The sequence below is a fragment of the Bidens hawaiensis genome, unplaced genomic scaffold (genome assembly GCF_021521415.1).
Source record: "Bidens hawaiensis isolate Kalapana, Puna unplaced genomic scaffold, B.hawaiensis_p1.1 tig00024027_1, whole genome shotgun sequence".
NCBI classification, from domain to species: Eukaryota; Viridiplantae; Streptophyta; class Magnoliopsida; order Asterales; family Asteraceae; genus Bidens; species Bidens hawaiensis.
This window is the reverse complement of record NW_027493788.1, coordinates 16,529-88,617: the sequence shown is the minus strand read 5'-3', so window position 1 is coordinate 88,617 and position 72,089 is coordinate 16,529. Positions and strand designations below refer to the sequence as shown.

At 33.5% G+C, this 72,089-nt stretch overlaps 3 protein-coding genes, 1 non-coding gene and 1 pseudogene across 4 annotated transcripts; all 5 read left to right on the top strand.

Moving 5' to 3' along the window:
* The first annotated feature begins 6,141 nt into the window (after positions 1-6,141).
* LOC143568615 (synaptotagmin-3-like) lies at positions 6,142-13,926 on the top strand. Its single transcript, XM_077054729.1, has 12 exons — positions 6,142-6,258; positions 9,969-10,067; positions 10,757-10,807; positions 10,897-11,026; positions 11,106-11,224; positions 11,300-11,401; positions 11,490-11,564; positions 11,921-11,997; positions 12,289-12,538; positions 12,614-12,982; positions 13,491-13,619; positions 13,718-13,926. Exons 1-12 carry the CDS (start codon positions 6,142-6,144, stop codon positions 13,844-13,846), a joined length of 1,647 nt encoding a protein of 548 aa, XP_076910844.1. The 3' UTR covers positions 13,847-13,926.
* A 5,401-nt stretch (positions 13,927-19,327) lies between these two features.
* Positions 19,328-21,742, top strand: LOC143568627 (palmitoyl-monogalactosyldiacylglycerol delta-7 desaturase, chloroplastic-like). The gene is made up of 5 exons (XM_077054734.1): positions 19,328-19,576; positions 20,552-20,723; positions 20,973-21,100; positions 21,344-21,449; positions 21,531-21,742. The coding sequence occupies exons 1-5, from the start codon at positions 19,328-19,330 to the stop codon at positions 21,740-21,742; spliced, it is 867 nt and encodes a 288-aa protein (XP_076910849.1).
* Positions 21,743-37,111: 15,369 nt separating this feature from the next.
* Positions 37,112-41,808, top strand: LOC143568614 (26S proteasome non-ATPase regulatory subunit 4 homolog). Its single transcript, XM_077054728.1, has 11 exons — positions 37,112-37,164; positions 37,277-37,390; positions 38,247-38,352; positions 38,444-38,558; positions 38,636-38,845; positions 39,651-39,954; positions 40,922-41,045; positions 41,132-41,235; positions 41,361-41,429; positions 41,508-41,572; positions 41,684-41,808. The coding sequence occupies exons 1-10, from the start codon at positions 37,153-37,155 to the stop codon at positions 41,538-41,540; spliced, it is 1,191 nt and encodes a 396-aa protein (XP_076910843.1). The 5' UTR covers positions 37,112-37,152; the 3' UTR covers positions 41,541-41,572; positions 41,684-41,808.
* A 1,387-nt stretch (positions 41,809-43,195) lies between these two features.
* Positions 43,196-43,268, top strand: TRNAK-UUU (transfer RNA lysine (anticodon UUU)). Its single transcript has one exon. It is a non-coding gene; the product is annotated as a tRNA-Lys (tRNA).
* Positions 43,269-54,713: 11,445 nt separating this feature from the next.
* Positions 54,714-57,215, top strand: LOC143568626 (uncharacterized; annotated as a pseudogene).
* Positions 57,216-72,089: the final 14,874 nt, after the last annotated feature.

Here is a 72,089-nt window from a genome sequence, read left to right as displayed (position 1 = left end):
AAGCAATCCTGGTTTAGACGAACTTAGACTAGACTCATTTACACCCTAATGTAATACCTCTTGACCTCCTTTCCTCTCTTAGTAAAAACTAACCATTGATGGTAAGGTAAGTAAATTTGGGTGGTGAAGACTGAAGACGAAGTTTTGTCTAAATTTCTTTAAGAAACGTTTTTCATTTTGAGAGTGAAACAATTCGGTGATACACTCGAATGAAACGCCTTAAACCAAGGTTGTCTCAGAAGTTGGGTTAACTCGTGAATTATAGTTCTTAAACTTCAAATTAAACATTCATGCGGCGGGAATATCATAAAAAAGTTCGATTCTTAATCATCACAAAGTACTTTGTGTTTGATGTGTTTGAATTAACACATGGTTTTTGTAAGTATTTAGCCCCCATTTGTTACTTTTTTACCGCCAATCTGATGTCTAAAGATAAGAAATTGTGTATTCAAGTGATCTGAAGGTTTCGATAAAAAATAAGCGAATCTGGGCGTTATGGATACAAAGAGAATGAAGACCGAGGAATTATGACAAAATATGCTCGTGTACGAGCCCGTACACTTTGAGTGCGTATGGCCAGTGCCCTAACCACGGAATAATAATCGCATTCGCATGTTTCATGCCCATGCAACGTGTGTACGACCCGTGGAAGCCTAATATGTACAGGTCATACACCGTCGGGGAAAACCTAAAAATGCCATATTTAAAGCTCATTTTCGCCCCCATGCCAGGGAGTTCGACCTAGATGAATGTTGAAGGAGATTTTGGACCCGGAGAGGGGATGTTAACAAGAAAAGGAGGTCAAGATCAGATCGTGAATGCGAAAACCGAATATATGAACCGAGGATTAAACATAACGGATCATTCGGGTTGTAATCTTTTTGATTTCATATTTCTGGCTGATCTAAACATGATTTCTTTTGAGTTTGACTTTGTCTCGATCGCCATGTTTGTTTAAAAACCTTGTAATTGTTTAGATGCAACAAATCGTTGTTTGGTTTGATATTCTGATGACTAATTCGCTTATGTGGTGTGATTTTACTTTATGTTTGATAAACGCATTCTTATGATATGTATGATTACGTGTTAGTATTGATTGTTTGATTAAGTTGTGTAGTTGATTTGATATTTCCATGAAGTTATGTTAGACTCGGATTATTCTATCTTTAGGTTATATTAGCGTCCATTATTTGAAGGCTTCAAACCTTAGTGAGTAATAGACAACTTGCTAATTCAATTGGTAAATCCGTGAGCTACTTACGAGAAGGGTCTACATAAACAGGTCTGGAAAGTAATTGGGATTTTCTATATCGTTGATTCTGTTAGATCATTAGTCGCATGTAAGGCCCCGGACCCGACAACCCTACTTTGGTGTTGGATTTACTCATTAACACAGTTCTGAAATCAGAGTTAATTAACTTCGCGAAATGCATATAACTTCAATTATCCTTAACATAATCTAAGTTAAAATAACCATTCAGCATGTCTTTTAAATTCAAACATCCCAAAATAATAAAATAACTTCTTTCTTCAGATGCTAGCTTCTCTATTCTTCTGCCATGTGTGTTCCTCAAGCTAGCTGTTTCTATTTGCCTGCATGCTTACTAAAAGTCAGCTACGCTAAGTGAATTCTAGTTTAACAAGCCACAAGTTATTCTTACACATTTAAACACACACGCTCGTACCCAATGATACTATTCTTGCATGAAACTTGTACTTACATTCTTGCTTCTTACTTATTCTTACATTTATTCTTTCATTCTTGCACAAACATTAGAAGGGTCTATCGCCCTAACTCTTGCACATATATTATAAGGATCTGTCACCCAAACTCTTGCACCGATATCATAGAGTCGGCCACTCTAACTCTTGCACAGATATTATAGAGTCTGCCACTCTAACTATTTCACAGATATTAGAAGGGTTTGCAACGCTAACTCTTGCACAGATATTAGAATGGTATGTTGCCCTAACTCTTACATAGATAATTTAAGGGTCTGCCACCCTACCTCTTACATACTACTCTTTATATAACTCTTACAATCATATATGTATAAGCACAATAAACACATACGACGAATTCTTACAATATACAATTATATTCAAATAACGTATATCTTACAAGTATGCACACAACCCCAAAACATTTCAAGGAAAAGGGGTTGGAAACTCACCTGGATCCTTAAGCGTTCTGAATAATTGCAATCCTTTTCTTTAACTGAGCACGACTAACTGTTTAACATATCCATGCGTTAATTACCCATATAACTGACTAACCGAACTAACCAAGTTAGTGAACTAAAGTTAACTTGGAAACTAAACTTGTTAGTTAAGTTTAACGAACCTAACGGGGTTATGGGTACTAACTTGGTTTATTAGATTTAATAGAGTTTACATAGTTACTTTAACCCACTTAACGGACTTAACTGATTTTTCACTAACTGAGCTAATGGGGTAAGCTAGTTTTTCTTATTTGTGTGCTAATCCCATTCTGCATCTCACATCTCCATCTTACATTTCCCAATTACATCTTGCAAGTGTGAACGCAAGATGCATCTCCATCTTGCATTCCCATCTAGCATTTCCTTCTTGCATCTTGGATCCTACAAATGGCCCTTATCTTACAAATGGTTTTTATCTTGCAAATGGCTTATATCTTGCAAATGACCTATCTTGCATCTTGCAACTTCTACCTCGTTTAGTCCTTTTTTTACGAACCGAACATAACTCATTTTTATCCGAATCGAGCCAACTAACCTATTTATTATCAAGTTCGTGACTTCATCATTAATCAAGGCCCGATTATCATCCTACCAAGTTTCATGCAAATCCATACACGAACAGTAACCATTTTTAATAAAACGTACATATGAGGTTTATGCTCGAAAACACTCGAAGAGCCCAAAACTATATCAAACGAACTCCAATTTAGGTGATTCAAAAGGCCACGGAATCGCCTTGATGCAATCTACGAACCCTTGTGCTCTCTGTCACTAGAACTCCCATCTACAGTCATTGGAAAGCTAAAACCGTTGCCGGAAACCTATTTTTTTTACTGTTACGAATTTCTTAATAAAAACCAGACCTCCCGACCTCTGATCAAAGATATGACCAGCAGGAATCTTCGTTTATATTCTATGAACACTCTGTGTAGAGGCCAAGATTATTATAAAACGGATAACCCGTCCAAATGCTAGCCATTCCTTTTCATTCATTCATCACACCTGCTAACCTGATGAGCATACAAAAGTCAGCGTTGCGTGAATGAGTTTTAGCTTTACTATACAAGACAATTGGTATATAAGATATCATATACGTGCCGAAGCTCAAACCATATGTAAATTATTTATTGCTTTGTGTTTTTTAAAATTGTCCTACTAGTTAATCAATAAGGTAACCGGATGGATCACGGCTAGAAAAGCCATTGTTGAAAACATATTTGTGGTAAACTTAAACTTTGTTATAAATTTCTTACTAGAAGAATTTGCCATATAATCATATTCAAGAATCTTGTTTTCCTCTTGTTAAAAACATGCACCTCATATTTTATACGTTGTTGTCATTTGGACAAAACTCAAGTGTCACATTATTTAGTTTGAATGGTGACATTATTTTGATGTTTTCTGTATATACTTTAGGTAAACAAATATAAAATAGTCAAGCGTGGGGAATTAAAAATATAGTCACAAATCAAATGGGATCATCTTCGTTTCATATTCCTTTATGTAGATAATACATATCTAGACAAAACACTTGCTAGAGAAAAAAATGTCAAAAATGAATCATTTATATTTTTAGTTATTAAATTAAATGAAAAGGATATAGATTTTATGGTTATTGTTTTCACTCCTATTTCTTTATTTAAAAAAAACTACCTAAGTTAGTTTATATTGTTCTCGTTATGTATATTGACTTAAGGGGTTGTTTGGTACAGAGAATGGAAATGGAGAGAAAATAGAATTGGAAATGGAATTGTAGAGAAAGAGAATTGGTATGGAGAATGAGAATCATTTCTCTTGTTTGGTACACGGGAAAATAAACAGAGAACTCTACCATACCCAACCCCACCTCCACCCAACCTGACACCACTCACCACCGCAGCCCCACCACCACCAGCACCACCACCACAGCACCACCACCACAGCCCCACCACCACCACTAGCCCCACCACCACAGCCCCACACCACCAGCACCACCACCACAGCCCTTTATTCAACCACAGCCCACCACCACCGGCTGCCGCCACCAAACCCCCTTCTTCAACCACAGTACACAAGAAATTAAAAAGATTCAAATTTTTGGAACATAAGATATAGAAAAAGGAGGCTCAGATCTGCCATCACTGCTTCTTTGGAGATTTTGTGGTGGTGGTTGTGGTGGCGATGATGATGATGATAATCAGAAGCCACCTGCAACCACCGCCGATTTCCACCACCACTGTCACCCACCTGCGACCACAATCAACCGGTTACCATCTCTATGTTCACCACTGCGAACGGCGGAGACGGGGGTGGCGGTTGCAGACTTGGAGACGAGGTGGCGGCCGGAGACGGGGTGGTGGCCGGAGACGAGGTGGTGGCCGGAGACGAGGTGGTGACATGCAATGAGGAGGCTGCTGAGAAATGGATTTCTCTTTGTTTTAAAGAGAAATGGAATTCTCTAGTTTTAGAGAAATAGAAAGAGAAATAGAAATGAAAAGTGGAAAACAAACAAAAGAAATATTTCTAATTCCATTTCTCCCCAATCAAATCCCTCTACCAAACACCCCCTAAGTTCATATTGTTCTCGTGATGTATATTACCTACACGTTTTCAGGAACGGGGAGAGTGGGCTTTTAGGCTATCCGCTATAGGGCAATAGTGTATGAGACCGGGTATAAACTATAAAATACTTTAATAGTTTTTACGAGTATGTGATTTGTTGATACACCTATTTACTCAAAAATATATACCCGTTTGCCTTATTATATACTGTACATGATTTTATCTTTACTCAATTATAATTCTAGTTCATCCCAATTTCTCCATCATTTCCAAATTGATAATAGTTACCTAGTACATATCCGACTGATTTCGTTTGTGTATTAACATGCATACCCAATGCAAGACGAGTTTTATACCAGGTTAGGGCTGCTCACGAGCCGAGCCAAACCGAGCTAAGGCTTGCTCGTTGCTTGGCTCGTTTACAACTGAACCGAACAGACCGGCTAAAATTCGAACCGAGCGAAAAACGAAACGAGGCAAAAGCAAATCGAGCATTTTTTGATCAAACATCGAGCATTATTTATTTTTTTTTCACTTTAAAATTTTCAATAAGAAACAAGTTTAAAAGCTGTAAATAATATATTTAGTAAACAAATTAGTAGTTTTTAAACAAACGTATAGTATGTTGTAAATTTTCAGGAGAAAGAAGTTTAAAATGAGATATAATAAACATGTAAACAAACTTTTAGTATTCTGAAAACTTGAATCAAACTAATAAAACTATAAAATTGACGTAATAGAAAAATTTTAAAGAATTTAAAAAATTATATACTTATATTTTATTTGTGTTGTCTATATAGTTATATATTTGTTTATATATATATATATATATATATATATATATAATAAATTAAAAATATTTGAGCCGAACCGAACCGAGCAGAGTGACTCGTTTACAATCGAGAAAAAAACGAGCAAGTATTTTCCGAACGAGCGGCGAGCGGTTTGGACGGTCCTATGCCATATATAAAACAAACTTTCATAATTGAATATGTAGTTGGTACTATCGACCCATTGTGTGGCACACTCTCACGATCACATACCATTATGGATGGTGTTGGTGAAACAATCACCACTACACTATTTTTCTATAAAATCATCAAACCCTATAAATAAATCTCTAGAAGGTGGAAAGTAAGTACTCAAGTACCTCAAGCCCCCAACCAAATTCAAGTCATTCAACTCAGCATTTTGACCAATTGACCTTTTGCCTATCTCAGCACGTGTCAAGCAAACTCCATTTCAATTCATTTCGTTTCACAGTTGGACGTCCATCTTCAACACCAACACCAACACCAACACCAACACCAACAAAAAACATTCAAACTTTCTTATTCCTTAAGACTCTAAATTTAAACCACTCTAGCTGTTTTTTTCAATGGGATTTCTTAGCATATTATTGGGAACCATTGGTCTCGGAATCGGTTTTGTTTTCGGCATCTGTCTCGGGTTCTACTTCTTCATCTACTCCGACCCGGAAAAAGAACCATTTCAGGTAATAATCTTTAACCTTCAATCTGCATAATTTCAAGTATTTATGAGTTTTAAATCATTTTATTTTGTGATGGTTCTTGATTGAAGATGCCATGTATTTATTACTAATCTGAAATTTAATGTTTAATAAATTCATTTTTTTAATGTAAATTTTCATCTTTTTGATGAAGTTTATAGAATAAATTATTTTTAAGTAATGGTGACAAATTGGTAGTAGTTTGTTGTTTTTACTTTTTGGTAATCTTTAAATTAATGATTACTTGATGAAATTATGATCATTGATTCCATGCTTGTATAGGTTGTTTTATTTTGATGAAATTTTCTAATTCTGGGAGAGCCTTAGCTGGAATACCATGAAATATTGATTGTCACATTTTTGCTATTTAATACATAATTTTTCTTTGTTTATTACTTTATTGCTTTCTTTTTTTATTTTGATACATGTGAGGAGCAAATATTAATGATTCTTTGATATCTCCTGGGCTTTTTGGAATGTGTTGAGCTTTATTTTATGTAAAGTTTTCACCTTTATTCCTATTTCTTTATTTTGTTTCATTGTTGAATTTCATGGTTTTCGAGCTTAGTAATGAGTTTTTGTTTTGTTATTTACACATGGGGTTTATTTAATATTCTTATATAATTGTCTTCTAGTCATTTTCTAATGCCTTTAATATATATTATTTCTTGATTTATCCACTACGGATTTACATGTATTTGTTTGTGTCAAAAATATCACCCTTAAACTGGACATGTTTAAAATTGTGTAAGTCAAATATATAGATCTGAACATGACCCTTTTAACATGTTTATCTAACGAGTCAAACTGGGTGATGAATGAAAACATGTTAACGGCTTGAAGTGTTGTAATAAATAAGTTAAACGGGTCAACAAGCTGACCGACTTAATTAAACAGGTCAACTCGAACATGACCCTAGCATAGGTTGTCGTGGTCTACTAAAAAACAACTAATTAAGACTTAAATACCTATAAACTAGTACGGGTAAGTAAGGTCGTTTTCACAGGAACTCAAGGAAAGTGCTAATTTTAATATGACTAAATTAATTAATTAACTACGGCGGACAGACGATGTCAAGCACAACCGCAACATTCATTGTCTCATTAGTAATTGACGGAGTTGGTGTGGTATTAATCTCCACAACCTCTTCCTCCATTTCGTGCTCTGAAAGCCCTTGAACCTCATCTATCACTTCATCATCCACCACGACACCACTAGCCAACTTCTCTCGTTCTTGTTTAATTTAGGCCACCTCTTCTAATAGTTGACTCATCAGTTCATCTTGGGCCGCATTAAACGTTTCCTGAAGCTCTAACCTTTGATTTATAGCCTTATTATGAGCTTCTTGATCTCTTGTCATCTCCTTCAGAAAATCCATAACGTCTTTCAGAGACTCTTCATTGTTACCGGAGGAATCTTCTTGATCTTGCTGATAATTCCTTTGATAAGTACCACCATGATTATAATATTGAGGGACTTCTTCGTATATCGGTTGGGGGTACTCATCATAATAGTAGTCTTCCTCATCTCGGTAACTAACAAAAGTTGGCGTCTCAGGTCCATCACTGTCATATTCACTTGACTCATAGTAGATTTGAGGGTTTGGTGAAGATGGTTCATCATATGAATGTGGATAGTCCGAATAATCATCCTCCACAACCTTATATCCTTCATGTGGGTCATAAACCCAACTCCAAGTCATCTTGAGTTACCTACACACATGAGACACACATATACCTCGCGTAAAATCAAACGAATAAATAACAAAAAACTAAAACTAAATTACTAAACTAAGCTAGCACTTTGCGCGTTGAGTCCCCGGCAACGGCGCCATTTTGACGTAGGTTGTCGTGGTCTACTCAAAAACAACTAATTAAGACTTAAATACCTATAAATTAGTACGGGTAAGTAAGGTCGTCTCCACAGGAACTCAAGGAAAGTGCTAATTTTAATATGACTAAATTAATTAATTAACTACGGCGGATAGACGATGTCAAGCGGTTTTTAGAAAAAGATTTAATTAAAACTAATTATTACTTAAAAAGATTTGTAAACAATATTAATTAAAAGTATTCATTCTAGGTTCGGGTAATGTGACATTCAACTTAATCACAGATTTACTTGTCTTGATTGCGCAGTAATTACTAGACCTAGTAGGTTGATTGTGATGACAAACGATACCCTAACCGAATTGTTGACACAATTGAACTCGATCTACACAATTACCAATTTATGTTTTATGACAACTAATTAAGTAGCATGAACCGATGATTATAAGTTCAATGACACAAGAGCCTAACCCTAAGTGTTGATGAACAAAACCAAACAAGTGATGCACTAATCAATAATCGCAAATATAAATTGTTTTAACAACCAAGCAATCAATTAAACAAGATAAAAGCAATAACTCAAATCAAGTTCATAACTTTAAGCATAGCAAATCTGATCTCAAGAGGAATTACATAAAACCCTAGCCTAGAATGAACAAAGGACTTAGCCGAACATAATCATAATGTCAAAACACTTATCTTTGATGAACATGCAAACCCGAGATGAACCGGAAGCCTTGGAATGTTGAGAAGTCGTCTAACACAGCCTCTTTTGCCTCTGGAAATCGTTTCTAACCGAATGGGGAGGTTAAAGGGTTTATATAAGGCAAAACCTAAATTTTTGGCCGACTTAAGCATCTTCGCGTATCGCGAAGATGTAAAACTTCATATTTTTTATTTTTCTTTTCTTGAATGCCTCGTGATGCGTGCACGTCCAATCTCTCACTTCTCGATCTTCATTCCAAACCCGTAAATATCCTCGTTAAGCTCCATAGCTTCCAATATCCTGAAACACGTAAACAATGTTTGAAGTACCAATGTTCATTCATTTATTAACCTAAATATAACTAATTAATGTATAATAATAACTAACTTTTACCCAACCATCAGACCCGCTTATTTAACATGTTAGATTTGAAAACCTAAATCCTGATTATTTTTCTGTAATTTTCCGGGTAGAACGGCTTGAAGTGTTGTAATAAATAAGTTAAACGGGTCAACATAAGCTGACTGGCTTAATTAAACAGGTCAACTCGAACAAGACCCGCTTATTTAACATGTTAGATTTGAAAACCTAAATCCTGATTATTTTTGTGTAATGTTCCGGGTAGAACGGCTTGAAGTATTGTAATAAATAAGTTAAACGGGGCAACAAGCTGACCGGCTTAATTAAACAGGTCAAGTCGAATAGGACCCACTTATTTAACATGTTAGATTTGAAAACCTAAATCCTGATTATTTTTGTGTAATGTTCCGGGTAGAACGGCTTGAAGTGTTGTAATAAATAAGTTAAACGGGTCAACAAGCTGACTGGCCTAATTAAACAAGTCAACTCGAACAGGTCCCGCTTATACATGTTAGATTTGAAAACCTAAATCCTGATTATTTTGTGTAATGTTCCGGGTAGAACGACTTGAAGTGTTGTAATAAATAAGTTAAACGGGTCAACAAGCTGACCGGCTTAATTAAACAGGTCAACTCGAAAGGACCCGCTTATTTAACATGTTAGATTTGAAAATCTAAATCCTGATTATTTTTGTGTAATCTTCCGGGTAGTGTCAGGAACTGAACACGTTAAACAGGTCAATTTGAACATGTTCCGCTTTTTTAACAACCCAAAAACCTTATTATTGTGTAATTAATCAGGATCCGGTTGTGAAGCCAATTTCCGAGCTTGATTTAACAAGTCTACAAGATTTGATACCTGAAATTCCACTATGGTTGAAGAATCCTGATTATGATCCTGTACGTATTTCTTCACAATATTAAATAGGGGCATTTACATATATCCCCTCCCTAACTTTTCTTATTACATATTTCCCCATTGCTAAACCTTTAATTACATATTTCCCCTTCCTAAACCATATATATTACATATCTCCCCATTTCATTAAAATTAGCTTACTAAATGACCATTTTACCCTTAATGAACTAATTTACATACATCCCCTTTTTAATAGTAACAATTACATATATCCCAAATTTAACCCAAACCGAATCGGTTTTAAGAAGAACATATGCAGATTATAACAAGATCAATTAGGGCTTGCAGTCTCCATAAAAAATCGTCTGGAAAAGTAGACATACTAGACAAAAAATTGACAGAAAAAGAAACCCAACGTTTTGGTGTTACTGCGATCCAACGCTGGAAGAATGGTAGCCGTTGATGTTTGTAAGTTATTTACCGATGGAACTCCGTATGAATGGAAGCCGATGCCGTTGTTTTCGTTAGATGTTTGGTTTTTTCATTAGGGTATTGTGAATTGAAAAGGGTGATTGCATATAAGAAGGGAAAATATGTAAATAAATGTTTAGCTTTGGGGATATATGTAATAATGGAAGCTAGGAAGGGGATATATGTAAAAATTCCTATTAAATAAACCACATTTCGTTATCTTTGTTAATTCTGTAACCTACCTTACTCATATTTACAGGTTGACTGGCTAAACAAATTTCTTTTAAATATGTGGCCTTGTCTTGACAAGGTACATTGTAAGAAACCGAAAAAAATATCAAATTTTATAGTTTTTTAGTATTTTGGGGCGAAAATCGTTAAAGGCTATTCAATTTACAGGCAATCTGTGATGCTATAAGGCGGACAACCGAACCTATAATATCTGACTATATAGGACACGGGCACCGACACATAAAAGCAATCACGTTTGAGATGTTAAGTCTCGGGACCCTCCCTCCAATATTTCAAGGTTAGTGTAGGGGTATTTTGGTCATTTTATGTTCTTAATCTAATCTTAAGTAATGTTTATTACACTAAACAATTTGCAGGCGTTAAAGTCTGTGAGATCGATGAGAATCAACTAGTGATGGAACCAGCGATTAAATGGGCTGGCAATCCAAATATAGTCATGGTGGTAAAAATATCGGCTTTCCGTATCAAGATTCAGGTAAGACACTATGGCAAATGACAACTATGCCCTTCTAAGCGTTAATGATGTTCTTTTTTTGTGTTTGATTCTCAGTTAGTGGATTTACAAGTGTTTGTTGTTCCAAGGGTAGTGTTGAAGCCTCTTGTACCAAGTTTTCCATGTTTTTCCAATGTTATTGTGTCTTTGATGGAGAAGGTACAATTATTTAGGTAGTTACGAATGTTTTTTTCGTTATTTTGTTTAATGTTGTGCTTATAATTTGTTTTGTTAAAATGTTTTTCAGCCTCATGTGGACTTTGGGTTGAAGGTACTAGGTGGCGATGTTATGTCCATCCCTGGCCTTTATAGTCTAGTGCAGGTTTGTATGTTTTAGAGATGACAATTTACGGCACGACATGAATACATAATGAAAATAATTAAGTCTTGGGTTGTCATAACTCATATCTAGCCATGTAACAAATATTTGAGGTTGGCATGTTTAACCTGTTAAACTAACTAGGTCACCCGCCAAACTGATTAGCATGATTACAAATAATATACAACCTGTTTGACTCATTTACACAAGTGGGTTTAACAGGTTGTGTTTGAGTTACTTGATTTTATGTGTGTCTAGGTTAAAGGGTTAGGATTGAGGTTTTTGTCACGAATAAATATATATTGGTAATCAAAAGATAATTCCTTTTTTTTATTCTATGTAATGTTGATATTATGCAGGATATTATCAAAAAGGAAATTGCAAAACTTTACCTTTGGCCACAAACTCTTGAAATACCCATTCTTGATTCTTCACTGTAAGTGACTTCTTGATGTAAGCTATTAAACCGTAATGTCTACTCTCTCCATTTGTTATATAATTCTAAAATGCTTAAAAAAAAATCTTGTAGACCTAAATGATCATGATGACAATGGACAAAAAAGTAAAATCTAACCACCACACTTTCTGAAATGTTGCATTTTTAATGAAATGTAGAGAGTAATGAAATGTTGCATTGGACATAATCACACAAACATCTTTTTGAACACTTATCTATTGTGTTAAGTTTTTCTTTTTCTTTCTTTTTTTTAATCATGCATTCTCATAGTGGCATTGTGAAGAAGCCCGTTGGAGTACTACACGTGAAAGTTGTACGAGCCACAAAACTTATGAAAATGGACATAATAGGGTTATCTGATCCATACGTTAAACTCAAATTAAGTGGAGAGATGTTTCCTTCAAAGAAAACAACAATAAAGAAAAAGACCTTAAATCCTGTGTGGAACGAGACCTTCAAGCTTGTTGTTAAGGACCCTCAAGCTCAAACTCTTCAAGTTAACGTCTACGACTGGGACAAGGTAAATAATTACCAAAACACTGTTATATAGAAACACGACACATGTTCTTTGTTTAACTTTTTGGGAAATCTTTAGGTTGGGAGCCATGATCGGTTGGGGATGCAAGTGGTGCCATTAAAACTGTTAACCGCCAACGAAACAATGGACCTAACACTTGATTTGTTAAAGAACACCAACGTAGCCGATCCTCATAAGAAGCGCGAAAGAGGGCAGATTATGTTAGAGTTGACATACGCTCCATTTAAGGAGGATTGTGAGATGTTTAGTGGGCCCCTCACGCCTGTGAAGAGAGACAATAGTGTGGGTTCCGGTTGTGAGTCCCCGATTGGGGCTGGGGCGGGTGTGCTTTTGGTGACTATACAAGGAGCTGAGGATGTAGAGGGACAGCATCATAGTAATCCCTATGCTATGGTGATATTTAGAGGGGAAACTAAGAAAACAAAGGTGAGATTTTATACCTTTTAGGTCAAACTTATTGACTTATATACCGTTAAAAATCTTTAAGTTGAAAATATGAAGAATTCATATTTTGAAGTTGAAATTTTGACATGACACAACACGCCACAAAGAGAATCATGTCTTGGTTTGACATATCGAATCCCTATAAAAAAAAACAGGTCGTGTATGGGTTGACTTGTTTAACCTATTTAGTTAAACATTTTGACCCACTAACCCATTATGACTCGTTAAACATATTTTTTTACAACCCACCAACCCGTTAACATGTTTACAACTTGATTATTACCCGCAAATTCTTTTGACACGTTTAGATAAATTGCTTAATTAAACGGGTCATGTTTGGGTTACACAATTTTAAGTGTGTAGGTGAGGGTTGACGTTTTGGCATGAAATGATATATGGGTCGTGCTCGGGTTGAAGTATTCAACCTGCTAACCCGACGATTGACACATCTAGTTTGAGCTCATGAATTATGATTGCCAACTTTTTATAGAGAATTAGAAGAACACGCGATCCCAAGTGGAACGAAGAGTTTGAGTTTATGCTCGAGGAACCGCCTATACAAGACAAGATACACATCAAAATAATGAGCAAGAGATCACGCATGAGTTTCTACCATAAGGTTTTTATGTCTTATTTTCTTTGGTATTTTAAATTTAAATGCATTAAATGGTTTCAAAGTACATTGGGTCATGCATGCATGGTTTTCATTACGTGCAGGAATCACTTGGGCATGTGGATATTAACCTTGCAGATGTAGTGTACAATGGGCGGATTAACCATAAGTTTCATCTCATTGATTCGAAGAACGGTTTGGTTCATGTCGAGCTTCGATGGAGAGAAACTTGATGTTTCTCCATGATGGCGGAGTGGTATATATAGTCGAGCATAATCTATTTTTGAAGGTTTTTTAATAGTGTTGATCATGGAAGCGGTTTCTTGTAAACAAATTGAGTTGCTTTTTCAAATGCTTAGGTTAAATGTGTACACAAATGTTATGATTTAATACTGGATATATTGCAATCATAAAAAAAAAACAATCTACATTTATTTTTAGGGAAGATGGTAAGCAAAGATAGATTAAACCACCAACTACACCTAATGCGAAGCGTTTCTAGCCATGCCCAGAAGTCCATGTTAGAAATTAAGTGCATACAATTTCGGGTAACTAAGGTATCATATCCCTAGCATGTGGTTAATATTACATGTTTGGTCTGATTGTGACAACTAAAGTGAAAAACAAAGATTGGTTAATTGTACTGAATTAGACTAATAGCAACATAAAAAGTGCAATTAAATTAAGAGTCTAACAAAAGACACACAAAAACAAGAGACAAGAAACAATATCGATCACATTTGGTTTCGGGTTTGATAGCACAATATGTAACCTGACATAGTTAACTATACCAGAAAGTTAAATAGAAATAGCTTTGTTTAACATTATTATATATTTATATATGATCATGATATATATTTATATATCAGCATACTAGCAGGGCACCGCAATCATATGCCAAATCATATAACGGATGATGATTGATGATGAATCTATGAAGTTAAATTACATAAAGTGACCATAGTTTCATTTTTATGCTCGGCAGGCTTCTCATTGACCTTCACCACAACCCTTTTCTATACTGACTTTAATTCACCAACGGTTACCAGTTTCATCAAGGGACCACCAATGGTGCCGTTCGTTACTGAAGGTCCTATGATGTGTATCGGCGACCTATCAGCATCTTCATGTAGCCTTTGTAAGACTATGTTAGCCGTCAAGACCAATACAACACAAATCAAAATAAAGATAAAAAATCATCATCATCATCATCATCATCGTACTCAGTAAATCCCACTAATATCAAAGTATGGTAGGGTCTGAGGAGGATAAGATGTAGACAGCCTTACCTCTACCCCGTAGAAATAGAGAGGCTGCTTCTGGTGAGACCCCCGGCTCGATAATAGTTTTGCACCAAGCCTTTGACAAAAGTCACATAACACTTAATCATTCAGACACCGGCTGATTGGTTTATGTACCTTTTTCTTTCGGCCATCAACGCCACCACATGATGTCTGATTAATCTTCCACTACTTTTAAAGCTATTTTCACAAAATTAGTAAAATTACGTCAAAATTAGTGTAATTTCACTTTTGCCCATCCGAGGGCTCACACATATATACATTATATGCGCGCACCGCAAGCAGGACGTAAAATAAAGATAAAAAAAGAAAGAGTTAATATTATCATAGAAGAAAAAATGAGGAGAACCAATGTTTACCAAAATATTACGAGAATTCTACAATTAGTTGTCATTTGTCAACTCTATCAGCCGCCATGGACCACCATGTAATACTAGAAAAGATTAGAAATTGAGACAAGATAAAAAGAAAAAGTACTAAAGGAAAAGAGAATGTTCCTACTAGGAACAACCCCTACACGCTCAATAGCTTTATACGGGGTCTATACGGGACGTAAAGGCAGAGGGTTTATTTGGTGTCCTAGAAAAACCCGAAAAGAAAGAAGAATGCTTTGAATCATCAATTTTGAACTTAGCTTCTAAATTATGGCCATGTAATTCGTTGTTAAAGCAAACAAGTTACCATACTAGCTTAGCTTGTAGGGGTGTAAATGAGTTGAGACGCTCACGAGCTACTTAAGTTCGAATTGATCTAAGGTTCGAGATAAGCCGAGCTTTTTTAAGCTCGAGCCGAGTCCAAGCCTCAAATTAAATAAAACTCGTTTTAGTTATCGAGCCCAAACTCGAGCCTTGTACGGTGTGACATCCCTTGATTTCGGGTCAAATGGTATTTATTTTGTATTTATTTTTATGTTGTAAACCGACCCGATTTATATCCCGAACATTTCAAATATATAAAATATTGGATTTTATGTTACTAAAACATTCCCGCTTGTCTAATTTGAAAAACCCCTTTTACGGATTTGAAAACGGACTTAAAACGCTCAAGATACATCAAAAACGAACTTCCAGACGCAAACCGACGTGCTGACCAGCAGCCGATCAGCAGCAGCCCCATTTTTGTTTTTTTTTTTGTTGTTTTGTGACTTGTCTTGACCCCTCTTGCATGCAAACCTTGATATCACACCCCATGCTTGACCCTTTCAACCCACCCTATATATACACCCATATCCCCTTCATTAATCCTTGCTCATTCATCTCATTCTCTTCCAATTCTCAAGCATTCAAAGGTGTTCTTCATATTTTTTTGGCAGTTTGACTTTCCAAAGTCAAACTGACCATAGTCTTACATTATAATCAACTTGTTAACACTTATTTATACTTGAAGATTGTTATACAACATATATATAATAGCATTCTTTGTACCTTCGGTGGGCATTTCTCCGGTCTCGGTCGGTTAAGTGTCTGGCCCATAAGACAAAGCTACATGGAGGACTCGTAGTAGTCCTTGATTATATATATTTTCCGCATCTAACTATCAAACTTGTTATACTTGTTTAACTTCTGTTCATCTTAGTTCTATTTTACATTTTGAGTTCCATGGTTATGGGTTTGTAGAGACTAGCCTCGGTTATTCCGTAAATAGCTCCAAACCGGAAGCCGAACTCTTGTTTACTAGTTTGTTTAAATAGTTGTATAAACATTTTTTATGTAAGATTTGAGTTTCTAAAATCATTTTAATTAGTTCCATGGTTATGGGTTTGTAGAATCTAACCTCGGTCTTATCCCGAAACAAGATCCGAACCGGAAACCGAACTTTCGTTTAAAGACTTTGTTGTTGACTTTTTGTATGTAAAACTTTGGTATTATTATTTATAAATTATTTTACAAGTTCCATGATGTTTGGACATGTGGTAACCATTCTTGGCCTTATTCCAAGATAAAAACCGAACCAAACCGAACTAAACCAAGTTTACTCGCTTAAGACACACAAGTGTGTTTTTAACCATTAAAGCTTATATATTTCTTTAAAAATACTTTATAAACTGATTTTAATTATTTTCACAAAGTATTCAGAATGTTGAATCCAACTTGATCTTATAACAAAGTTTGGACCGATTAAACCGAACACTCGCTTAACGGACGTTGTTAGTTCTAAAACAATAGAACTACATACTTGGTTAAGTCTCTTTAAGATTTATTGAGTTATCTCGTACATTTATTATTTTGGGAAAGTTGACTTTGGGTTTGGTCAAGTCACCAAGACCCGAACCGACCACCCGAACACTCGTTAAAACCTGTTTTAGTATCTATATTATAAATGGACTTGCTTTCTTGCATTTTTACCCACCTTATTACTTAACATAGGTTGAGTAAAATTAAGGGCTAGATACTTTAACCCGGTTTCGAGCAAACTTACATTTTTAAAGGACTATTATTATAATTTCTTAAATATTTACATTTTAAACCTTAAACTTTAAATTGTTTACATTTCTTATCATTTATTTTCGTTTAAAGACTTCCAAGACAGCTTTTCTAATACAAGACTTCTTCTCCTTTAGGCTTCGTTTGTTAAACTCATCGTTCCGGTTAATCTCCAAATCATCAAATCTTTCAAGTTTATTACTTGAATGTGAGTACTTTCATCCCCCGTTTTCACTCTTTTATATTTTGGGGGTGACATTGCAAACTTATTCAAATCCAAATGATTTATACTTGAGTCTTAAACCACAAACTTTATTGTATACTTTACTTAAATAAATGCTCGATTTGGTGATTATATGCTTATATGCTTGAGTGCTAATGTGTTTACCGCTTTTGGATGGTTGATTCATAAATCCAAGTATATCTGGCATCCCCTTATAGAAAGGTGTCGTTAATGTATTCTTATTAACGATTTCTTACAAAATCCGAGTATATTTGGCATCCCCTTATAGAAAGGTGTCGTTAATGTATTCTTATTAACGATTTCATTTATCTAAATTGTTGCTATTATTTATTGTTTTGTATACAAGTTGTGGAAGTTCATATTATATATCTATTGTTCAAAAACTATGAAATGGCTCACCAACCTTTGTGTTGACAAAATCTATTTATGCAATGTTACAGGTTTGACTTTAGGTTGACTCGAGGACTTGAAGAAAAAACGTTATCGAGGCTATTAGGATATTAGCAAAACGAACATTATATTATTTACTGTGATTTGAATTCGGTTATTGTATGAACAAGTTATGTGACTCTTTGTGTTTTTATGAATTTAAATGAGTTGATTAAATATTGTCACTTAATAGTGTCATGTGCGATGAACAATCGGCTGCGCCCAGACGTTTCCGTCATGGTCGGGGTGACATACGGGAAGCTCGTTTAGGCTCGTTGAGTCTTAACAAGCCTTGTGTGTTTTTTTTTAGTTTTGCCTCTTTTAGACTTCTATGTATTAGTTTTACGTTACCAATCGAGCTTGATTCGAGCTTTGGCTTGTTTAAAATTTTACTCAAAATATATAAAATAATTAAAAACATATATTAGTTAATTAATTAATTCATAATAAATGAGGCAAATCCTGAGCTTTTGAAAAAGAGCTTGAAACGAGCTGAACTCGAGCTCGAGCTTGAAACGAGCTGAACTCGAGCTCGAGCTTGAGCCTTCATAAGTCAAAACGAGCGTAGCTCTAACCTAGTCGGGCTTGGGTCGACTCATTTGAACTCCTATCTTGCATAGAATAATACTTTTACCTTTTGTTAATCATTAATACCTTTAAAATAGATTTGGATAATATTTGCATTTAATAGTTTTCAAATAACGTGTTCGCTTGGTTACCAAGTTCTTTTCTTTTTCTTTTTAACCCAAGTCCCAATATAAAAGATAGTTCGCATCTTCAGTCAAAGAAATCATTTATCATTTCTCTATGTTGTTTGATTCCAATATAACATTGCATTCACTTTACTATGAAAAACATTATCACTTAGCAACATTATCTATGATCCCATATATATTCCTATTTGTTACTGCATGGCAAATTCAGTCATTTTGTCGACCTATTTATTTCTTATGGGCACAGTGGTCAACATTTATATTCGGCAAACACAACCACATGAGCAGCCAGTGGCGGATCCAGGAATTTTTTTTAGGTGGTTCCCTCTTAATTTATAAGATGGTTCCTACGCGTCTTCTATATATCCGTACACTATTATTTCGAAACTCGGGTGGTTCCGGGGAACCACCCGTTTGTATGCTGGATCCGCCAATGTGAGCAGCACACCATACCTGACCGCCACCGGAGGCCCTTGCTATAGGTCAACTATACACAAACACCACTTACAAGTTGCAAGCTTTCTATTTATACAAATAACATCCTTCAATAATACTAGCTTACCTCGTTATAATTAAAACCTTTTGTCACACCGCACAAGTTAACATGATCCTGAAGTTGAAATGGTATTGGTTAGAAGAGACAAACGTTTGTTGGTTCATGGAGATGCTTTTGTTGGGTGCATGTGCCCCTTTTGTGTATGATCCGAATGCGGTTCAGGTTTCAGTGGCCCTAGCTTTCTTGAGCGGGTACCGTGTGACCCTAGGCTATCATAGACTTCTAACCCACCGTGGGTTTAAGGTCCCTAAATTACTCGAGTATTTCTTTGCTTATTGTGGTGCTCATGCTCTCCAGGTTATTTTATTTCTTGCAACGTACAAATCATTATTTGGTTTCTTGCAACGTACAAATCATTGACAGGGCTATAGTGTCGCGTTTCATATAGAATGCATAGTCCGGGAATTTCAAACGGACCCCAAAACATTTTTAACCATTAAATCCACTGGTTTTATGGAGAAGTAGATAATTGAACCGATTCCATGAAAATTTTAGTAAATAATAATTTTTATCAAACAATTACATAAACATGTTATTGTTAAAGTTCAATTAATCAGACCTCTTCTTTCCAATTTAAAAAAGCCCAATCATTTTTTTAAAATAAAGCCCAAATATATTACCAATTATTATTAAGAAAGCTTATCTTGTTATTTCCCCAATTGTTGATGCTTGAAGTTCACCCACGAGCAACCTCAGACAACCTATAACCATTAATGTTTCTGTCGTTTTACAATGAAAATAGCCAAACAGAGGTACTTTCATAAAATAGTAATCAAGTTTTAAAGATGTTCTAATTAGCTCACTCAAATTTAAAAATATTCTAATTAAGTAACTCAACTTCATATTTTATTTAAATTATAGATTTAACATGTTTTTTAGCATTTTTCTTTTTTGTACCACATAGAAAATCCTTTTATTTCTTTATGTGACGTGGATTTTATTTTTTATTTTTAAGTTTTAATATAATATTGTTTTTAATTTTTATAATATAACTACGTATGTTGCAAATCCCGATTTGAAGATTTAGTGACCCAATTTGGGAAAATTTTGCATGAATGACCTAATTTGAACACTTTTGATACTTGGTTACCATTCTATGTTGAAAATATAATTTAATTAAGGCAATCTCTTTTATTATGTGACTTGATCTGTGGTTCGTTAGAAATTCAAGCTACGAAAATTTTTGGCATCATCATCCGGCTACGCCGCCACTGGTACAAATGATTTAAATATTATTTGTCATATACAATAACTAAGTCTGTGTGTTTATAGAGAGATCCAATTGTGTGGGTAAGCACACACAAGCTCCATCACAAGCATGCAGATACACTCATGGACCCTAACGCTCCTACCAAAGGCGTATGGTTAAGTTACATTGGCTGGTTCCTTTACAGCGACTATGTTGCTACCAAGGTAAGTTCAGTTAATATTCAAGATGAAAACGATTTAACTTTTTACAAACCAAATGCAAAAACTATTTGATGTTTTGAACTAAAATGCTATAAGAAAAACCATAACTATTGAGTAAAACTAGTGATGTGACATTTTTTTGATATTGATAAGAGAATTAAGTATGTTATATTACAAATGGTTGTTACTGTACTTTTCTAAATGGCATACAAATTAAGCTTTACTATTTAATAAATTTATCCTTATAGAAAAATAACATTTAACTTGACATGTATGGAATTACCAAATGTTATGGAGCTAGAAGCACAAGGTTTCTATCGATTTCTTCATGACACGTATTTTTGGCATCCTACTGCACTTGCAACGCTATTATACCTTTATGGAGGCTTTTCCTACTTGGCTTGGGGAATGGTAAGTGTTTGACACACGCTTATTGCAGTTAGTTATCGTAAAGAAAATGGTAGTAATAAAGAAGAGAACGACACTTGTACTGATGTAAACGGTTTTTGAACGAGTATGAATAATTATTCAAAAAATAATAAACACCCGTCCAAAGTCATCATGCATCGGGACAAGCGTCGCACTTTCATTCCTTCCTTCTATTTACATAAGAATTTTCACTTTTTCAAATAAATCCTTGATTTGGTGAACTAGGGCATGCGAATAACGGTGTTGCACCTAGTAACTTACATTCAAAACTATGTCAACCATACATCGGGCGAAAGGGCTTGGAACACCCCTGATACTTCCACCAATAATTGATATATCTCTAAAATCCTAACTTGTATGTATGTTTGTGTTGCAAATTGAATGAATTTGTGATTCATTTATTTGATATGCAGGTGGGTGTCAATGCTAAGCTTGGGAGAGGGTTGGCATAATAATCACCATGCTTTTCCAAAATCAGCTCGACATGGACTAGAATGGTGGCAATTCGACCTCACATGGGAATTGATTAAGTTTCTTATGGTTGTTGGACTCGTGAAAGATGTGAAGGTACCCACGGAGGTCGAAAAAAAAAGAATGGCGTCATTTGGTTCTAACCAAAAATGAAGCTTTAATGTAGCATTCGCTACTTTTCAAACCCGAAAACCCGACCCGTTTCGAATTTTCGGATTCTTTTTTTTCAAGTATTTAAATAGATGTATTGTTAAATACCCAAGATTCGTTTGACGTTCATCAATGTTTCCGACTCGGTTTCTCGTTCAATGTATTTTTTTTTTCATCATTTAAATTCCCGATGTTTGATGTTCAATGTGCATTCGAATATTATCCAAAAACTCTTAATGTTAAATCATAAATCATATTATCCTCAAAGTTCAGGGTTAAAAACAAAAATATAAATATTAAATCTGTTTGTATAACATTTTATAGTTTAAGGACCATTTCTATAATTTAAAACTTAATTTAAGTTTAAAAGAATTCCTAAATTGAGGGGTTCAAAGCGTAAATTATTCAAAATATTAATAAAAATAAAATCATCCCAACCCCCGTCCTGTTTTCCCGATCTATTTTCCGACAGCAAGAAATCCGACGACGCAAGCTCCGGCGACCATCCAATTCAACCATACGACTCGTTTGTAACAAAATTAATGGACCATAAACAATATTGGCCATAACGTAAATCATATTCAGCAATAATAACATCATATAAACGAAGAATCGGTCGTGTAACTTTCGCGAAACCGTCGGTAACCGGCCAAAGGTCATTTAACACCAAATAACGATTATACGACCCAATTGATAATATAAATAGATCATTCCCGTAAGCCTAATCTCATACTCAAACTTAATTAACATCATATTACACTTATAATCCGTATTCAAGAAATTTCCGATCGTTATTTCGGCCATCTCGTTCTCTTTCATTCTGGCACCCTTAAAAGGTAATTGTTATATGGTTTTATATCGCGATCAACAGTATAATCAAACCCCTAAATCAATTTTAACGTATATGGAATCAAATCAGAGAATCAAAAATCTAGGGTTTATAGGATAATGAAGATGATCCAGAATGTTAGTTATATTTAATTGTTTTTGTTTATAAAATAGAATGTTGTCTTGGTCCAGTGGTTAATGTGCTCGTGTGTAAACTGCCAGACTTTGGTTTGAGACCCCGCTTCAGCTTTTTTTGTCATATTTCACAATTGATTAAAACTATTAGTTTATATAATTAATAAAAACCAAGTTTAATACGAATATCTTGCTTAGTCAAACTGGTTAACACACTACACTTTCAACAAACCTGGGTCAAGCATTATTTTTTTAAAAAACTGTTTCTGTTATTATTATTAATATAATATATATATATATAATAAATCATTTTAAAATCATAAACAAATTTTAAAAATCAGTTTAAATTAAATAAAAATTATATAAATTAAGTATAAATAATACCTCACTATTTTCATGTATAAAACGAACTTCCACTCTCGTAAAATGTTAATTAAAAATCATTAACAATCTATATCATATTTAAAATATTAAAGCCTATTCCGTTAACACGTTAAATAAATTTCTAATTTATAATTATTAATTCAAGAATCACGAACTTATTATTCTTCACGTCGTCGACTATAAAATAATAATATAATGTTATAATCGCAATCCCGTTAATTAAAATAATAATAGAATAATCAAGATTGGTAAAACTTGTATTATAATCTCAAAACCTCAACATAACTTATCAATTTATAATCCCATTAGATTCTCGATTAAAGTCTCGTATTATTTATCTTAGCTAGTGTGGATCATTCAAGTTGGCTTTGTGACGCTTTCGGTTCGTTCACCGTTTACAATCGTTTAGACGCTTTCGGTTATCAATAACATCTCATAAGATGAATTTCTCACACCCTATTTTTAAACGTTTTCATATTTTGGGGGTAGTATATGTATCCTATCAAACCTCAATATTTACAATTTTGCTTACAAACTACAATTCATATTATGGACTTGTGTGCTTACTTGCTTATTTGTTATATACATGGATTTCAAGTGGTTGCCTCAATAAGTATGATCATACGCCCCCCCATTTGCACTCAGGTCCATTTGTATCGAGTGGGAAAGGGACGTCATATCCGAATACGTTGGTAGCCCCGACTGGAAAGGACCTTCGTTTGTTCTTTACACTTAGGTCCATTGCATAGAGTGTAAAGGAAACCCTTATGTGCTCATTTCACAAGTTTCATGAAATTGTATGCTTTTACGTATTATATCAAACTGTGGGAATATAGTCATAGGGAGTGTGGTGTATTAGTTTGAAGACTAGTGTGTAATATGCCACTTACATAAACTTTTCCTAGTTCTTTCAATTGGGTTTCCAACACAACATAAATTAGCAACATCATTGTCTTCAATATATGTATATCCACCTACTTTTAACTGTTTCTAACTATAATGCCAAGCAACAAACGTATGGTACTTTTGAACATGAAATCACACAATTTAATGTCTCACATGGAAATGTTGTGGCTCCTTCCCCTCTTATCTTTGTATAACATCCAACATGATCACATTACGATGTTGTGATTCATGTTTCAACATTGGTCACATAATGTAACATCTCGGATTTTTCGAACTCGTATTCGTTTACGTTTAATCCGACCCGGAAACATTTTTAGATCTTTGTTATTAATCAAAATCACATATTTATAAGTATTAAAGATTTACATATTCATTTTATACCCCTTATACCTTCCATGTTCATTTCTTATTTTAATCATAAAATGTTCAATATTTAGCCAATTTTCAAACTACAAGAGCCTAACTTGTCAAAAAATGAAATTTCTCACCCCTAGGGTCAGGGCGCCACGCGACGAGACCACCTACTTGTGGTCACGCGGCGCTGTGAGCCATCTGATCAGTTTGTTTTTCGTTATTTGCTTCCTAGTTCGTTTTTAGCATGTAAATCACTTATATTTGGCATAAATCAAGTGAATTAAGGTCCAAGAAAAGGAATATAACTAAAATACATGTCCATATTCATAACCTCTTGATTAAGCACGAAATCTTCTGGTTATTTCATTGATTTAGTCATTAATTTCATATTCGGTTGCTTAAACGAGTAAATTAACCATAATGGGTAGTAAATCCTATATAAACATCTCATTATAACCTACCACAAACTTTACTCTAACCCTAATAGAGCATCTCCGGCCGTCACTCTCCTCTACCCCTTATAAAACTCTTCGGTTGTTGCATTATTGTTGAAGATACAATCATAAACGGTTGACTTTGCTTGCACATCAACCTTTGACTTCCGTTTCTCATCGATTCAAGCATTATCCAGGTAAGTTTTCTTCTGTGAAATCGTTCATATATATTCCCTAGTCAATAACCATCAATCAATTTCCATGATTGACGGGTGTTGACAGGTCAATTCGTTGAAAACCCGTTAAAGGGTAAAATAGTCAACAAGTTTGACCATTCATTTTCTCATACTTCTGGTAGGAACCAACGTTCGGTCCAGAAGATTTTATTCTCGTAACGAAATTTTAAGGCTACTGGCCAAAACCCGACTTCCGACTCGCTGCTCGGATTCTGGTTAGTACCGACTCGCTTAAATCTTTAATTTAACATAACTAGAGTTCCAAATATCCGTTTGGAACGATTCCAGCGGAAACGAGTTCGCTTTTACTTATATTTTCATATCTCAAAGTTTCAGGTTCAGTTAGTTTGTTTCATTCGACGCGTTAGTGGAGAACTCGCTTAATTATTAACTCGTTTATCGTTATCATTATACACTTGCCTTCGGTTTAAGGTGATCTTGGTCATTCCCCTATATCTACTATTTTTAAAACATTTTGGGGACATATACGTACTTATTATATTTTTATATCATACATATACACAAACTCGCAAACATAATTATTATGTGTATTTCAATTAAATGCTAATTGCTTCTTGTTTAATTATTTACTTTATCGCATTCGGAGAGGTCAAACATATTCTTATTATAGTATGATCATATGGCTATCGTAGTAACCTGAGCCCGATTCGCTTGGCGATTGTAAATCGACAATCTCAGTCATTGTAACCAATGCCCGTTCGCATGGCAACGGTTTAATGGCACACTAGCATGTCTATGGTTTGTATATGGTTTGTTATGGTTTGATTGATTACTACCCACATATGTTTGTTTGCGCATTTAACATTTATCATATATTATATACACATTATTGTAAGTGTCAAAATTGGTGATCATCTCACTCAACATGTGTTGTTAACAAACTCTGTTATTTTCTACACATATGCAGGTTGCTTTTGAATTGAATTTTGACGTGAAAAGGACACCTAAAAAAGACCTTAGGATTTAATGAAGACAATCATTATTTAAGTTTATCTTAGATCATATTTACTTATTTGAATTGTTTTGTTATATTTGTAAAATGGTGTGTACTCATTGAATAAAATAATTAAATAGATATTGTCATTTATATTCATGATAGTATCTTCGAGATGTGAACAATTATGCTCACGCCCTGGAATTTCCGCCTTAGGTTGAGGTGTGACACATAATAACTTTGTGACCTGGTCACTTAAATAGACTTTCACAGCATACGCAATAAGTTCTATCCTTGCAACAAGTAATTCCAAATTACCAAATGGGCATTCAATGGCTTACATTCAACAACACAAATCATTCTACATACACTAATATTTAAATTGAACACACATCTTCCCATATATGGTTTTGAATTACTCGACTTTGCCTTTACAATCCTTGAAATCCTGATTTTTACGATCGATTTATATGTTGAAGTTAAAGCATGTTAGATGAATTGCAAGCTTAGACATGCAATATAACATTTATAACATACAAGTCATCCGATGCAAAACCTTTATGTGAATCTTCAACACTTCCATCAAGGTTGTTCGTCCACATGTGATACTTAACTTTGGTTTAATTATCATTTCCTACGCGGAAGCTCGGTCAAATAACTTCGACAAGAGGTATCTTTAGTGAGAGGGGATATACACTTCTAAAACTCAACCAAGCGATAGTGTCGGGTATCTTTTTGGATAATATGGTAAGTGGGAAGTGATAAAATACAAAAAAAACACCCTTTTCAGTACGTTAACACAAATGCACAAGTTTTCAATAGCGTTAACATGAATGCAATATATATATATATATATATATATATATGTATACATACATATATATATGTATACATATGTATATATATATACATATGTATATATGTATACATATGTATATATATATACATATGTATATATATATATACATATGTATATATATATATACATATGTATATATATATATATATGTATATATACATATATATATATATATATGTATGTATGAAAACATCATGAAAACCAACTTTTGGATGGATTAAAAACAAGACAACATTTCATTTGTTAGAATGTAGTGATCGTCTCTTAAACTACCTGTTTGTGGTCCGTGATGAGAGCTGCGACAAGGGTGGCGTGAGCCACGTCAGTAGCGCACACTGCAACGCGATGGGAGGCTCGAGCCCTTGGGTCTTGTGATTCGTGAAAGAGGTTGGATCTTGCCCTTTTGAGAGATGGCTTGTTTAGAAGAAGGGCAGAAAGCATATTGCTGTAGCAGGACATCACGATGAAGAAGAAGGCAACAAGTTGTGACCTGATTTGTTTTACTGGACTTTATTTTTATAGACAATTCCCTGGCATAACTAAATAGCATACATGTTATTTCTTATTTGTTGGCCAATTTATTAAGTTATTTTGTATTAGTTGGCTTAATTTATTAAGTTATTTTGTATTGCTTGGCCCAATTTTGTTTTAGATGGTTTAATAATTAAAAATTTTATTTATGCATTATTTTCTTTTATTAGAAAATTTAATTTTTATTTTATATTGTTATTTCATATCTATGAAAACAAAAGAAAAGAAAAAAAAATCTGAAAATCCGCTGAAGCCACTATTCGTCTGAATCACAACAAGCTCATACGGATTTAGCGGTGACTTCAGCGAATGTCTAGTTAGTGTCCAGTCAACACTGCAAGACAAAATATTATTGGATGAATTCAGATGATAAATTTAATGAAAACACATAGTCTTGCTCTTTACTTGGGTTTATTTAAGTTTGATATATATTTTATTTTTTATTTGAAAAAATAGTTAGGCATCAAATATTATATGTTCTTATAAATTTAACTAGTTTTAGAAACCTGTGTATTATACGGAATAAGGTTAATATATAAATTATAATGAATAATTTAATACAAATAAAAACAAAGATAATCAAATCTCTTTGTATCATGTAAAAGAATGTATTACAAATATAGTCACATTATATCGTCAAATGTATTTGAATTTTAAATCGAGAACGGGTTGTTCTACCATCGATATCAATAATGAAGCAATGCCAGTGGAAGCAACAGCTAAAACAATGAGGCATTTAGATCTGAAAGATGTAGTTAAAGTATTTCACAAAAAAGTTTTACACTCCATACCCGGCCATAGACAAATAAAGCCACCAGAATTTTCTTTTTAAACAACTTTCATGATGTCCTTATAAACACAATAATGTTCAATTGTCACAATAGTCTTATAATAAATATAAAAAATAAAAAATTTGTCTATGATTTTAAGACTTATTAAACATTGAATATTTTTAAAAAAATAATAAAAAATTATTATAATTTTCCTTAATATGAAGATGTCTCAAAAATTGAATGTTAGTTACTCTTTAAGCATAAAATCTTTTATATACATTTAAATTTAAATAAAATATCTTTATGACACGTAATTATTATATTAATATTTTTTATATTAAGGATGTTTATAATATAATTTATGGCATTAATAATTTAATCAATAGAGATTAACCAATTAATATGGTATGTTAAATTTATAATCAATGCTATATGTTGAACCAAGATAATTTTTTTCCATCGATATAGATAAGTGATTTGGGAGGGAATTTAATAGTGAGAATTAACCTCATGAAGCCATGTGTACCGAATTGTTTTCTTTTATTAGTATAGGTAGATATGCACAAATTAAGGCAAAATGTATTTTAAATTTAGCAACCATTATTTGTTTTACAATTACATTAATTTGATAACAAGTCTCATGGTTAAGAATTGATTTGAATTCAACTTATTTGAATTAAAAAAAATATTGAATATTTAATGTTATTATTAGTGTCAGTATTCAAATTTTTTGTTAATGTTACCTAAATAAAAAATTGACTTAATTTGAACTTTGAATTCAAATTCAATCTAAACCCTAAATAAACAATTACGGGATAACCAAATCATCGATATAACAAAAACTCACAAAGCGTTACTAATCGATGTCAAGATATACTTCATCTTAGACACCATATACCTGAAGCACTAACACACAGAATCCTTGAAAGAGACATACTTTAAACCTTAAATTGATTGAATCTACAAACCCTAAATTGTGATGAACAGATTTTTGGATTTAGAGTAATCTTCATGTACACGAAATAGTATAATTTGATAAATAATAATAATAATAATAATAATAATATCAACAATCACCCGTTTCGAATCAATATTCCTTCTACTTAAGATTTAAACAATAGAATATACAAACCCTAAATAATCAGAAACATGTTGATGGATTTAAAGTCATTATCACATAAAATTAAAATGTAGGTTCAGCATTACCGTGTTTGCGATTGAGATGATAAGCGACTCAGACCATCAAAGATGGAAACCAGAGTGTGTGTGAGATTAGGGTTGATGGAGATGGAATTAGAAAAGGAAATGGGTCTGAAAATAATTAGTGGTCTAATATGGGTTATAAAAAAAATCCAGGTCCGCGTTTCTTTGGATATTTTGACAAATTTTAAATAAACTTAAAAGACAATTAGGTGGAAATTGTATTTTAGGAAAATTGATGAAGTGGCAACCTAGATGGATGGCCGAGTTGAATGACATGTGGAATCATTGTGTTGCTTTAATAGATTAGTAAGATGTGACATTCGCCATTTCCGGTTTGCACGTGTACTTGTTTTGTATTGTAAACCGGACCCGTTTTGGCTTTTGGGTCATTGGATATTAATAAAACAATGAATTTTATGTTATAATCATGTTTCATACTTTACATTTCGTTCCAAAGTCTTTAACAGTGTTTAAAATGCTTATTTTGTGCTCAAAATAACCTAAAACGAACTGCAAGGACTAAAATTGCCAAAAAGCAAAGTTTGGCCGAGAGCCACACCTCACGTGGCGCGTAAGGCTGGTCTCAACCCACTATGCAGCAGCAGCCCAGTGCAGTTTAGCAAACAAATAGTTTTTTTTTAACGTTTTTGGTTCATTTAAGCTCGTTTAAGACCTGAACTCGTGTTGTAATCATCCAAACCAACCAAGACTCAACCCATAATTACTCTAAAACCCTCCAAACTTGTTTTTATCCCTGTACATAGTTTATTTAAATCAAAACTCATTTTAAAATAAAGCATCATAGTGTACCGGTTATCCATTGGATAAAGCTTTTACCCAATCCTTCAAATCCTAATCTTTTCCCATAAATACCCACCCATCTTAGCCATTTTTCGCTGCACATTTTCATTCTTCTCTCCCAAATTGTTTGAACTTGCAAGTTGTTCCTACCTAGTTTCGCTTAAGTTCGACTTTAAAAGTCGACGGAACCGAATCTCGCATTTCAATCCGTTACGGGTATATGTTTTTGTTATTTTCAGTTGTTCTAAGTTAATTTATGTTAAGAAAACCATTTTGATCTTTGTTTAAGGTTTTTGGACCTTCAAACACGTATTTATACATTTTAGGCCCGTTTGGGTAATTTTCTGAAAGTTTACTCGCTTAACTTTCTTGTTTGAGTTTAGATCTGGAACTTATACTTTATTTTAGTTCTATAGTTTTGGATGTGGTAACCATCCTCGGTCTCATACCGAGTCTAGGACCGAACCAAAACCGAACACTCGTTTAAACACTTTAATCAGCTTTTAAACAATGATGTTGTATGAAAACATTATAGATATAAGTTTTACTTTATATTTTAGTTCTATGTTGTTGGACATGCGGTAACCATCCTCGATCTCATAACGAGTTAAGGACCAAACCAAAACCGAATACTCGTTTAAGCACTTTAAATAACTTTTAAGCAACTATATTGCATCAAACACTTTAGACCTGAGTTTTTCTTCATATTTTAGTCATATATGGTTGATATGGAAGTTTAGAACAAACTTTGTCTTAAACCCAAGTTTCAGATATAAACCGAGTAAAACTGAACATTTGTTTTAACAAGTTAGTTAATGTTCAAACCACCAAAAGTGAAAATTATATTTTTTTTGTTATGTTTTATTTTATATTACTCATGTTTACTTAAGATTTGGAAGTGTTAGAACAAATCTTGGCTTAAACCCAAGTTTCGGGTAAAAACCGAGTAAAAGTCGAACTACTCGTCTTAATGAGCTAGTCACCATTCAAACCACCAAAAATCTTTCCAAACCTTTTTAACTCATGTTGCACTTTATGTTATTTATATTTCTAATATTAGGGTATGTCGGAACCAAACTTGGTTTTATACCGAGATCGGGCCGACTTACACTCGCTTAAACCCGAGTTTGGGATTTTAATTGATAAAAATCCTCAAACTTGTTTAAGCTACTGATTTTATTGAAGTTATTCATATATTTAAAATGTTTGGTAAGTTGGATGTGGATTTGCTACTTTATCAAGTCCCGAGCCGACTAAGCCGAACAAATCTTAAAAGTCGGATCTTGATGCTTACATTAACGGGATCGTGCACACTAGCACTAAACCAACTCACCTATGTAAAACTTAACAAAGGTTGAGTAAAACTAAACATCAAAGACTCGCTTTCATGTAAAACCCATTTCATGTTATGCTTACTTTATTTAACCGCATTTTGTAAAATATAACTTAAACTCCCGAAAACCCAAGCCTTGTTTTTATGAGCTTTTATATCATTTATATCTCATATTCAAGACTCATTATTAACTCAAGGTCTTTCAATCTAGTACACGCACGTTAAACTGTTGGCTCGCTTTCTTGAAGATTATTTTTATTATTATTATTATTCAAAGTTTTCTTCTCCGACATCACTATTTTCCAAATGGGTAATTTCATCCCCATTTTCGTTTCTATACTTTGGGGGTAGCTTGCATACTTACTTAAACAAAATGATTTAAGACTCGAATTCTCAAACCGCAAACTCTAGTTTATGTGTTACTTAGAATAATTGCTTGATTATGTGTTATATACCTCATATGATTAATTGCTAAATGTTTATTGCTTTTGTTGGTTAGACTCATCCTCATTCTCAATAAGTATGATCATACACTCCTCCTTGTAATTTGATATTTTTACATATTAGAAAGGAGCCTTATTTATTTATAATTTATATACCGTAATTGTTGTTATTATTTACGATTTCGCATAAGAGTTGTGGATTTTGCCTCATATTATATATACACAAAAATCATGGAATTGCTCACCAGCATTCGCATTAAGAAAATATATTTTATGCAACGTTACAGGTTTGATTATTGGTTGATCGAAGATTGAAGACGTTATCTTCATTTTGGACCGTTAGGATTATTAGTAAAACGAATTATTTATTTTTCTTGTATTTTGTTGTATTTGTATGAACAAGTTGTGTTGTGTTTTATGTTAAATGAAATGAATTTGTTGTTTAAATATGGACACTTTAATAGTGTTGTGTGCATTGAAACAATCACATCGCGCCCCAGCATGTTCCGCTGCTTTTGATCGAGGTGTGAGATAAGATGTGTACACCAATAGGGATTTGTTTAGGGCTTAATAATCATTATTTATAAAGTTTGTGTGGTATGCTACATTGCTATGTTGAGAAGTTTATGTGTTCTTGTTTATTTAGATCGTGTTGACCATGATTGTATATATTTCCTCCATTTCTATCATTTTATATGCATGTACATAGTCTTTACTCTTTACATATGTTATTATCTAAATTAGGATAGAGCCTGTATGATACACGAGTAGTTTAAAAATACAACAAAAAAGTTAAATTTAATAATATACATTATAACGTGCCTTATAATTTAAATAATGATAAACAAAATTTTACAATTCATAATTTTTTAAAAACCTCTTTAAATACAACATTGGATAGTGAGTCGTGAGATTAAGAGGAATGTTAAGATCATTATATTTAAACGTAATCAAATGTTAACTTATAACATACTAATAGAATATTTAAAGAAATTTATTAATGCATCTAGAATATTTATATATCTTATTTGTTGAGATTTTAAAATGACAACATAACTAGGTTAGAGCTCGTGTTCAACACGGGTGAAAAATGTAATAAACATAAAATATTATTATATGTAATACGTAAATTCAATTGTTTCATATATTAATTTTTATTTATGATCTTAAAATAAAACATTCATACCGATATTGTTACATTAAATATTGCATATATAAAAATGATATTTATAACAAAAAGTTGTCACATATTTAAAAACTAAATTTACAAAGGCTAAGATTTTGTTGTAAAAGAAAATAAACAAAAATATATTTTATTTTAAAATAAAGAGAGAAACGATGAACAATCTTAAATGGTTGCGTTAAAGAGATATGAGAAGACAATGTGATATTGTGAATTATGGAAATGTTAACAATTAAATATAATTTTGGTTTTATACTTGAAAAGAAATCACATTTATATATGTTAAGTTAAGAAATTAAACACAATCACTATTTGATGGAGTTGGTAAGCACATTTGGTTTGAAACATGAGGTCTTGGGTTCGAAACCTGTATCACACAATAATTTATTTTTCAAAATTTTATAAAGCATTACGGGTCATGGGTTATAATAGGAAACCGGGTCATGAGTCATAACATAATAGGAAATAGTGACACGGCATCTACTTGGCATTCTATGTGGAGTGCCTAGTTAAATGTCATTTGAACAAGTTGTGTGGCTTTAATAGTATAGTTAGATTAGATTGATTAGCTTGATAAAATAGAAAACCGTTCACATGGTATCTACTTGTCATCCTATATGGAGGCCATTGAATAATGCCATGTGAAAAAATCATCTTGCTTTAATAGTATCGTTAGATATATAAATTTGAAAAAACATTAAATACAAAAAATGTTCATAAAACCTTCAAATATCTCATTGTACACAACATATGTGGTTTTCCCTTATTAATTATTCAATAATATGAAAGGATAACTTTAAGGTAGCGTTTGGTATGCATGAATGATAGGGGGAATGGAATGATTCATTACGTAAGAATGAAAAAAGTGGTGTTTGGTTGCTCAATGGAATGGAATCATCCATTACACATGGAATCCCATTCCATCAAAACCATTCCTTCCTATCCCCCTTCTTTTTTTTCATTCCATTCTTCTTTCACCCCACTTTCTCAACAACACCATCACCACCTAACAACAACTACCACTACCATCGCCATCACCGCCACCGCCACCATCGCCACCACCACCGCCTCCGCCACCACCACCTTACCACCAGCGCAACCACCGCCACTGCCGTCGCCACCATTGTCGCTGTAACCACCGAAAACATTGTAACCGCCGCCGCCTGACCATCACCGCCACCCTACCATCGTCATCACTACCAATGCTACCACCGCCACCCCCACCACCGTCCCATTGCCACCACCATTTTCGTCACCGGAGCTAACACCACCACCATCGCCATTGCGATTTTTTTTTTGTAAAAAAAATTATTTTAAGATATGAGTGTTTTTATTATTATTTCTATTTCAATCATACAATTTTTTAGGATACCAAACAAAATAAGTAATAATTCATTTCATTCCCATAGGTTAACCAAACAAGACAAATGAATGGAATGATCAATTTCATTCCCTTGTCCATTCCATTCCTTCTTCCATTCCATTCCCTCTTTATTCCATTACCTCCAACCAAACATACACTAAGGTTTTGAAATGGTAAAATAAATCAAGAGTCAAACCAAGTTTAACAAAATTTTCACATAAGGAAAATTTTGGGTATTTAGATGTACACACACTCGAAAAGATACTTTTAACAGTTTAGGCACATGTTAGTTGTTTTATGCAAATCAAAAGAATCTTTATAATAATAATATTTTGAAATAAGTATTTGAAAAGTTAGTTTAAAAGACGTAATAAATAAATAAACATTAAACATTTTTTTTATTTTTGGAAATCACGTTAAATGAGAGATAATGAAAATTTAATTTAGGATTTAAAAAAATAATAATAAATGTAGCAATTAATCACATTAATTCAATTTTAGAAATAGCTTATGTGTCATTTTATGTGAACACTTTAAAAAGATGTCACGTGTCCACATTATTTTACTTTAGTATGGTAGTAAGATTTGTTTAGTAACAACTCATTTAAAGGTAAACTCCCTTTAAGATGGATTAAAAGTGAATTTGAATTCAAATAGAATTTTTATTAGAAAAACAGTTTGAACTGGGAAATTAGAATTCAAAGAAAACTACTAAAAAGAATTGTAAAAACATCGTATATATAGAATAAGTAAATTGTTCGGGTCAGTTGAAAATCACAATTTTGAATTTGATTCAAAAACTAAAATTCCGAATATTATCATATCGATTCAAAATGCTCAAAATTTAAGAACTAGTAACACTCATGCTTATGTGAAATTCAATATATTTGTAGTTCTCTATTTGAGAGAGTCTATGTATTTAGACTTATAATATTTTTTTCATAATTTTTTTAAAAGAATTCTTTTAGCCGATTTATCTTAGCAGACAAGTCAAGTTCATTTTATTCTAAGTAGTTCTTTTTATACTTGAGCTTAACTTTTTTATTATTCTTTTTATTTTATTAATGTATTTGTAATATTATTTTACTTATTCTTTTAATTACATAATCGAATATTTTATATAAAAGTTATATTTGATTGTGTTGTGGTCTCCAAATAGACGCCATATTCCATGTCAGCTTTAAAATAAGCCAGAACCCCTGCGAGCGGCATTATAGTAACAAGAGAGAGGAGCGCCATTGCTTGTAACACAACCCAATGTATCCATGTGAAAAACTAGACGTCACATGGCCTTATTTAACTAATAACATCATGTAGTCTCAATGATCTAGTAAAGTTAGGTATCAAGTGGATTTCCTGAACACGTGTTTGGGATTTCTTATTTTACTTTCTTATAATCTTTCATTAAGTTAATAAGTTATAAAAGTGTAACTTATGAAACTTTTCCTCTCAAAATAAAAGTAATGCCTAACGTCTTATTACTTTTAAACAGTTAATAAGTTATAAGTTGATGAAAATAAGCAATCTCAAACACCCCCTAAACTGGTTTCAATATAGATTTCTAGCTCAACTCGATTTGAGCTTTAATAAGCCGATATCAAATGACGCATAACCCCGAAAATTAAGTATATGGATCCAGATTGTAGGATCTATGTAGGTCATGTGTTAAAATTTTCGACTTACATTGTTTTTAGTAGTCACCATATGTATGCTTTTACATAACTTTCATTATATTAACTAACCGAGTGTCCGCGCGATGCAGTGAGGTATGCATGGAAGCATGACATCGAATGTGTAACTGGTGTTATCGTTTCAATATGTACGTGACTTCACAATAGAGCGCGCGTAGCCCGTCGATAGTATGCTCGTAATGTGGCATTGGAAACTTAACTGCTATTAGTAAGCACGTCACACAACAACTGTAGGCACACAATCAGGTGTCGATGTGCACGTAAAGTTAAATTGATCGCGTCTTGACCCGTGACCCTTCTGCCTGACACTGTTTTAACCCGAAATATGTTCTGACTTGACCCCTTTCGACCAAACCCGTCCCAACCCGATTCAAACCAAATTAACCTTTTTTTAATCGACCTATTCCAACGTTAACCTTTTCAACCCATGACCTAAACGACTGAACCCGCCAAACATGTTTGATGGTCCCTAATGTTAATCACGCAACACATTAAGTTTTTAAAATGAGAAAAGTATAGCAATACCATACTCAAATTAAAAAGAATAAAATACTCGTTTTTATGGTATAATGTTTTTTAAAAAATATTAACATGTGAAAAAGTCATAAACGTTTAAATGTCTGTGGGGTAGTTAGTTTAAAACAAGAGGTATATATATAACTATTTAATAAATTAAAAAAATATGATTAAAGTTAAAAGACCAACCTTGTAATTATTTTTTAATAAATTAAAATCAATATACATGATTTTATTAAAAGACAAAATTGTCTTTAAGATATCTTAATCTTATGCATCATTGTTTCTACTTGAAGCGATAAGTTTGGTATCTCTTAAAATTTAACTCATGCTTCGTGTGTATATATATAGATATTAAAATAATAATTTAGTTTGAAAAAAATAAAAGTGAAAATAATATACGGAGTATAGTTATAGCAGTCGTGAGCAAGAAAAGAAAACAAGTCTCTCTCTAATTCAGTAGTAATCCTTCTTCCGATTCAACCATGGTGCTCGAGGTATGTATTCCAATTCTCACCCTATATTATATATATATATATATATATATATATATACACATTTACCCCTTCTGTTTCAAATCCTAAGGGTTTAATTATAATATTGAATCAGGCTACGATGATCTGTATCGATAATTCCGAATGGATGCGCAACGGCGATTACTCGCCTACTAGGTTTCAGGCTCAAGTTGATGCTGTTAATTTGATCTGTGGCGCTAAAACTCAGGTTTCATTCAATTATTATATGTTTTCTATATAATTAGTGGCACTCATGCTTATGTGGCTAATTCTAGGGTTTTTTTGCTTTGTTGTTTTGATGAATTTGATTTAAATTAAATGAGTTTGATTTTGTTCAGTTGATTACACTAGGTTGGTTTCAGTATTAACATGAGTTTTTCTACTGAGAAGCTATTTAGGGTTTTTACTGGTATTTGAATTATGTTTCGTTTTGTTTTGTTGGCAGTATGATTGAACTGTTTGTTAACATTTAGCTGGTTGAGATTAAGTTGCAGTAGAGACTATGTGTTTTAGTTTGTTAGTTACGTATGGTTAACTGTTTATTGCTACTTCTTTGTTGCGGTATAAATCCAGGGTTTTTGTTTTGTTGTTGCAAAGAGTTTTATTAACGTTATTGATCGGGTAAAACTTTTGGTTAAATTGAGTTTGATTTTGTTCAATTCATGTCAAGATTATAAGTTCAGTTGATTAAAGTAGATTATATCATTAGATTCACGTGTTAGTCTCAATATTAAGAAGCGTTCTTGAACAGAGAAGCTATTAGGGTTGTGACATATGATTTATCTTTATCGTATACCGAATTATTTTTTATTTAATTGGCAGCAAGATTGTACTGTTTTGTTAAACTTTAACTGATTGTGAGTAAGTTGCAGTAAACGCTGTGTTTTAGACGTAGTTAGTTACACTGTGTTATAACTGATTGTCATTCAATTGGCAGCAAGATTGTACTGTTTTTAAACTTTAACCGATTGATATTAAGTTAAATTGCAGGAAACACTGTGTGTTTTAGGATTAGCTAGTAACATATGGTTAACTGAAATGCTGTTGTTGCTTGTATGTTGCAGTCTAATCCAGAGAATACTGTTGGTGTGTTAACAATGGCTGGTAAAGGTGTTCGTGTTTTGGTCACTCCAACTAGCGATCTTGGCAAGATCCTTGCTTGCATGCACGGTTAGCTTCTTTAATTGAATATAAACTATTAAATGCCAATATTGCTATTCTTATCGATCTTTATATGAAACTTTATTCTGTTATTACACAGGTTTAGAAATTGGTGGTGAGATGAACTTGGCAGCCGGGATTCAAGTTGCACAGCTGGCATTGAAGCATCGCCAAAACAAGAAGCAGCAACAAAGGATAATTGTGTTTGCAGGAGGGTATGGAATGTCATTATTGTTCTACTAGAATGTTCTTTTTTGTTTTCTTTTGTTATATTGCTGGTTTTTGTTTTCAGTCCTGTGAAATATGATAAGAAAGTGTTGGAGATGATTGGAAAGAAATTAAAGAAGAACAGTGTAGCTCTTGATGTTGTGAACTTTGGTGAAGAAGATGAGGCTAAAACAGAAAAGCTTGAGGCTTTGGTTGCTGCTGTGAATAATAGTGACAGCAGTCATATTGTTCATGTGCCAGCTGGATCTAATGCACTTTCTGATGTACTTTTAAGGTTTGTATTTTTACATGTTTTTATATGCTATTAGACTATCTCCAACCCAAAACCTTAAAAATACTCACAAATGCGCCCAATCGATAAATCATATTTCTTCATAAACAATCACTCCAACCCTGCAAACATTCTTACAAATCTTTACTTTTCCCCATCATCACCCCTCATACATTTACTTTTTTATATTTAACTTTTTCTTGTATCAAATCAAATTATTTATAAAAATTTGTATAACTTGTATTTAAAAAAAATACTTTTATAAAAAAAAATTGTACAAGTCATAAAGTAAACGAACTGAACGTTGAGTAAACAGTTCGGGAGCCGTTCTGCGGGAAGCTCGTTTCTATAATATATGAACGAAATTTTTTGTTCTTTTAGTTTAACAAACAAACACGCCTGTTGTTTCTGTTTGCTAATTTATTCATATAAATTTTTTGGCTCATTTCAACAATACAACCTAGTCTAGTTTTAATTACCTTATGCCCAACACATTGTTTTTCACATTACTTTTAAGTAGTTTTAGCTCAGTTAAGTTTGTTCATCTATGTTCGGTTATGTTCGTTCATTTAAGTTCACGGACACAAGCATGCTCATTTTCTTAATGAACACGAACAAGAAAACCTTATTCGTTTAATTATTCGTATATGATTGTTTGGTTGGTTCAATCTGTACGAATGGACACGAATATGCTCCATTCGTGTTCTCATTCGGTTCGTTTACAAACCCAAATAAAAGTATTTGTTTTTTCACTCATGTTTATTAAACACTATTACTTTTAGCTGATATTGTTACTGTTTGTTATCAGCACTCCAATCTTTACTGGTGATGGGGAAGGTGGAAGTGGCTTTGCAGCGGCTGCTGCAGCAGCGGCAGCTGGTGGTGTCTCTGGTTTTGACTTTGGTGTTGACCCGAATCTTGACCCGGAACTTGCACTTGCTCTTCGTGTTTCAATGGAAGAAGAGAGAGCAAGACAAGAAGCTGCTGCTAAAAAAGCTGCAGATGATGCTTCAAAGCAAGAGAAAGGAGAGTCTACTTCACAAGATGCAATTATGTCTGAAAATATTGCCACCTCAGCATCTGAATCCGAGAATAAAAAAGACGATTTAATGGTTAGTAATTAGTTTCTTTTTAATTTTTTATTTTCGCCCCTAGAGCTGTTTTAATAGGTTATAATAGACATGCAAACAAACCGGACGTTCAGTGAACCGTTTGTAGGAAGTCCGTTTATTTAATAAACAAACATGAACACATGTCTTATTCATGAACAATTGTTTGTTTAAATCTGTTTATGTTTTTTTGTTTACGTTCGTTAATGTATGTATTAAATTTTTAGGCTAATTACATATTTACATATAGTATAGTTGTAATAACATTTTAGGCGCAGCACGTCACATTTACTTTTACTTGGGTTTAGCTCAACGTACGTTTGTTTAAGTTCGTTCGTTTACACTCATTACTATGGTCATAAAAATTTTTTAGGCCAATTACAATTAGTATAGTTTTGATAGCTTTTAAGGTCCATCACATTTTTGTTCGCATTTACTTTTAATTGGTCTTAGCTCAATAATGTTTGTTCATCTATATTCGTTTACGTTTGTTTATGCTGTTAACGAGCGAACATAAAAGAACATGAGCACGCTCATTCTCTTAACAAAAGAACACGAACAAGAACACACTCGTTTGTTGTGTTAAAGTTAAACGAACGAACATGGACAACAACAAACAACAACCATACCCAGTATATCCCACAAATAGCAGGAAAGCTATTAGTAAGGTCTAGGGAGGGTGAGATGTAGGCAAAACCTTACCGCTACCTTTGAGCATAGAGAGGATGCTTCGAGTGAAACCCCCGGTTCCAAGACAAAGAAAATAATAGTAAACATGAACGTGAACTGTAAACATGAACGTGAACATGCTCATTTTTTTAACGAACGAACATCAACAAGAAAATTATGTTCGTTTAGTTTGTGTAATATCGTTTGTTCGGTTAAAGGTAAACGAACGAACACGAACATGCTTCGTTCGTGTTCGTTTAAACACCTAGGTTATTAACTGTGAAAATATTATTTATGGCAGGATGATGAGAATGCACTGCTACAACAGGCACTTGCCATGTCAATGGATGATCCTGCTACTAATGTTGCCACACGGGATACTGACATGTCAGAAGCAGCCGCTGATGATCAAGATTTGGCACTTGGTAACTTATATATGACTCATTGATTTGTATTTTATAATATTGGAAATAGTTAAATAATACAGTCACTAAATCGGTGCAATTTGCAGCTTTACAATTATCTGTGCAAGAAGGTGCAAAGGATCAATCAGGGGAGACAGATATGGGCAAGCTTTTGGCAGATCAATCATTCGTGTCATCGGTTCTTGCTTCGGTACGTTTATTTTATTATTATTGCTTTACTCAAAAAAATGTCATAATTGCAGAGAAAAAGGAGCCAAAATAGTAAAATTCTATATTATTTTAAATTCCATTTTTGTTTCAATTTTGGTGTTGCAGCTCCCGGGAGTTGACCCGAATGACCCTTCAGTCAAAGATTTGCTTGCTTCTATGCAAAACCAGCCTGAGGTTAGTTTAGTAATTTTATCTTTTCTTGCCTCGAAACTTGTTTTTCATATTATTTGATTTTTATATTAATGCGAGCAGAAGAAAGATGAGGATAAGGAAGAGGAGAAGTGAGCTTATCTGTTCTTTAATCAGTATAATCCCAGGTACAAGCTTTATAAAAAGCATTGTAATTTTGTTTTTTGTGAGAAAAAGCCTAGATATATTTCATTTCTGATAATAATTTTTTTTTATATTTTGGTATTGTGAGTGTACAGGGTACAAGTTTTGCAGCATTTAATGGAGATTTGTTGGGTGAACTGTATAATGGGATAGATTACAATCTGTTACTAGAGTGTTATTTTACTATGGATTTGTTTGACTTTTGGTGCTTGTTTATGATAATTAAATTCTTCTCTTAGATTTTGTTCCATATGCTTCGGAATGAAGACTTATTGCTAGTGTCTTGCACACACACTCTTAAGCAATAAGCAAATATGAGAATTTAACGTGGTTCGGTCTAGACTGGTCTAGGTTCATAGGTGCGTCTAGATATTCTATTGTTGAGTGATAACGATTACATATAAGTAACAAATATATATATGGACTAGATTATTAGTGTGCGTAACTTGGAAAACAATAAATTCTAAAAGTGTTGGGTTTAGAGCCGGGTGTCTTCTCTTATGTGATTTCAAAAAAGACCTGGACAGGACCTATGTGGCCTAACACTCATTTCTTCTTTTTCAAAAAAAAAAAAAAGAAGAAAAAAGAAAACGAAAGTGACTCATGGGTAAAGACCATGGGCTGACCTAGTACTTACATATGGGGTCGGTCGTCCCTTGTGAAATTTTGTTTAGTATATATGCTAAAATCCCGACTAACCTTGTGAAATTTTTACACCGACCCTTTTAAAAATTTCAAGAACGACTCCGTTAAAACGGTAGTTGCAAAAAAAGAAAAAAATGTTCAGTGGAAGTTGTTAAGGTGTTAGAGCATTCTCATCCCATCTCTTGGCCAAAATCATTTTGGCAATTAAGTTATATAATAGTACATTTTCCTCCTAATCTTCTATTTCATCTCATTCATTTTAAGTATCCATGCGTTATGAGTCGAAACTATTTTGGCAATTGAGTTATAAAATAATAAGGAAATTAAAAGTAAAATATTGATTGATGATCAAACAAGTAGATATATGAGAGTTAAACAAGTAGATTATAGCCGAAAACAATTTTTTTCTAGAATTGGTTTGTTCCTTCGATGTCCAGTTTTTTTTCCCATGGACACTATATGTTGCATTATCCAGGGTAACTAGGAGATGTGGTTAAAAATTTTAAATAGTGGATGACAATGAGAATACTTCTGATAAAACAACAAATGTTTTCTCAAATTTATAAATTTGAAATTCTAGCTTCCTATTGTTTGTAATATATATTTCATTTCGTTTTGCATTTAATTTTGGTCCTTTATATGAAATAACAGACTTTGTTTATTTTTATCATTTGACAAATCTTAAGTGATACACGGGGTGGGTTCAAAAGTTAGTTCTATAATAATATAATAACTTTTATAGTTTTGTTCTACTTTACTTATATATTATACAATTTTTTTAGTTTTCTTAGCAATGCTTTGGAAGTAAACGAAACCAAATTGATATTTATGTTTCTTTATTGACAGTTTTAACTTTTAAGGTATGAATAACTTTACTTATATACATGGATGGTTTTTTCTCATTATAAAATGACAAATAAGATAAGATTGATAAGCAGTTATCAGAAAGTAAGTAATAAACAGCCGTTCTAGCTCAGTTGGTAGAGCGCGTGGCTTTTAACCACGTGGTCGTGGGTTCGAGTCCCACGGATGGCGCCATATTTGTAGGTTGTTGGTTCTTTTTTCGGTTGTGGGTCTCGTATTTATTTAGCTATAACCTTAAAACGAACTTGTAGCTGTCATTACTGTTCTTATATTGCATTTGTTTAGGACCTTAGGGTTATGTGCAGTTCAATTTATAGAGTCAGTTTACGACCATGTTTATCGTTTTGAGTCTAATAAAAACCAAACTAATTTACTAAGAGGAGACTATCGAGACTAGTGATATATAAGATCGCAAGGATAATCAACTCAATATAGAAGACAGGTTTGGACAGTTGTTTACTTGTGTTATTACATTTCATATACACATGCAACTATAACTTGTGATTAATGAACGCCTCGTGTTGGGATTAATATTTGAAGTTTTGAACGTCGACCGCTCTTCTTCAACACATAGGTTTACTACCATCATAGCTCACACTATCACTTTCTTCTCCTCTCCCAACAATAAAACTGGAATAAACTTATTAAGTAAACGAACTGACTTTGTTTTTTTTACCCCTCAAGTGGCCCAAATAAAATTCAAAAGAAATCATCAATTTTAATAAATAAATTTGTTAAAACTATTTGACTCAGACAAATAACAGGCCTGCTAATTTACGTTTTAAAACTAAGGAATATTGGATTTAAATAATTCTAATTATGTCCTATTTATCGGAGAAAAAGGTGGATGGGTGCCACCTCAGCATAAGACTTAAGACTAGCTGACCGTTAGAAACTAATATATCTTTAGTAGAGACTATTACCAGCCAAGTGCAAAATTAAAACTATTATTTGCTAATGGAGCATAATTAAGATTATTTAAACCAATATCTCTAAAACTAAAAGCCTTTGTTTGGCCCATTATGCATGAAATAGAGCCCATGTTTAAAAAGTTCGGATCCTTATGTTGGGCTCACTATAACAATGGACTTGCCAACATTCAGTCATCCACTGACCTGTCCACGTCATTCTTCGCTTTCATTTTGAATTTTCTTTTTGATTTTTTAATCACAAGAAACCTGCCTCCCACCCTATGACTGTAATTTATTGCTCTAAATGCGCCGCTTATAACGGTGCCTTTACATCATCTTCAACACTATTTAAACAAATAACTTTTGTTTCAAAATATCATCTCAACTCAATGTCACACCCACTTTATAATATATCATTAACGATCATTTAATTGATGAGTCAGGAAACTAATAAAAATAACTACATAACATTAAGTATAACAAAATATCAGAAAAGTAAATTTCACATTTAATCAGTTTCTAAAAGTTACCTATATGATCTCAGTCATTTTTTTTATTCTTCAAATGATTGGTTGTTTGTATTTTAGGTTAGAACAAAAATATATATCTTTTTACTATTGAATTTAAAAGCAAAAAACAATATAAATTGATGATATTTTAATAAATTTAGTTTTATCATTAATGAATCGATTTGCGTTTAAGTTGCTCAGTACCTAGGAAGTAATTCAATTGATATGGGTCAAGTTGACTTTATATGTTATTTAAGTTGTTTATATAAAGTGTACTGAAGACTGGAGTTATCGGGGCGGACCTACACTATAAGTTTTGGAGTTGGTTGACCGATGCCTATGAAATTTTGATATCGATCATCGTCTGTCCCATATGAAATGTTTTCCAAGGTCCATCGTGTTACATTAGTAATTTTTCATAAACTGTGATGGAATTTGGAATTTCAACTAGTCATAGAGACCATCTTTATTTCTTAAAATAATTATTAATTTTTTTATGACTTAAAACAAAGAATTGGAATTGGAAAAAGTTAAAATGCTAAGCTTCAACCCATCGTTGCCAAATTTCAAGTCAAAAACATCATATTCTAAATTGTTTTTCCCGTCCAACTATGACTCGTTTGAACTTATTTACTAATGATATTTATATTCTAATAAGCTTTATTACATGAATGTGCAACATCATTTGTTAACTTTGATGATGGTGAGACTTTGTACGAATTGGTTGATTAATATTGATCAACCGAGACGCTCAAGAGGACAATGCAAGTATAGAGCACGCTAAATAGGAGAAGACATAACTAGTACACAGGGCCGGCTATAATATGTGGCAGGGGGATCGACCGCCATAGGCCCGAAAATTTTTAAAAATTATATATATATATATATATATATATATATGGTGTTATAAAAAAATTGTATTTGAACTTATAGTATTAGATTTCCAATTTTGTTTAGGCCCATATAAAATCAATCATGTCCAAATATCTAATTGCCCAAATTATTTGTAGGCCCATAGCTCAATTACAATTTTTTTTATTGTTATTTTCTTATACACTTCTACCGCTCAAAAAAAAAAATAGATCTCAGAAGGCAGAAAGCCAAAAAACCTACCGCACGGCCCTGCTTCCGCCGTCTGTCCGTCCGTCGTCTGTCGCCGGACCACCGAGACCTGCACGACCACTGCAACACCACCACCGCCAACCTCCAGCCTTCGATTCTCCAAAATTCTGAATTTCTAATCTGATCCAGGTTAGTTATTTTTTTGATTAGTTTTATAAAAGTTATTGACTTAGAATAATAGAATCTTAGAATAATAGAATTTAGAATAATAGAATTTTTTTGCAACAATATTTATATTTTGTGTATTGAAATTACTATTATCATCGTATGATTTACTTTTTTTTATGAGTTATCGAGTTTATTTTTTGCTTAAGTCTTTAGGCCCGAATTTAAGCTTGCCTCTGGCCCAAAATTTTTTAGCCTTTCTTGGAGCCGGCCCTGCTAGTTCATGATCCAAACATGATCCAAAATGACGTGAAACTAGCTATAGGGGATAGATATGGAAATCTTGGGCAACTAGCGATTTTTGCATGTTTTTACGGTGTAGTAAGGGAGATCTACTAAGTCATAAAAGCTTTAGTGACAATCACAAGTTTATTTAAGTTTGATAAGTAGAGAAACTCTATCATTTATAAATTGAGTTGAAGAAAATTTGTTGATTTGTTTGTAAGGTGTTCATCTGTTCGATTTTTAATTTGTTTTGAGCTATTTGCTAAAACCGAAAACCAAACAAAACATGATTCAAATAGTTAAAACCAAACTGCAAGCTAAATAAAAGTTTCGATTCTCGTTGTCGACCGAACAACCATTATGAACTGAGTTAAATAAAATTGAACTAAAAGTTTAATTGGATTGGTCTAATTGGCAAAACTTAATTAACCATTCTATAATTCAAAATTTTGGAACCGAAACCAAATATGTAATTTGGTTCAATTCTAAACAATTTTGCTTTAGTTCACTTTTCATTTTAATCGGGCTAAAACCGAATATTAAACACCTCAACCTGTCTAGGGTTAGTTAAAGAATCAAAACGAGTCAACTACGAAACTTAAGGTTCAAATATAATATAAATAAAATTCGTATAACCCAAAATGCAATTACATGAGAATTGAAGGGTAAAACAGCAATGCGACATATATCTTCGTATGATGATTGTTTGTGTGTGTGTGTTTTTTTAATAATAAAACAACGTTTTGTCGAAGGGAAGGACAAGACGTGATGGTCATGTGAGGAGATTTATGGAAATTTTATTTTATTAAAATAAATCTATATTAAATTGTATTTTGTGTAGAGTCTAATATACAAAGTATTCGAGTTTGAAAGTGAAATACTTGAATAATTAAATTGTATGCACGTTACAACAATCACGGACCTCTGGACAGAAAAAAGAGTAAATCAGTGTGGACATTTGAAGCTTAGTAGCTTCAATATAAAATAATAATAGTCATGATTTGAAATTCTTATATTTATTGCCACGTTAATTTATGTATCAAGGCTCATAAATATTTATTTTTTAACAAATAGATCTATCATATGTTTTATATAATATGTTAAATTTAATGTTTAGTTTATATATAAGTTAGACTATTTAAATAATATTCTTTTGAGATATTGATATTAGATCATAATAATTAAATGGTATTTGCCGATAATTACCTCAACTAAGTTTATCGTCATTGGTGGTCCCAAATTTACCCAAGTGCCTGATGTTCGGTTTATTTGTACATATTTAATTGTATTAATGTACTTGTTTTACGTGTTTAGTTTAGAAACTTTGGTACTTCATACGTGTTTGCTGTGTTTCAGGTCACAGGTACTTAACGCGTTTAATTTGGACCTGTACAAGCATGGAATGAAGACCCGGGATGTCCAGCACGCTTACCGAGGCAATCATGTGAAGTTGCTGAGAAAGGAGACCCATCGCGGAGACCCATCGCGTAGCGCGATGGGTGTTGAAGGTGGGGCATCGCGCTACGCGATGCCCTGTAAATGATTGCGTTGACTTTTGGTCCATCGCGTAGCGCGATGGACCAGGAGAGGAGGCCATCGCGCTACGCGATGGTCCCCAGAATCGTGAAAGTTAGGGTTTTGTTTATATCACATTTGGACGACCCTAGACGGCATTCTTGACCTTCCAGGCCATTTCCAGAGCAGAAGAGCAAGTCCCGATCATCCCCAATCATCTCTAAGTGTCCTACATGGCCTACCAGATCAGAACCGAGGCCCGAGAGATGCCGATGCGCGGCTAGTTTCTTCGAGTCATACCTGGGATGTAGAGTGTCACACCCCGACCAAAGGCGGCAGAACATGCCGAGGTGTAACGATTGTCCATAAGCACATGACACTAATTAAAGTGACAGTATTTAATAAACTCATTTCATTTCACAACATCAAAAATGTCACATAACAATTATCCATAAAATAACCATAAACAAGATATCATAAAATATGAAAAATTTGATATTGTTCATTTTTACTAATATCCTAAGGTCTTTGATGTCGTTTTCTTCACAATCATAAATTAACCAAGATGCAAACCTGCAACATTTCATAAAATAAAGTTTGTCAACACAAAGGTTGGTGAGCAATTCATAAGTTTAATCATATTAGTATATAATAAAGATAGCCACAAAACTTGCATACGAAACGATAAATAAAAGTGGTAATTTGGATAAACAGATATCGCTAAACACATTAGCGACACCTAGCTATAAGGGGATGCCAAATAGTCTAGGATTTTATAGTTATCGTTAATTGCATTACGTTAACGACACCTTGCTATAAGGGGATGCCAAATAGTCTAGGATTTTATAGTTCCACCAACCAAAAGCGATTAACACATAGGCATATAAGCATAGAACACCAAATCAAGCAATTATTTAGGTAAAGTATACAACTACGTTTGTGGTTTAAGATTCAAATATAAAGCATTTTGTTGAATAAGTATGAAATGTCACCCCCAAAATAAAAGATGGAAAATGGGGTATGAAGTACTCACCTTCAAGTAGTAAACTTGAAAGATGATAATTTGGAGATTTGTCGGAACGACGAGTTTAACGCACAATGCCTAAAAAGAAAAGAAGTCTTGAATTTAGAAAGGTTGTCTTGAAGGTCTTTAAACAAAATAAATGTTGAGAAATGTAAATAATTAAAGTTCAAGGTTTTAAAATGTAACTATTTAATAATTTATAATAATAACCCTTTAAAAATGTAAGTTTGCTCGAAACCGGGTTAAAGTATCTAACCTTAATATTTACTCAACCTATGTTAAGTAATAAGGTGGATAAAATGCAAGAATGAAAATCCCTTTGGAATAAAGGTACTAAAATGGGTTTTTTTTTATCGAGTGTTCGGGTTGTCGGTTCGGGTCTTGATAATTGGTCAAACCCAAAGTAAACTTTCCAAAATATTGAATGTTATGATATAACTCAATAAAATTTAATAAGACTTAACCAAGTATGTAGTTCCATTGTTTTAGAACTAACAACGCACGTTAAGCGAGTGTTCGGTTTTGTCGGTCCAAACTTTGTTATGAGATCAAGTTGGATCCAACATTTCCAAGTAATTAAGAAAATATTTAAAAATCAATTTGTAACTATTTTTAAAGAAATATACAAGTCTTGATGGCTAAAAAAACACACTTGTGTGTCTTAAGCGAGTAAGAATCGGTTTGGTTCGGTTTCCATCTCACAACAAGTTCATAGATGGTTTCCACATGTCCAAACACTAAAGAACTTGTATAATAATGTACAAATAAAAAATACTAAAAGTTAACAATAAAGTCTTTAAACAAAAGTTTGGTTTTCGGTTCGGATCGTGTTTCGGGTTAAGACCGAGGTAAGATTCTACAAACTCATAACCATAGAATTTGTAAAAATGATTTTAGAAACTTAGATCTAACAATAAGTATGTTTAAACAATTATTTAACAAAACTAGTAACAAAGTTCGGTTTACGGTTTAGAGCTATTTACGGTTAAACCGAAGCATAGATTCTTAAAAACCCATAACCATGGAACTTGTAAACATGACCAACAAACTAAAATAGGCAAGATTAATATGTATGAACAAGTTATATAGATGTATATATATCAAGGACACGAAGTCCTCCATGAAGCCTTGCCTTATGAGGTCCGAAACCTCACTGACCGGAATCGGAGAAGTAACTACCAAAGGTAAACAAGGGGTGTATATTATATATATGTTGCACAACCATAAACAGGTATTAATAAGGCTACATAAACTAATTAAGATGAAAGACTAAAAACCTTCAATAACACTTAAGAAGATAATCTTGAATCTTTGATGTTTGAGAGAGTTTTTTTTTTTTGGAGTTGTAGCAAGGGAAAATGAAGAGGAAAGGTGATGTATATATAGAGTAATGTTGGTGGTCAAATATGGGTGTGAGACACAAGAGTTTTCATGCAAAATGGATCAAGACAAAAACACAAAACAACAAAAAAAAAATAATAAATAAATAATAATAAAAATAAAAATAGGATGTTTTCAAGACCCAACAAGTGTGAAAAAATATTGTAACATAAATCCATCATTTTGATTATAACATAAGCTTCGGTTTACATAATAAACAAATACAAAAACGAATACAAACAAGACCCGAAATTGACGAATGTTACATAAAGTATTGTATCTTTCAGTTTTTCTCATGTATTTAGAATGAATTGATTGTAATGATCTTTGATTAATCTATGAGTATTGATGTCTAGTATTATTGTGCACTCAGTCGGTTTAGGTTTATTTCGATCAGAACGATTATTGTGCCAGTTGCTATGATAATTGCTTATAGGATTGTTTTGACTAGTTGAATGTGATGAAGCATACACTTTCCCTTAGTTGAGTCACACTGGCAGGGACTGTTTGATAACCAGTGCCGTGTGTTAGTAAGCGTTGATGCCTAAGGTTTATCTAGTTAGTCAATCGGTATTGATCAGTGATTGTTAATTTGTAAGTTGCATGAGTTTGCTGTTAGGTTAATTACTTGGATTCCCGGGTGTGATTTGTCTTTGGTAATTGATTGAATACATGATTACTTGGTTGCTTGTTATAACATATAAACCGTTTACTAGTGTGATCAACACTCTAATTGAATTACTTCATAAGTTTAGGAATTGATTTCACTTCACACTGACCACATACTCCTGGTGGATACGATACCTGACTTACCCTAGCTGCTTAGGTTAATTAGGTTTTTGCATGACTCAAACGACGGTCATCAGTGCCCCCCGTTAAAAAGGACTTAACTACGTTATTTTATATCCTGAATTTCAAACTATTGTTTAAGGTTTTTTAATCGGAAGAAGGATACGAGTCGATTGATGCAAAACTTATTTTGAAATGGTGCTCCAAAACGACGGAACAATGTTTCAACTCGGATGATTGAACTTCCAATTAACAAAAATAAAGCCGTTTGAATCATCGGTTCGAGCTTAGTTTTACATAAGTTGACTCGTATCATTTTTCCGAACAAAAGCACAAAAACATTAGTTTGAATTTCGGAAAACAATATAACGCCGTTAAGTCCTTTTTAACGAGGGACCACTGAAGGCAAACATTTTTACTTTTGTGACCACCAGTGACAATAAACTCAGTTACGATTATTATCGGTCAACAACATTTAGTTGGCATTATTAAAATTCAATATCCCTATTCTTTTTAATTTACAGTTTTCGTTTTATTTAACGGCTTATAAATCATAATTAGTACACTTAATTTAACCCCTAGTTATTCAGTATGAATAAAAATAAGCATACTTTTTGTACACAACTATTATTATGCATAACAAATTTGAAGTTATAAATTATACTTAGTACACTCAATTTAACCCCTAGTTATTTAGTATGAATAAAAATAAACATACTTTTTGTATACAACTATTATTATGAACAAATTTTAAGTAAAAAGTACATATTGTATTTGTATATAGTGTTTTGAGATATAGCTTTAGTTAGAAATAGAATGTTAAATTAATTACAAAACCATGATAAGATTAGGGGCATGCACGTCACCCACAGCTAGGGCGTGGATGTCGCGCCTTCACAGACGTTCACGCTCCTCTTCTCCCTCTTTATGCCTTCGCCATTGCGTGGAGATCTTCATGTAGTTCCACATATTCTACACTACCCAGTCCAAGTAGCAATCAAAAAAAAATAGCTTAAAGAGTTAAATATGATATATTTCAGTTAAACATTGCCAGCAATAAACATAGGTTTTCTAGGATTATCATGGCGCCTTTGGCGTAGTAATATCAAGTAGTTTGATAAGATTTATTTTTTAAAGGTAAGAGTAAAAGAAAAAAAAAGGCCGTGCTTAAATTTCTTGGTATATTGGTATTAAATAATCACAACTATCATCTTTTGGTCATTGCTAGTATAACTAATGAAATGGTTGGTGACAGTCCTACCTTTTAACATGTTTGCTTCCAATGATCAATGACTAATGGAAGCATAACTCCGTTAGTCTCTGATCGCTGGAAAAATGCTATTTGCCAGAAAATTCCTTCGCCGGAAAACTCAACATGCACACCACCACTTGAGCACTACCGCTAACGCCCATCATTGTCACGAACCGACAACCACCACATGAACACCACCACCGATGGTTTCCACTTGAAAAAAAGAGTTTTCTAGCCGAAAACGTTTTTTTGCGACAACCACCTAGAGTTATGATAACCTCAATAACTGGGGTTTTTACTAAAAAAACGGTTCCTAAAGGTCCGATCTAAGGTTTCAAAAAGGCCTGGGACGAAAACGTTGAATTTTCTGACGATAAAGAAGTTTTTCAGCCGAAAAGGTTTTTTCGATGACTAGAGACTAACGGAGTTACGTTTCCGTTAGTCGTTGGAAGCAAACATGTTAAAAGGTGAGACCGTCACCAGCCATTTCATTAATTAGGACCGACAACTAGAGCTGTCATAACATGTCGGACACGACACGATAAACACGATGACATGTTGTGCTAAACATGAATACGACACAATAACTAATCGTGTCATTTTTTCCAAACACGAACACAAACCTGTTTAGTAACAGGTTAACCTGTTAAGACCTGTTAAGGACCCTTTTAAAGACACAATAAATAATACATGTGTAACGAAACCAAAATATTCAAAACGAGCATAAAACTCTTAATTAATAGATAATCCATAACATATTTGAAACAAAAAAACCACAAATCCATAACATGCTTGAAACAAAATACGGCAAATCCATAGTATACTTTAAACAAAAAACCATATAAGCAATGCATAACATCCATAAAAAAACATAATGTAGGGTTTTGACGGGCATTAATGGCATGCCGTTTGTAAATATGACTTTATGTTTAAGACTTTAGGAGTGTATATATATTTATTTTTTAAAATAAAAATCTACACAGGTTACTAACAGGTTAACAGGTCTTTAACCTGTTAGGACACGAATTTAAACATGTCTTAAACAGGTCGACCTGTTTAAGACACGAAACCTGTTAAGCTCAAACCCAAACATGTTAAAACCCGTGCCGTGTCGTGTCGTGTCGTGTTAACAGGTCCATGTGATAAATTGACAACCCTACCGACAACGACCAAAAGTTTATAGTTAGAATGATTTAAAACCTTTAATACATAAAAACTTATAATTGACATAACTAGTTTTCAAAAAAAAAAAAAATATCTTACGTTTGGTTTCACTTCGTCCATATAAATTAGAGAGTAATTCTAGTAAATATGAGAAACTATTTTATATGCAATTCAACTCACAAGAAATAGTAAGGCCACCGACGAAGATGTTAGTTAGTTGGACACCGTACCCACGATGACGGCGACATTCACTTAGCATTTAAGATTCTTGACTTATTTTTGCCGACGAGGTTAAACAAAAAACAAAATCTTGCCGGAATATGATTGTTTAGCTGCTTTCTAATACTATCACCGGTTGCCACCGACACCACACTCATTTTCCCTATTAATTCAACTTTTATAATATGTCTACCACTATTTCATTGATATTGATTTACATGATATACGTCGCTCCAAGAACATAACTATCTTTAATGCATAAACAAATATGACAATTAAAACAAATATGGATTAAGAATTATTGTGCTTTTCAAATTAAATGATATTTTTATGTATGAAGCATGAACTAGATCTATTGTTTAGAACATGACACATTACATGGTTACTTAAATGTTACAACTTTTTTCTTTCGCTATTTTGATGATTGTTTGTGCAATGTGTACAAATGTATGAGGGCACACGATACCCATCTTTTGCTCTTCCGATTTAGACTTAGGTGGCAAGTGGTGTGTTACGAGAACACCGTTTGGTGGTTTTCTCGAGAAGAATGTGAGATAGACAGTGGGAAGCACACGTTAATTTGAGAAAAAAATTTGCGAAGAGCGGACTCGAGAAGCTTTGGGAGCAAGGAAGCACCATTCCCCTTTATTGGAACCAGAGGCGGAAGAGAGCATGAGAACGGAAACATAAGCCCGTTCCATCTGCTGTTTTAACAGTTTGTTAAAATATTTTTGGTTTTGAAATGAATATTCATGCAGCTCAAATAATTATCTACTCAATATAATATTTATCTCATCCATATTCATTCGTTCATCTGAAAATACAAATATCAATTGGATTGCGTGGTCACAAAACCCCGTTTTAATATTGTAAGATTCTTTTCTAGCTCTATTTAGTTTCTTTCTGGTCGGAGTTATTATTTATATCACGGGAAAAAAAAACATACGTTTTGCTAACCATATTCATTCTTTTTATCCATCCACCCAAAATATAGCTGAACAAAATATTGACAATACAACCTCCATTTCATTCTACACAAAATATCTCGAATATTTAATTATTAAAAACATGATTGTAGTCATTGTACATAATAATTTACATAAAAAAATAGGGAAAATTCCCAAAAATAGCCCTATTTTGAAAATAAATTATAGTTTTGTCCCCAAAACTTAATAATTCCAAAAATGGTCTTCTCTAACTCATCTTTCACCATGTGTTAGGAAATCTAACACGTCTTTGACGACTTGTTGGCATAACACGTCGTTATAGACACGTTAGATTTCCTAACACATGTTTAAAGACGCTAACATGTCGTCAAAAACGCGTTAAATTTCCTAACACATGGTTAAAGATGAGTTAGGCCTCCAAACACGTAGCCAAAGATATGTTAGCACCAAACGTATAGACAAAGATATGCTAGCTTTTTGTTTGTTTTTTTAATATTATATTTTTATAACTAGTTTTACTTATATTTGTTTTTCTTTTATAACTTTTAATATATAAAATTTTATATTATTTCGAATATACCGAAGAGAAATGTTTACTTTTATCTACGGACCAACATAAATTTTATTTAAAACCAAGCGGGCCAAATTTTATTGAACATTTCAATATTGATTTGGCACGGCTCGAGTTTGAGTAAATTTATGTCGGTCAGTAGGTAAAAGTAAACATGTCTTGTCGGTATATTCGAAATAATATAAAACTTTTATATATTAAAAGTTATAAAAGAAAAACAAATATAAGTAAAACTAATTATAAAAATATAATATTAAAAAAAAAACAAACAAAAAGTTAACATATCTTTGACTATACGTTTGGTGTTAACATATCTTTGACTACGTGTTTGGAGGTCTAACTCATATTTAACCATGTGGTAGGAAATCTAGCGTGTCTTTGACGACACGTTAGCGTCTTTAACCATGTGTTAGAAAAGCTAACACGTCTTTGACGACGTGTTATGCTAACATGTCGTTAAAGATTTTCTGACAAATGGTTAAAGATGAATTAGAGAGGACCATTTTTGAAATTATTAAGTTTGATGAACAAAACTAGAATCTATTTTCAAAATAAGGTTATTATGGGAATTTTCTCATAAAAATATAGGTCAAATTAAATTTCAAAATAGGTTTTATAATAACGGAGCTAAAGACGTAGTGGGATAGTAGTTACGGATCACGCCTACGCACGTGTTATACAACGCACAATCAAACGACTAAAGAGGTTCCAATCCAGATCACCGCTCTCTTACTGTTCAACGGATTATTTTCATATTACTACTACTACTATTATTATTAAGAAATTTTATTAATTTAATGTTCTAGACCACCTGTGATCTATGCATTAATATATTTAAATTTAAGGTTTTGGTATATCATTTTTCTCTACAAAGACAAAATTTTGAAGAAATTATAAGTGGTAGCATTATTATTTTTTTTTGTTTTACCCCGATTTTATTCAATGTTAATTATTGTATAAATTTTAACTTGACGATATTAATCATTTTGTATAACTTTTTTTTCCTTTTGTGTTTTATATACTCTTATAGGATATTCTTATTGAGAGACAAAGTCTATAAACATCCAAATGTCTTAGATTTGAGTTTCGAGAAGTAAAAGAAATTTGTCTCTAACAGAAATTAGGGTCATCATTCGAATTCTATATAAAATTAATTTTATATTAGCGTCTTGATGTAGAACTAGAATCAAATAATTAATTTTAATCAAATAATTAATTTTATATACGTAAGCCTAAAATGATGAAAAGTAATTCGCTTTGATGGGTTGACGATTAAGAAAGAGAACATTCCGGTTCAAAAAGAAACGGTCCAATTCCAGACATCGAGTCCTGTGTCGGTCCTCGAGAGCACCAGCAGCTCGAGCTCCAACTCGTCCTCTAGCGGGCCACCTAGTGGGAAGATGATCCAACTCGGCCCGATTCAACGTGGGCCACAACGGGCCCGAACTAAACGTCCTCGGCCCGCAACGTTCAACCCACGCGACATGGTGGAACTTCTCATGCCCGTTTTGGGTTCTTCGGAACCCGAAAGGAATTTCACGTCTTGTAACAGGCTGAATTCTGGTGGGCCCGATAAGATTAAGAAAAAGAAGATGAAAAAGCCCAAGGCCCAAGAGGAAAACGAGAACCAAAACGATTACCAAAACCAGAACCCGACAGGACAAGGAGTTAGAAAATGCCAGCATTGTGAAATCACAAAGACACCACAATGGCGGGCTGGCCCGTTGGGCCCGAAGACCCTTTGCAACACGTGTGGTGTTCGTTACAAGTCTGGCCGCTTATTCCCTGAGTACCGCCCGGCAGCCAGCCCGACTTTTGTTCCTACAATCCACTCCAACTCTCACAAGAAGGTGGTTGAAATGAGAACTAAGTTTGGGCTGAGTGACAAAATGGGCCCAAGCCCGAACCGGAGTTGATCCCAAACATTAACCCAAAGGCAGATTAAGATTTAAGTTTAGAGGGGAAAAGGGGTGTGTTTGGTAATGAGTTTTAGTATGATTTGTTTTGTTGATTGTATAGGTTGGAAGGAAGAGAAGGGAGGGATGTTATACAAGTGAAGTTATATTTAGGTGGTAAGATTAAAAGGATAGATGGAGGTTAGTGAGTCAGTTATTTTAGTTTTTGTTTGTTATGCTGCTTGGTTGATGGGGATTCTTTTTGCAGTCTTTAGTCTTGAGATGAGAAGTTTAAGCACTTTTGTGGTAATTTTCTTTTTGCAATTCTTTTTAAGTTTTGAACCAACTATTTCTTCTTGATTTTGTGTTTATGTTTATGTTTGTGTACCATGCATAACTTCCCACTGCCTTCTTCTCCCTTTGATAGTTCAGGTGTCTTCACAGTATTTGAAACCGTGAAATTGTTCTACCGGTCATCTGTATGGTTTTGCGGTTGGTTTTCTTTTTAAACGTTTGGTTAGTCAATGTTAAAATTTTAACTTATAACAAAATGGTTTGGTTTAAAGTTTGTATCAGAAATCAAACCTCTAAAAACGAGTCGAATTATAAGATATATGTATATGTTATTATTTATATTTATAGCAAGTTCTTTGCGATTCTCAAAACTCACCCTAGCTCGGCTCTATTATTATATGTTAATTGATTTACATACCTTATTATTTAGTTTTGAATGTGTTTAATTAGTTACATATATATACATTTTCAAGCATTTAACTATTATATCGTGGGCCTTGCGTAATGTATGGCTGCTTAAAATAAGCATCAGACTCATGATATGTTAATGTTATTTTTGACAACATGCTTGCTTTATAAATTTTGGGCAGTTGCTACTTGCCAATTTGTTGTTTTTTATTAATATTTTTTTATGTATTTCTAAAAGCTTAATTTTATTCTGAAAATTTGAGGAACTTTCTTTTTTAAGCATAATCTTTTTATATACTTCATATCTTATTTTAGACGACTTGTGTTAAGACCCAATTATTTAAAACCATGAAATCAAGCGGAACCAAACCAATCATTAGTAACAGTTTTGATTTATTTCTCTTATGTCTTTTTTTTTTTGAATGGTTAACAAAAAAGCTCTATTAAAAACGCTAGCAAGTCACTGCACACAAAAACATCCACCAAAGCAAACAAAAAATAAGTACACACCACCCAACAAAAAAGACAGAGCACACAAAACACGCAACCAACACAAAAAAAAAACCCACCCGCCTACAACCGTTACAATCTAAAACTAACTTCTCCCACGAGAGCCCACCTTTTTTTCTCAATTTTTTATCCAAAGAAAACCCAAAACCTTTATCTCCTCTACCAAACCAAAATTTTCAATTGGAGCCCCAGAGTGGACTAACGCGTTCCTCTTTTTCCACAAGCACCAAGTCGCGATTAAACATATAGCTTAAAGCACTTTTGCTTTCTCTTTAGGGAATGTTGAGAACCAACCTATCTTGGAAACGAAATACGAATAAAACAGGTAATTTACACCATTGGACGATCACACTACACATCATTTGAGCTATACCACATGAAAAGAACACGTGTTCAACCAGAATAAGCAAACTTTGGAACTCACCGGAATAAGCAAAAACGGGGGTGTACTTGGGAGAAAAAGGAGATCATTAAAAACAGTTCTGGTTTCTAATAATCAAAAATAAAAAATCAAAACTAACATTTCTGCTCAAATTTTAAATTAAGAACAGCAAAACTTGGACAATGAACATTTTAGCATAATCATCTTAAGGTGGTGTTTGTTTTTGCTTATAACATCTGCAGGAGGCTTATGTCTGCGGGCACGCAGACATAAGCTTCTGAAGACTGTTTGTTTTTTTTTAAATAAGATCTGCAAACTGCTTTTTTGGTCTTTAAAAAGAAGCTATTGTTTAACTTCTTCAAACATCTTCACACTTCTTAACATCCTACCAACACCCAATGTTCAACACCACCACCACCCATCATGCGCCGCCACCACCACCACCACCACCCACCGTCCTCCACCACCACCCCCCCCCACCACCACCCACCGTCCTCCACCACCACCACCCACCACCACCGTCCGCCACCACCAACACCGTCCATCACCGCCACCACCCACCGTCCACTACCACCACCCACCACCACCACCACCCACCCACCCGTCGGCCACAACCATCGTCCACTACCACCACCCACCGTTCGCCACCACCACCCACCACCACCACCATCCATCACCACCACCACCCACCCGTCGGCCACAACCCTCGTCCACTACCACCACCCACCACCCGCCACCACCTACCATCCGCCACCAACATCGTCCACCACCCACCACCATCACCGTCCATCACCACCACCACCCACCGTCCGTCACCACCACCGTCCACCGCCCACCACCAACTATTTTACTAGTCTACAGACGTTAAATTACTTCTATCTACTGTGATATGTATGATAGGTAACTAATTTTCAGCTTATGCAGACGATACCCATTTTATAAAACACACAGTATTATATTTTCAGATTGCAGACCTTCAGATCACATCTTCAGTTGCAGACATGAAATAAGATGAAATCAGATTGCAGACAGTTTTTGTCTTCAAAAACAAAAAGCGCTAGTGTGCTAACTTCTAACACAATCACGAAATCGAGAGACGTTGGTTAATCAGTTTATGTAACACGGTATTTTTACAACTCTTTTTATAATATTTTTACACAAATTGGTCCTAGAATATTTTTAAAACTTCTCACATGATGAGCCCAATAACTATTTATATAACTCGTTAAGAATGGTACAAGCAATATGCATATTCTAAAGTGAGGTTACACACCAGGACGTAAAACCATAACGGCGGAGCATTAGTCTAAAGCGATTTAAGTGTTTAAATATTACAATCGGTTGTAGTCAACTTGGTTCGATTTTCCCTACCCCAAGTCATTTACATTCATCTTTTGAGGCTTACTAGCTAAAGGTATACATTTGATAAATGCATTACCAATGCTAGGTGGAAACACAACAAAGCAAACACTAAAGTTGTGTTGAAAATCAAAATCTCCAACAAAAGCAATCAGCCATCGACATAGGGATACACTTGACTAGCTCTAAGTAGCGAAAGGGATGTAGCATTGTCGTACTACCAAAGGTCTCATGCCCAGAGCATGCTACGCTGGGTGACGTACTATATATTAAGCCCACTAACAACATTAATCTAGATAACTCTCTTGAATTGGCAATTTATGCCAACTTTTTCAATGCAACCAACCATTCTCAAATAGATCAACACACTACTACATAACCTAATTACAATAATAATCACAATAGCTTGTTTATCTTTAAACTCTTCTATATACACTACAAAAAAAATTGCTATTTGGGACTAAAAATTAGTCTTTGATGCTCCCAAATCAGTAACTAATGGTTATCGGGGACTGATTTGCCAGTCCCCAACCAGTGACGGATGCCTAGTACTTGATACTAGCTTTAGCGACTAAAAGTCAGTCCCCGTTGTGTGACACAAACAAGGACCAACAGTTAGTCTCCGAAACATAAACTTTCGGTCTTTAATATATTCCCCAATACCATGTCATTTCGGTCCCTAAAACATTTCTTCAGAGACTATAAATTAGTCTCGGATTTCAGTCCCTATTGTATGACTTTAAGGACTGAAAATCAGTCCTCTAAAACAAAACAATATAGTCCCTAATACGTATTGTGGTTCATGATTCCATATCAAATCAGTCTCTAATTAATTGCTTTAAGGATTGAGAATTAGTTCCTGTTACTACTCGATTTCAGTCCTTAATACGCCTCTTTTAGGGACTGAAAATTAATCCCGTATAGTATGTTATTTTAGTCCCTAGTATGTACTTTTAGAGTCTGATAATCAGTCTCCTAAACTAGTCTCTAATGTGTATTTTAGTAACTGTTTTTTAGTCTCTAATACTATGTGTACATTTTAATATTTTTCTTAAAAGGACTGAAAAATAGCCCCCGATACTATTTAATTTAGTCCCCAACATATATTTATAATATCTAACAAATCCCTTCAAGTACTGAAAAACATTATCAATACAATAATTAAAAAGAGTAATATAATTCATAAATTTGATTCTTTGTTTCCCAAAAACTACAATTATCTAAGCATTAATGTCATAACAAAAATCAAACAAAAATGTCATTCAACAAATTCTAAAATTTAAAAGAGAATTAGATTTAAAAACTAAAAAAAGTACTAAACGTCTTAACTAGCGCCTTAGATGGTGTTGTCGCTATGAGTATACGACGGTTGATTAATAGAACTTTACAAGACATTTGCTAAATTCTATATACAGAGAATGAAAATGTTCAAGCATGTATTCAATAAAGATAGAAATATTAAAAAAATAAAATATAAAACAATCATATGGTCCGGTCCGGTTTCATACGGCAGTTTTTGGTATAAACCGTAAACCGAACCGTTCACTACGGTTTGAAATTTTTTAAACCAACCAACCAAGATTAAAAAAAAAAACCAACCGTGAAACCAAACCTTTGAACGGTTTGGACGGTTTCACGGTTTGAAACCGAACCGTGAACACCCCTACAAGTTTATAACTTGTATATATAATGTTGCTAAAAAATAAATAAATAGAAATTAAAAAGTTAACTGAGCTCGGCTCAAGCTTTAAACCAGCAAAGCTCGAGCTTGATTTTTTCAGCTTGAAAAAGTAAACGAGCCACTCTCGATCCAGCTCGTTTAAGTTCGAGCTCAGGATCGAGGTTGCCCTTGCTCGGGTCGATTACAAAGATTTATTTTTAAAACACTATAAAAAGTGCACAAAAATAAAATATATAGGCTCAAGCTTTAAAACACAGAGCTCGAGCTTGATTTTTCAACTTAAAAAAGTAAGCGAGCCACTCTCGATCCAGGTTTAAGTTCGAGCTCATGCTCGAGGTCGCTCTGGCTCGGTTCGATTACAATGATTTATTTTTAAAACACTATAAAAAGAGCACAAAAATAAAATATATAATGTTATAAGTTCTCTAGTTTATAATTTGTATATATAATGTTGTTAAAAAAATAAATAGATAAAAATTATAAAGTTAACTGAGCTCGAGCTTGATTTTTCAGCTTGAAAAAGTAAACGGGCCACTCTCAATCCAGCTTGTTTAATTTCGAGCTCAAGCTCGAGGTTGTCCTAACTCGGTTCAATTACAACCCTATCTAAGATGGACAAAAGGCTTCAAAATTAAAGATGCACGAGTGTACAGTATTAGTATAAACCTTTCGTTTTTCATAACATTTATTTTAACAATCAAGAATATCAAGATGTGTGGATTAAGATGGCATGCTTATAACATGATAGCGGGTCAAATGGAGCATCATGAGACATGTTGGATTTCATTTGAGTTTAGCTTTTGATTTTATTTTACATGTAATTGAATATCAGTTTTGGCTTGGCATTTCCTATTATGTAAAACATAGGAAAAACATCTTATGTAGGATCAAATGTCGCCACGCGCAGTGAATTGCACGAGTTATGGGCGTACCTATTATGCGTCAGACGTTGTAAATTTAATAAGTTAATTTCAAATAACATTTCATGCATATAATTAGTTCTGGATCAGACAAACCATGCAAATACGTGCTCTTTATCGTTACCTGAGCAGCCTCTGGTTAGCAGTGAGATAAGGGTTGGTCCCAGACTCCTAGTCACCATACTTCAAATCAATGTTGACAGAAATTGAAGATACTTTAATGTCCTATTGATTCTTAATAATTACAATAGATGAGACATCATTGGCTAATGTTTAGACCAATACATTATTAAAATGACCCGTTTTGATCTGAACCAAACCGATACCTTCTTAAAATGGCTCTTTTGACCTGAACCGAACCGACACCTTTTTAAAATGACCTTTTTTGGCACGAACCAAACTGATACATTTTTAAAACGGCACGTTTTAACCCTACCCAAACTAATACCTTTTTAAATAGCCCGTTTTGACCTTAACCAAACCGATACCTTTTTCAAGTAGCCTTATTTTGACCTTGATCAAACTAAGCAAAACCGAATAACTGATAGATGAACGATGAAATTGGTAATGATGTATATGTATAAAAAAAGGGTTTTGACCCAAACTCCTTTTGCTTAAAACACATATTGGTCCAAGCTCGTCCTAACCCGTGACCAAGACTATGCTTTAATTATAACAAGGATGTTATTCGGATCGTGTAAACGGGCTTTGTTTATTGGGCTGGATTCCTCAATTTTTTTGTTGTTGAAATCTCAAGCGGATAACGACACAAATATGTTTTCGTTAATTGGTATTCAGGTGTTTAGATGTAAGCGTGTCGGTTTTAATCGGTAATCAGATTATGTGTTTGGGACTTTGGGCTTACAACCGGGTTGCATAATTGGACAAAACTGAAATTGTGTTTCTGTAATACAATTACAGCTAAAAACAACCTTCTAACGCTACCCTTTCAACAAGTGGGAACATCACCAGCCATCTTTTGTAGCTTTTCAGCATTCATCTATCAATAATACATAAAAATATATCAATATAATCTGATACATATATGTGAAATTTTAAGAGGATTGTTTACTTTCTGTTGATAAAATTGGTAATGAAAAAACAAAAGTGAAAAAAAACATGGATCATGTAACTCCATTTTTTCATATGATGCCAAGCTCGAGCCAAGCATTGACTCGTTTAAGGTACTACACGAGATCGAGCCGAGCTTACGCTTGTTAGAGATTTTTTTTAAAAGTATTATAAAAATAATTAAAAACTTATATAAATTAATTAGTAATTATTAAATGAGCCAAGTTCGAGCTTGAAAAAACAACTAGACACTGAAGATTAGTCTCGAAGAAATTTGCCCTATTTTTTCATTCTAGAGGAATATATTTGAGACCGAGATTTAGTCTCAAATAATGTGTCTAAATATTAGCGACTGATTATTAGTCACTAAAACACGTCGCGTAAAAATTAGCCCCAATTCTACAAGTAACTGAAAATTTAGTCCCAAATACTAAGTATTTGAGACTGAAACATCAATCCTTAATACTTTAGTCCCAGTCTCTAATGTGCTCCTTCAATGTTAGAGACTCATGATCAGTCGCTATACATTTGACTAATTTTTCATTACATATTTGGGACTGAAATTTGGTCGCTAATAAGTTTCCATCAAAACCTTATATTTCCTAAATCACATTTGGGACTGAAATTTGGTCTCAAATAAGGTGTCAAAGTATTAGCGACTGATTATTAGTCACTATAATTAGTCACATATAAATCAGTCCTAGATACTATGTATTAGAGACTGATATATTAATCCTCGATAAGTTAGTCTCTGATGGTCACTTTTTTTGTAGTTTATACATGTGAGGTGTAGTATACACTCATTGTTCATTAACCCCTTGAGATTCAAAGATCTCAAGGTGATGATCTGTATTAAATCTTTAAACTCTTTTTTTCTTAACGTAAACAAAAAAAAATTATAGTTGTTTAAAATATAATGGAGCGGAATTAGACAATCAAAAAAGTTTTATTAAAAAGAGCGATTGGTTCAAGGGGTTTGGAGATCTTGGGTTCAAGTCCCTTAGATAACACAATTTGCTGTTAAAAAATAAATAAAACAATGATTGATTGGTTTTAGTTTTGTAAGTGTTTTAATCATTCTTTCAAAATATATGGCATTCTTCTAAACTTTATGACATCATTGTCGTTAGATTGAAAACAACATGGACATCTTATCTTGGGCTTTTACTATAGAATCTAAATTAGGATGGGCCTGTTTTATTAGCTAAACTCAAAATCTTTCTTCAAAACACATTATGTATTTTGAGCAAGACCGAGGCGGTTTAGGAGTGGGAAGTCTACATGTGTTGAATAAGACATTATTGGCTAAGTGGTGGGTAACGTATAAGACGCGAGGAGATGTGTTTTGGGTAAAAAGTATCACGACATTACACTGGGAGGCACATAAGTGGGAAAGCATACCAATGATAAAATAAAGGAGTGGCATTTGGAGAAATATAAGAAATTTGGACCAAAAAAAAAAAAAAAAAAAAACACAACAAGAAACAAAAATTATGGGAAGGTTGAAAGCTAAACTTGGAAAGGGAATCAAAATTAATTTTGGCTAGACGCTTGGTTCGGTGATAAATCATTGAAGGAGAAATTTTCGTGTTTTTTTCAACTAGAGAATGGAGAGAGATGTCAAGCTTATAGACTGTTATTGTCGAATGAATGAAAAGATTAATTGGTAATGGAAGTGGAAATGACAACCAAAAAGAAGGGTTGAAAAAACTGAATGACAATTATGTTCGCTTCTACTCTTGGAGGCGGAACTTACAAACAAGGTCGACGACTGGTTATGGCAAGGATGTAACAACATGGAAACCTCTTTCACAGTGAGACACTGTAGATGGGATCTAGATAATTTTGATAAACCAAAAACATGCTTGAATGTTTGGTAAAACGGTTACCGATCAAGTTAAACTGATTCATCTGGCGTTTATTACAAAATCGGATTGCAACAAAGGATGCGCCATTGGTAAGGGGTATGGATTTTGATAATATAAATTATGTCTTTTGTGGCAAATAGGTGGAAACAACGGATCATTTAATGGTAAAATGTGAGTGTGTGACATTGATTGGGTTGTGGTATTAATATTACAATGGTTGAAATTAACAGGTCCATTGAACTACACATCAATTAGCGGGCTGCTAGTGGTGTGCGTTGGATGATATGTCTAAAAGACTGAATGACCCTCACAACTAAGCTTTAAATTTAAAACGAAAATCCTAACAAGACCACACACAACCGGTAAGTGTACCGGTCGCAAGTAGTATAGACCTAGGAAGTCCGAGTATCGAACACGAGGACACGTATAAACACTAATGATCACTAACCCTAGACAAGACCTACCCAAGAATAATATTTAATTGATTTTGATTTTAATTTTTCTTTTTAAAGTAATTTAACTGGGCTAACTGGACTAACTGACAAAAGTTACCAAAAATAGAAAACTTAACGGAAAACTAACTGTGTTGACTTTGGATGGAGAAAAACGTCTACCTAGGCATGAATCAAACTGTAGGTCTAACAAGTAAATGGATTGAATGAAATCAAGACACCGGTTCCTAAAAATGACACGACTAAGGATAGCTCGGGCTCAATGGATCACCTCTCGGTCTCACTCAACAAATCTAAACCGCTCTTAATCGGCTAAAACAACCAAACTGGAAAACAATTGTTAACGTGTTCTAATGTTGACTCATGTGACATTCGTCAATTTCGGATCTTGTTTGTATTCGTTTTTGTATTTGTTTATTATGTAAACCGACCCGATTTGTAAACCGAAGCTTATGTTATAATCAAAATGATGGATTTATGTTACAATATTGTTTCACACTTGTTGGGTCTTGAAAACATCTTACCTTTATTTTTATTTTTATTTATTTATTTTTTATTATTTTTTATTTTTTGTTGTTTTGTGTTTTTGTCTTGATCCATTTTGCATGAAAACTCTTGTGTCTCACACCCATATTTGACCACCAACATTACCCTATATATACACCATCTTTCCTCTTCATTTTCCCTTGCTACAACTCCAAAAAAAAAAAAACTCTCTCAAACATCAAAGATTCAAGGTTATCTTTTTAAGTGTTCTTGAAGGTTTTAGTCTTTCATCTTAATTAGTTTATGTAGCCTTATTAATACTTATTTATGGTTGTGCAACATATATATAATATACACCCCTGTTTACCTTTGGTAGTTACTTCTCCAATTCCGGTCGGTGAGGTTTCGGACCTCATAAGGCAATGCATCATGGAGGACTTCGTGTCCTTGATATATATACATCTATATAACTTGTTCATACATATTAATCTTGCTTATTTTAGTTTGTTGGTCATTTTTACAAATTCTATGGTTATGGGTTTGTAGAATCTTACCTCGGTCTTTACCCGAAACACGATCCGAACCGAAAACCGAACTTTTGTTTAAAGACTTTATTGTTAACTTTTGGTTGTAAAAATTAAAGTATTTTTTTTATTTATACATTATTATACAAGTTCTTTAGTGTTTGGACATGTGGAAACCAAACCGATTCTTACTCGCTTAAGACACACAAGTGTGTTTTTTTTAGCCATCAAGACTTGTATATTTCTTTAAAAATAGTTACAAATTGATTTTTAAATATTTTCTTAAGTACTTGGAAATGTTGGATCCAACTTGATCTCATAACAAAGTTTGGACCGACAAAACCGAACACTCGCTTAACGTGCGTTGTTAGTTCTAAAACAATGGAACTACATACTTGGTTAAGTCTTATTAAATTTTATTGAGTTATCTCATAACATTCAATATTTTGGAAAGTTGACTTTGGGTTTGACCCATTATCAAGACCCGAACCGACAACCCGAACACTCGATAAAAAAAACCCGTTTTAGTACCTTTATTCCAAAGGGATTTTCATTCTTGCATTTTATCCACCTTATTACTTAACATAGGTTGAGTAAATATTAAGGTTAGATACTTTAAACCCGGTTTCGAGAACTTACATTTTTAAAGGGTTATTATTATAAATTCTTAAATAGTTACATTTTAAAACCTTGAACTTTAATTATTTACATTTCTCAACATTTATTTTGTTTAAAGACCTTCAAGACAACTTTTCTAAATTCAAGACTTCTTTTCTTTTTAGGCATTGTGTGTTAAACTCGTCGTTCCGACAAATCTCCAAATTATCATCTTTCAAGTTTACTACTTGAAGGTGAATACTTCATACCCCATATTCCATCTTTTATTTTGGGGGTGACATTTCATACTTATTCAACAAAATGCTTTATATTTGAATCTTAAACCACAAACGTAGTTGTATACTTTACCTAAATAATTGCTCGATTTGGTGTTCTATGCTTATATGCCTATGTGTTTATCGCTTTTGGTTGGTGGAACTATAAAATCCTAGACTATTTGGCATCCCCTTATAGCAAGGTGTCGTTAACGTAATGCAATTAACGATAATTATAAAATCCTAGACTATTTGGCATCCCCTTATAGCTAGGTGTCGCTAATGTGTTTAGCGATATCTATTTATCCAAATTACCACATTTATTTATCGTTTCGTATGCAAGTTTTGTGGCTATCTTTATTATATACTAATATGATTAAACTTATGAATTGCTCACCAACCTTTGTGTTGACAAACTTTATTTTATGAAATGTTGCAGGTTTGCATCTTGGCTGATTTATGATTGTGAAGAAAACGACATCAAAGACCTTAGGATATTAGTAAAAATGAACAATATCAAATTTGCCATATTTTGTGATATCTTGTTTATGGTTATTTTATGGATAATTGGAATGTGACATTTTCGATGTTGTGAAATGAAATGAGTTATTAAATACTGTCACTTTAATTAGTGTCATGTGCTTATGGACAATCGTTACACCTCGGCATGTTCCGCCGCCTTTGGTCGGGGTGTGACAACTCACCTCTCGGTCTCACCAACACTCGACCCTAATGGTAATGAATACGACACAACCAAGGATAGAGGAACAATTTAATTTAAACCAAAATAGATCAACTAGTCGCTCAAAACACCTAAACCGGACAAGAAACAAACTCGCTCTTGTGCAATTCTAATTCTAGCATGCAAAGGTAATGAGACGACCTTAACTTCTTATCACATCTCGGTCTCTAAGAAGGTGTTTAACCGCTGTACTTTAACCAATAATTCACACAACAAAACCCTACCGTTGTACCTACCCCAAACAAACCCTAAACACAAAGTTTAGAATCAAACAAGCATCGATCAATCAATACAAAACTAATCAACCAACGCAAGGATTTTAAGCAATGAATTACTAAAATTTCCAGCCATCAAACACAACCTATTTTATGTCTAAATCAAACTTTACAATAACAATTCAAGTCTATCAATCAAACAATCCTTAAAACTCATCAATCACTAACAATAATCATCATTCTTAGGTAGAACCGACAAGTTTAGCCTAAAAACATTTTTGGACAACAGCTATTACTCAATAAAAACATCAAATAACTCATCCTAATCATCTTAACAATCATTCGACAATCAACAATGATCATAAACAATTCAATATTTAAAGCAATTGCAAAACTAGTTAACAATTGAACAAGAATAAGAAAGTTGATGAACAATGGTTTAAAAGAAAGGATATAGGATGATTTGTGGCTGCTCTTGGCTGGGAAAACTGATGAGAAACCTTCCCGACACTTGTTCTTGTCTCCTTCTTCTTCCTTACTCTCCACATGTCACAAAACCCTAGCCGAAAAAACTCTTTTTTCCTCCTTTTGGTTCTGCCGATCGCAAGTAGGTATGGGGGCTTAGGGTTTTATTTTTTTTTTGTATTATAATATAAAAGTAGGCTTGGGCTTGTCCATGATGTAAACGGGCCGGGCTTTATGCTTTGTCTTGAAATCGTATGCATCCAAGGTCCTTAAGCTCTTCATGAAGTCCGGTTTTTTTCTTTCTTCAACCCGTAACCTACAAGATACATATAACTATGTAAAACCAATATAAAATAAGTAAAAATACATTAACTATAATATAAAAACTTAGATAAAAATTGCGGAAAATAAGTGTGTTTTACAACACATCAGCTAGAAATTTTAAATGCGAATGGGCTTGCAAAGAGTAAGGGTGAGATTATCCAAGCAGTGGTGTCGGTCACTTTGTAGATGTTCTGGAAAGCGACAATCATATATTATTTTAATAATAAACCTCCATCAACAAGCAAAATAGTGGATGACACAAAGACAGTCTCTTTTCTATAGATTGCTAATCAAGAAAAATGTTTGAAGATAGAATGAGAGAATTGGTGAAGTTTTAAAATTAAGAAATTAGCAATATATGATATCGAGAACCTTTATTTATAATTTCCATGTGATGTCTGTATTTTCTACAACTTTTGTACTTTGGACCCCTAGGTATCTAACTTGGCTTTCCTTTGTTTTTATTTAGACCGGGTGTAGTGGTGGCATCCCATAGCGCCACCACCTTCTCCTTCATTGGCTAGAAAAAATGTGGCCCTGCCTTCTTCTATAACAAGGTATTATGTATAAAGCGTGCAAACCATTTTTGGCCCCAAAGCACCCCCATAGCGTCCCGGGGCAGTGTTTCTGGACGTTTTGAGGCTTTTTAGTTGCCAAAGTACCCCATTACAAGGAGTCTTATATAGTTTGGCTTAAAAAAACATGTTTTTTTAAAAAAATTATTATTTTGATTTCTTCTCTCGTAATTATTTCATTCTATAAAAAACACTGATCAGTCAAAATTTAAAATCTAGCTCATGTATTTGGTGGATATAAATTAAAAATGGGATATAATACGCCCATGAATGATGAATCACATCTTAAATAAATATTTTTCTCTTTTAAAACCTAGTTAATATTTTACGATTATTGTATTAGAGTCATAGAAGCTCAACCTCACCAAATCTTTAATTTTACAAATATTATTTGATATTTAATTATTGTATTTGATGCTTACTTTCTCATTTCTATTCTTATATTTGTAAATTTAAACCTAGTTTTGTTGATTGACTTGAAAACCGAAGGCTAACTTGTTCGATTGTCCTAAATATGACAGTCACTCCATACTCAAGTTGTTTGGGGAGGAAAAGTACAGGAAGGGAGCGAGATGCCGAGACCAACCCGAGCCACTAGTAGAGTAACTATTGTGATTGCCCTGTTGGCTAATGGCTCATATATTTAAATTCATTAAGACCTTCCCACAATCGATACCTTGTTGAACTTTATATTATCTAGATCAAACATGGAGTCAACATAACTGCTTTGAGCATTCGACAAATAAAGTCCCAACTTAACAAACAAGTTCCGTTAAAATTTTGTCGCTAATATGGTGAAGAAACATTTCTTTTGGGTTGTCATAAAGTTAGCAACCGAACATCCTTATTGTAAATTCCATCTCAAGATTAGAGGTGAGCGTGTTCTATCGCAAGACCCGTTGTAGATTGTCCAACGCTGATAGTTGGAGAGTTTATTGTTTTACATAGATTCATGTAAGTCTAGTTTTTAAACTTATGATTAGTTGATTTTATTGTATGTTATATATTGCAGTATCACGAGTATATAAAGTTACCTAGAAATATAACTAAAATATGAAATATGAGTTTTCAATTTAATTATAATATAATATGTGCTTTTAAACTATCCAAGTGAAAAAAATTAAATCCCATTGCGCGTATAAACCCCCTTCATCTCCAAGCATGGCCTCCTGATCAATAAGAGAATGGTCCACCCTTTCTTAACCATCAAACCAGATCAATGAGCCAGGTTCATGCCATTGGTTGCACACACCATACCTCTCATAAAAAAAAAATCTATATGTTATATGATGAAACAACTTAATGAAAACATAAAATTAGTAAATGTGATTCCCATACTTCTGCTTTACTGTTAGCAGCAAATAACTCAAGTAGTCACGAGGTCAATGCGTCGCGTACCCACACACCAAATTTTTTTCATTAACTGTAACTTAAGTACGTAATACGATATACAACATCATATCGCACATAGAGGAAAATATTTTGGAAATATACAAGTGATAGTCGATAAGCTAGCCAATGACTATGTACGTGAAATTGTCTCACACAGCCATAGATATGTAACATAGTTAAAAAAATGTAAATTTCACGTTAAAAAAATCATAATTATAAAACAGAAAACGAACTCTAATGCTTTATGAAAGCATACTTAATTAACTAAATTTGTGTATGAATGTTTGAACATGTTGTCTTTGAGGATAATTCTACAAACGTAATACTTAAAACATGAAGTTAAAAAACTTTGTGTTGTGCTCACAAAATGTGGATTTTAGTGAAATTTCATAAAACAAATATTTTTATTTTTGTATTCATTTACCCATTTTTTTACGAAAATAAGTTATGATTTACCGTCAAAACACCATTAAAAATATTATATAATATTTATATATGTATAATATCAATAGCCGCATAATTTGGACTTTCTTTTAATTCCATGCATTTTGTCACTTGCTTTTGGTTTCTTTTCCAAATTAAAAATAAAAAAACATAAGTTTATATGTTGTATTAAATGTCTATTAAGAGACGGTTAGAGACGACATGAAAGGTACAATGTAGTGATTACGAGAAACAAGGTTAATGAAAAAATGAGCGTATGGGTCGGGTCTAACATGAACCGTACCTACCTAAAACTATGTTCAAAACCCATATCCAAACTA

What these genes read in the sequence shown, in the direction of transcription:
- LOC143568615 (XM_077054729.1), top strand. Translation starts at nt 6,142, where the DNA reads ATGGGATTTCTTAGCATATTATTGGGAACCATTGGTCTCGGAATCGGT. An exon ending in TTGTGTCTTTGATGGAGAAG is followed by an intron (nt 11,402 to 11,489) that starts GTACAATTATTT and finishes AATGTTTTTCAG; the next exon opens with CCTCATGTGGACTTTGGGTT. An exon ending in GCCTTTATAGTCTAGTGCAG is followed by an intron (nt 11,565 to 11,920) that starts GTTTGTATGTTT and finishes GATATTATGCAG; the next exon opens with GATATTATCAAAAAGGAAAT.
- LOC143568627 (XM_077054734.1), top strand. Translation starts at nt 19,328, where the DNA reads ATGATCCTGAAGTTGAAATGGTATTGGTTAGAAGAGACAAACGTTTGT. An exon ending in TAATATTCAAGATGAAAACG is followed by an intron (nt 20,724 to 20,972) that starts ATTTAACTTTTT and finishes GTATGGAATTAC; the next exon opens with CAAATGTTATGGAGCTAGAA. An exon ending in CCTACTTGGCTTGGGGAATG is followed by an intron (nt 21,101 to 21,343) that starts GTAAGTGTTTGA and finishes TTGGTGAACTAG; the next exon opens with GGCATGCGAATAACGGTGTT.
- LOC143568614 (XM_077054728.1), top strand. An exon ending in CTTTCTGATGTACTTTTAAG is followed by an intron (nt 38,846 to 39,650) that starts GTTTGTATTTTT and finishes GTTTGTTATCAG; the next exon opens with CACTCCAATCTTTACTGGTG. An exon ending in CTATGCAAAACCAGCCTGAG is followed by an intron (nt 41,430 to 41,507) that starts GTTAGTTTAGTA and finishes TAATGCGAGCAG; the next exon opens with AAGAAAGATGAGGATAAGGA.